This window comes from Pristiophorus japonicus, chromosome 18, assembly GCF_044704955.1.
Source record: "Pristiophorus japonicus isolate sPriJap1 chromosome 18, sPriJap1.hap1, whole genome shotgun sequence".
Taxonomy (NCBI): Eukaryota; Metazoa; Chordata; class Chondrichthyes; family Pristiophoridae; genus Pristiophorus; species Pristiophorus japonicus.
In genome coordinates, this window is record NC_091994.1 from 49883306 (window position 1) to 49955394 (window position 72089).

At 47.3% G+C, this 72089-nt stretch overlaps 1 protein-coding gene across 1 annotated transcript; it reads right to left on the reverse strand.

Moving 5' to 3' along the window:
• Positions 1–2871: 2871 nt before the first annotated feature.
• On the reverse strand, positions 2872–36285 carry LOC139228709 (procathepsin L-like). The gene is made up of 8 exons (XM_070859981.1): positions 36107–36285; positions 27079–27220; positions 23402–23524; positions 16633–16791; positions 14565–14789; positions 11703–11868; positions 7324–7429; positions 2872–5534 (listed from the first exon to the last, which is right to left on the reverse strand). Exons 2-8 carry the CDS (start codon positions 27208–27210, stop codon positions 5435–5437), a joined length of 1011 nt encoding a protein of 336 aa, XP_070716082.1. The 5' UTR covers positions 27211–27220; positions 36107–36285; the 3' UTR covers positions 2872–5434.
• Between the last annotated feature and the right edge of the window lie 35804 nt (positions 36286–72089).

Sequence of the window (72089 nt, forward strand, 5' to 3'; positions counted from 1 at the left end):
ATGGGGCTTGTTAAGACCGCCCAGTGAGGTTCCCGGCCAATTAAAAGGAAGCGGCCTGATGATGTAACTTGATGACGTGTCATCAGCTGGTTTCCTTAAAGGGACCATGCCCACATTGATTTTGATAGTAGCGCTGTCAGTGTTCTACAGCATTGAGGTGCTACAAACAGTGATGATCACTGCACAAAGGTGCATGGCTGCACCCAGGCTCTCCCATCACTCTCTCCAGATGCTAATAGAGGGAGTCACAGCACACAGGGAGGTTCTCTTCCCTTCCAATGGGCGAAAGAGATCTCCTCAGGAGATCAATGCAGCCTGGTTGCACATTGCAGAGGAGGGCACAAGCAGGGATGTCGTCAGGAGGAGCTGGCTGCAGTGGCGCAAACCTTTCAATGATCTCAGTAGATCACGAAACGTTACTGCAAAGCCACACTCAACATCATCCTGCTGTGCCACACATCACAGCCCTATCATTCTGCCTTCCCTACCCTACTCCTGCACATCCTTACTCACATCAACTTACTTTCACCTCCACCCATCTCTCTCTCTACATTATCACATCCCCATCTCTCTAGCCACCCCTCACACTCAACTTAATCATAGTCCAACCATATCAACTAACAACACACAAGGGTGGAGACTTGGATGTTTTATCAAATGTTCATGTATATTTTCTGTTAATGTGTTGTCAAACATTGAAACCTTTATTTTCAACACTTTGCATTCTTGGGCAGATTTGTGTGCACCTTTGAAAGTGGCTTAGTGAGTTGCAGTGAATGGTGAGACATAATGGTACCCCCGCAATGGTGGTGAGTGTGAAAGGAGTGGCTTGGACATTGTAGGGATGCTTTACGGTGTTGGTGTGGGGTGGTGCCAACCTGACACATCATGTGGCAGCCAGGATGTACAAGTAAAACTGGTCATGGTGAGGGCATCCTGGCTTCCCGGGCAGCTATATGGTCAGGGGTTGATGTCCTGTGTCGAATCAGTTGATTGCGGAGAAGGTTGGTGCTGTTGTTGGTGGCTGCTGGTGTGCCTGGTGAAGTTGGTGTGCCTGGTGAACCTGGTGATGTTGGTGTGTCTGGTGATGTTGGTGTGTCTGGTGATGTTGGTGTGCCTGATGGTGTTGGTGTGCCTGATGATGCTGGTGTGTCTGGTGAATCTGATGTGCGTGGTGATGTTGGTGTGTCTGGTGATGTTGGTGTGCCTGGTGATGTTGGTTTGTCTGGTGAACCTGGTGTTCCTGGTGATGTTGGTGTGCCTGGTGATGTTGGTGTGCCTGGTGATGTTGGTGTGCCTGATGTTGGTCTGCCTGGTGTGCCTGGTGATATTGGTGTGCCTGTGATGTTGGTGTGCATGGTGAACCTGGTGATGCTGGTGTGCCTGGTGAAGCTGGTGATGTTGGTGTGCCTGGTGATGTTAGTGTGCCTGGTGATGCTGGTGTATCTGGTGAAGCTGGTGATGTTGGTGTGCTTGGTGCTGCTGGTGTTGGGACTGATCGAGGTGGGATTCTGAGGACCAAGGAGATTTATTTCAAGGGCACCGTTGCTAATGGAATAGATGGCAGATGAGGTTGAGATGCCAGAAGCAATCTGTCAATGGTGAGAGAGGTTGTTCCAAGGAGGTGACAGTGGATAGAGAGTTTACTCCAAACACTTACAACCTGCATAAAGCTCAAATGTGCCTTCCAAATCCTGAAAGCTCCAGTTTCTGAGAGTGGAAAGTGAACAGCTGTGAAATGGTAGCTTTTATACCACATTTGCAGCTGTCAGCTATTGAGAAGAATGGATACTGCTGGAACACCTGACTTACTTGCCTGACGTGATCCCCGAGCGCCATGAACCTCATGAAAAAGCTGGTAAAATGGTAAGTACAGGGCAAAATGGTGTTTAATTGGCTTTTAATGACCTCTTAATGATCTAAATTGCCTCACCCACTGCTTGGTGTAGGTCTGTTAAGTGCTGACAGATCCGACTTCTGGGAGACTAGCGTGGAGGTGGGTTGACAGTGGGCTCCTGACCCGCTGTCAATCATTTGACCCACGTCCAATCCCGCCCTCTCAGCGCCAGTAAAATTCCGGCCTTCGTGTTTCCAAAACGGTCTATTATTTTGATTGCAGCTTGGTAGAGATGTGAAAATCAATAAGCTGATAATTTGCCACTGACAAAGTATTGAGTCATACAGGTCCAAAATCTTTGGCCTGTGCTGGGTCGGCTGTACTCAACTGGGCAGCAGTTGGGGCAGTGCTATTGTTCTCAATGTCCAGGCTGGGAGTGGGGAGAAAATCAACCAGGGTCTGAATTTCTGACCATTATCCAGTGACACCGGTCAAAACCACAGGGTGTCGAGCAAAGACAGGATGAAGAGTCTGATGCCATCCACTGTCAGGTGCATTACAATAACCACATGGGTGAGGCACCAGAAAGCACTCAGTGCCCACTGAACTGTAACCCAGCAAAAGCGGCACCACCTTCGGAGAGAAGGAGAAAAAGATTGTGGGGATTTGTTTTCTTGAAACGCTTTGAACATAAGAACATAAGAATTAGGAACAGGAGTAGGCCATCTAGCCCCTTGAGCCTGCTCCGCCATTCAAAAAGATCATGGCTGATCTGGCCGTGGACTCAGCTCCACTTACCCGCCCGCTCCCCATAACCCTTAATTCCCTTATTGGTTAAAAATTTATCTATCTGTGATTTGAATACATTCAATGAGCTCGGCCTCAACTGCTTCCTTGGGCAGAGAATTCCACAGATTCACAACCCTCTGGGAGAAGAAATTCCTTCTCAACTCGGTCTTAAATTGGCTCCCCCGTATTCTGAGGCTGTGCCCCTTGGTTGAGGATATTTTTACCATTTAAAGTAAGGACAACAATTGTTTCTTCTGAATGCTTTTATTTCCTGTTACATTGATACCCAGAAAATATGAAGAATTGTACATCATTTATAAAGCAGAATGTTGAGTAAAACATTGTTCTGAAGTATCAGGTTAGTTTGGAACTACTTGTGTGAAAAGCATAAAGCCACTGGCTATTTAAGGAGCTCAGCCGTACTCCCAACCCCCAAATTATGACAATTCGTTGCTTTATATTCCCCAAACCATGCTATTTTGTAACATGGATCACAGAAATCTACAACCAAAAAGAATATAATTTCTGCAGGTGTTCCGTAACAGGCATGGATCTCTCACATCAATTGATTTCACACAAAGTAATGGTTTAATGATTGACTTAAAAAGACATAATCCAAAGAAGGAGTTCAGAGTAAGAAATATAAAATGGGGTTAAAAAAAGACTTACATTTATATGACCTCTTCTCTCAGAAACGAACCTCTAAACTACTTAAAAGTACTGATACTATTTTTCTGCTGCAGCTATTTCACACACAACAAGATCCCACAAACAGCAATGAAATGAACGACTAATGATTCAATGGTTTTTTTTTTGGTGGTGTTGGATGAGGGTAGAATGTTGTCCAGGACACCAGGGGAACACCCTGCTCTTCTTCCAATAGTGGTATGGGATCTTTAACATCTACCTGAATCACTTAGAACAGACATTTGAGATCTTGGTTTAAACATTCCACCGAAAGGATGGCACCTCTGGCAATGCAGCACTCGCTCAGTACTGCGCTGTACTGTCAGCCTTGATTATGTGCTCAAGTCCTGGATTGGTGTTCTTTGAAGGGTAGATCATGCATTATATGTGGAAGGAGAGTAGGCTTAATGGGTTGAGTAGCCTTTCATGTTCCCACGCTTTCTTATATTCTCGTAAAAATTTAGGATTGAATAGAGGGTATTCAGCCCATTCAGCTTGATTTGCTATCTAGATCCTCACTTCTTGATCTAATCATTTTGAATCTCTCTCCTACTCCACACTAAAGTCCTTCGATTCTTTGCTGAACCCAAGAAATGTTTACTTTCTTTTTGAATGCTTTAATGGACTCAGCAAACTGGCCCTTGAACATGCGTGTGACTTGTTCTGAATGAAACTGAACCTGGAGATTAGTTACTACCTACAACCCCAACAAACACTCTGACCTCCGGGCTCCCTCCAGTCCCTCACCCGAGGGACTATTCTTTAATGGTACGGTGAGTGTTGGGCATCAGAGCTGAACCTGATGCCATCCTAACTGATTTTCACATAGTTTGCGCGTTCCAGCAGAGTCCACTGATAAGAAGCAAGAGTCAGGACAGATTGTCCCGCTTTCCCGCCCAGGAGGGTTTGAGGCCAATGAAAGCCCCTCCCCCACCCCCACCCATACAAACCAGCCAACCTAGCCAGAGTCAGCTAACTCAACACAGTGCAGGGATCAACGGTGGGACTTGCCTGCTCTGTATGTTTCATTTCAACACTAGTCTGTGCACTAAAAGAAAGACTTGTATTTATATACCGCCTTTCACAACCGTTGGACGTCTCAAAGCTCTTTACAGCCAATGAAGTACATTTGAAGTGTAGTCACTGTTGTAATGTAGGAAATGCGGCAGCCAATTTGCGCACAAGCAAGCTCCCATAATCAGCAATATGATAATGACCAGATAATCTGTTTTTTTGTTATGTTGATTGAGGGACAAATATTGGCCAGGACCCCAGGGATAACTTCCTTGCTCTTCTTCGAAATAGTGCCATGGGATCTTTTACGTCCACTTGAGAGAGCAGACGGAGCCTCGGTTTAATGTCTCATCCGAAAGACGGCACCTCCAACAGTGCAGTGCTCCCTGCACTAAGCAGCTAAGCCATCAGAGGAGCCGTGTTGCAGTTTTTAAATACTTTTTTGGGGAGAGTTCTGCTAACATTTTCCATCAGACAGTGCGGGAGCCCAGTGATATTATTGCAGGCTTAAACATAATTACATTAGTAAGGGATTTCAAGGATTCCTGTACACAGTGCATATTATAGATTTGAATGCAGAATCTCATACCCAACCAAGCTCTTGAGATATGACAATACGTTTGACAAAAAAATTATCTACCTGTTTTATCAAAGCACCCACGTTGTTAGGAATGCTGGCTTCCAGGCAATAAATATCTCTTTACACAATTTGAGAGCTGAATATTGGCAAAAATAATGGTTAGGAATATTCAAAATGGCAGCAGATGGACCTGCTATCCCACAATACTTAGTTTTAATATTGTCCAATCACAAGTGAGCATTCTTTAGCTAAATGCATGTTTAATGATAACTTCAATCTTGGGGCTGTCGATATTTTACGTCAAAATCAATGGTGGCCGCAATATGAGGAGCGCCATAATTGAGATCATTAACGCAACCATAATGTCACTGCATAAACTGGAGATTCTTTCATGGAAGCCTGAATTTCCTCATAATTCAGGGCCCATAATAAGTGAACAGTCATAAGTGAACAGAAAGTAGAAATATTTAACATTGCAAAAAGTGCGGTAAATTTTGTTTTGTAAAGGCGATATTCGCTTCAGATTCCTAAACAAGAGGGTAGATTGCATAGTTAGCAACTCCACAGTTGTTGTTCCTGTCTTTGGCCATCTTGATGTAGCCATGGTCACCCCACCATATTCCATAGCTGAGGGCAAAAATATTAAAGTTTGATTAAAATCTGGTCAGATTGCACTTGTTTCTTCCAAAACATTAAATGAATACTGGACTTTCCACAATATCTAGAGCTGGGGTATAATTGATGGAGGAAGGAAGCTATTCAGCTCCTGCCCGGTGTGAGAGGCTGTTCCCATTGTGGTGAAAGGGTCTGCTTCAGGACACAAGCAGCCGTTCCCCATAATGTTGTCACGGACTGGCTGAGGAAGGAAGGAGACACAGAGCAGCTGGGATCTGAGAGTGTTTCTTGGCCAATCATACTCACACAGATTTCGTCTCCATTTTGTGTAAGTATCCAGCTTGCGTTAGGTTATACACTCTGTTGATGTTGCACCATAGCATGGACATTAAACTTTGCAATCCCAATTGGGATTGAGTTCTCAGTCTTGACCATGACACGAGGGGGCAAGTATTAGTGTAGGAGTAGATGGGGTACAGATATAGGCACATGCCCATATGGAAGGGTAAATATCAGGACAGCAAATCCCAGAGGTTCTTTGAGTAACCAGTACAAGAATGGCTTCAGCAGAAGCCTCATGCAAGGTCACATGGAGTGAGTGGTGTACAAGGGAGAAAATACATTAAGGGTCATTTTCAACTTCAGTGGGAACAGAAAGCTAGCAGTAGCGAATCAGCTGCCTGTTATAGACCCCACCAGATTCTCCTTTCCACTGAAGTCAATGGGAGTCGGGTGGTGTGTTTAACAGTCCCCTGATCCGCTGCTGCCAGCTTTCCATCTGCCAATGTTGAAAATTACTCCCATCATTTTCTAAAAAGGCCCTCATTTTTTGACTGTGGTTCTACAATTTTATTTTGAATTCTAATGTATAGGTAGGAGATATAAATCTCGGGGCCGAAATTCAGGGTCTCAGAAAGACCCTTTACCGCCCATTTGAAGCGACCATGTGTCGGAATCCCAAGGCCGCCGCTTTGTGGTCAACTGGCCGACCCGACCCAAATTCAGGTCGGGGATTTTTCAACCTGGACCCGATACAGCCCGATGCTGATGCACACCGTCGCTTTCCCTTATCTTAAAAATGCACCGACCCAAATTCAGGTCGATAAATCGTAGCCCCGCCTCGCGGTGCCCCCGACAGCTTTCTCTGTCGGTACACCTTCTGCTGACTGTGTGCAAGGGGAGAGCCCACTGCCGCGGCTGTCATGTATTTATTTTTGCCGGCCGACTTCCCGATCGGCCAGCAAGATAGTGCCCCCGAGTTCGGCCTGGCCATCAACGGGCGGCCTGGCACCTGGCTGAAACCCTCCCTGGTGGCCCAGTGGTCGAAGGTTTAAAATGCCCGATTCTCACCCCTTTAATGGAGGGGAGAGAGCGCGGTGACACACACGCGCTGTGACATCACCACCGCTCCACCGCTGATTGACAGCGGCGGAGTCCTGGTTCCGACCCAAATTCAGCCCCTCAGCCTGGCTTCCTGTCGATCTCCCGCCACCACTATGACCCATTTCCTTTGGGACTTTGAAAAAATGTCAAAGTCCTGAAAATCAATCATCTGTCCGCATCATGGATCCCTGCGATAAGAACATAAACAAAATCATAGGTACGCCAGCTTTCTTGCACTACTGAATTTCGGCCCCCTCATCTATTAAAACATTTCTTACTAGCATTAATCATTTGTATATTACAGTACATTTTACAAATCTAAGAATTTATTAAATAAGTTTCCTTCTGTCTATATGTCGCATGCTGTGATTTTGTATGGACTTTCAGTTTTAGGTTTAGATGCTTGAGTTTGGTGTACCTGTTTTTAACGATCCAATAATTATCTCCGTTTTCGCTTCCATAGCCCACTGTCAGTACTCCATGGTTGATCACAAAGTTATTGCAGTTTGGCTCATAGTAAACACCTACAATGAGAAGCAGTTTAAATCACAATGTAACCAGCGGCCTCAGCAAATACTAGGACGCATGGTCAGTTCTCAATCTGGACCCTGTTTTAAGGAGAGAAAATATGTGGGCCAAAGGCCAAATGCATCTCCTCCAGGAAAAGCCAAATCATTGCTTCTTTATTAACAATCTCTGCCCACCCTGTGCTTCAATAAACGTTCTTAAATTCAGGACTTTTATTCAGAATCTCCCTCCGATCATTCTCATACTTCCCACGGTGACAGGTAGACTCATAGAATGATACAGCACAGAGGAGGCCATTCAGCCCATCGTGCTGTCAGCGGCTCTTTGAACTAGCTATCCAATTGATCCACTCCCCTTCTCTTTCCCCAAAGCCAGCCAATTTTCCCCCTTCAAGTATTTATCCGATTCTCTTTTGAATATTTTATTGAATCTGCTCACACCACCCTTTCATCAGTGCATTCCAGATCGTATAATTATGTAACAAATATTTTCCTCGTGTTGCCTCTGGTTCTTTTGCCACTTACCTCTGGTTCTCTGGTTACTGATCCTGCTGCCACTGGAAAGAGTTCCTGCCAATATCAAAACCCTTCATGATTTTGAACACCTCCATCAAGTCTCCCTTTAACTTTCTCTGATCCATTGAGAAAAGCCCCAAATTCTTTCGTCTCTCCACATAACTGAAGACTTTCATCGCTGGTACCATTCTAGTAATTCTCCTCTCTAATGCCTTGATGCCTTTCCTAAAGTACAGAGCCCAGAATTGGACACAATGGGGTTGAATTTGGGGCCTCTACGGGCGTGTACGAGGTGCACACGCACCCATAGAGGCCCCGCAAGTTCCGAGTTTAGGCATGCGCTGAAAGACGGAACTTGCGATCAGTCAAGAATCCACTTGACACATCGTGCGAATCTGAAAGAAAAGGGCTTTTGCAGGCGGAGAGTTATTGGCCCAACTTCTGCCCAGCGAATGCCCACGAAAATTTTACCAGCGTAAGAGTTTTAAAAAATAGAAAAATAAAATGTTATCACTCATTTATACATTAAGAACCCTGTCCGTTAAGGTAAGTTTATTGTTAGCCCCGTTAAAACATGGGCTGGATTCTGCTGCCCCTGTTAGCGCCCGGAGGGGCGGCAATGACGGCTGTAAACACTTCCGGGCGGGTGGCCAGCCTCCAGTACCCCGCCGGGACTTTTGGTGCCGGTTTCGATGGGGCGCGGAGCATTACCGCCCGCGAGAGGCGAGCCGATGTGTAACGCCCCGGTGCGCCACCGGCTCGATTTTTGGCTGCCACCCGATCCGTATCGCTCTGTAGAACGCCCCCTGGTGGGACCGCCTGTGAATGCTGGCGGTCCAAGCTGTAGCGGTCGCAGTGATGTAAGTAATGTCGACCTCAGCTCAGTGTGGTTGTTTTTTTAGCGATTTATGTTGTGGTGGCATGAGTTATTTATTGGTGGGTTTTTTTCATTTTTTTTCTCCCCGGGCTTCTCTTAGAGCGCTCCAAGGCCGGCTGTGTAGCTCAGGATTTTCAGTTGCTCAGCCGGCCGAGCACCCTAAAAGAGGGGTGTAACGCCTCCCTGAGCACTCCACCCCACACTCAGGGCCCAGCTGCCCAATTTTGCTGACTGAGGCGCAAACTGTTCCCGGGCACAGACTTTACTGCACCGCCGCCATTACCGCCCCGAAATGAGCATAACCGAAAATCCAGCCCATAGGGGCGGAAATCAGGTTGGAGGCGCTAATGGCGGCGGGACGGTAAATTTTGCGCCAGAAAATGGTTTGCGACGGCAGCCACAAAATTCGGTTGCTGTGTCAAGAGTGGAACGGAGCACGAAGGCAGGCGCTCCACACCCCTCTTAGAGCGCTAGGCATTGTAAAAAAGCCGGCCCCTGGGAAAAACAAAATTGGGACCAAAAACACAAAAAACATTCCCGATAAATTACTCCCCCCCCCCCCCAAATGCAGGTGGATCGCAAAAATAAATCAGAGAAATATCAATGTAGCTTGCCTTTTCCAATCATTCCTTCCTGTAGCACCCCGGGACAGCTCTGCCGCCAGCTTTCACAGGTGCCGCTACAACCGAATAGCGAGACTCTGCCGACACCGGGGTGCTGCACACCGGCTCGATGCTCCCGGCCGATACTGGTCAGGGCCGCCAGCACCAGCACACGGAATGTGCCGAGCGGCACGAATGCCGGCGCTGGCAACTCCGACCTCTTTAGCGCTCTTGTTCCGACCCTTTCCAGGGGCGCCAAGGGAACAAATTTCTACCCCATCACTTTTTTTCTTCCAAAAATTATATTTTCGTTTAAAATATTTAATTAACTGGCATTGTCATTCATTTTAAATATGTAATTTTATTGATTTATTTCATGTGTTTGTATATTTTTTAAGTGATCCATACAAACGGAACTCCCCATACGTATAAATGAAGATTCCCTTTAATTGGCTGGGTAAGCCCGCATGACCCCAGGGACGTTTGCGAATCGCTTGTGCCCCTGGGTTACGCGGGCCTCTACCCGTGGCTACCCGCAGAGGCCCAGGAGCGCCAATCTACAAACCTCCGGGTAAATTCGCCGACTTTTTGCAGGTTGGAGACATCCGCCCGCAGGAAGCCTCCGACCGCAATTTCTACCCCAGTACTTCAACTGAGGCCTAACCAGTGTCTTATAAAGGTTCAGCATAACTCCCTTACTTTTATACCCTATGCCTCTATTAATAAAACCAAGGATTCCACAACAGCTTTCTAATCTTGACCTGCCATCTTCAGGTTCTTCCTGTTCCTGCACCCCTTTTACAATTGTACTGTTTTGTTTATGTAGTCTCTCCTCATTCTTCCGATCAAAATTAATCATCACACTTCTCTGCATTAAATACCATCTAGAGGTAGAGCTGGGTGTCGCCAGCATACATGTGGACCCTGACATGTGTTTTCCGATGATGCCACTGAGGGGTAGCATCTAGATGAGAAACAGGAGGGAACCAAGGATAGATCTTGGAGAACTGCAGAGGTAACAATGCGGCAACAGGAAGAGAAGCCATTGTAGGTCATTCTCTGGCTACGATTGGATAGATCATGGTGGAACCTGGCGAGAGCAGTCCCCAGCTGGACAATAGGTGTTGGAGGAGGATGATGTTGTCAACTATGTCAAAGGTTATATACGGGTTAAGAGGGATGAGGTCGGGAAGTTTAGTACAGTCACAAGGACTGTTTCAGTGCTGTGGCAGGGGCGGAAACCTGATTGGAGGAGTTTAAACATGGAGTTGCAGGAACGATGGCAATGGATTTTGGAGGGGACAACACATTCACGATCTTTGGAGAGGAAACGGAGGTTGGAGTGGGGCGGTAATTTGCAAGGATAGAAGGATCAAGGTTGGGTTTTTTGAGGAGTGGGGGGTGATGATGGCCAATTTGAAGGGGAGGGGTACAGTAGCTGAGGAGAGAGAACCGTTAATAATATCAGCTAGCAAGCGGGCCAGGAAGGGAAGTACTAGCACACACTGTGAATGGTCAATTTTGCTGTCAATCATAAAACATCTCATGGAGCTACAGGCACAAATGGACCCGAGGAGTTGCAGCCTGCAACCTCATGGGATTTCTTCAGCGGAGAGTGATAGTTCCAGGAACCACCTCAAACTCAAGAGTCAGGCTCCTCAAACAGGCACAGGCCTCCAAGGAAAGACATTGTTGGAGTCATTTCAAACAAAATTTTATAACATAAGTTATGTCAATTGTTTTCTTATAATTGTGATGTCTTTATTATGTTGTGAACCTTATTTCCAGTGGGAAATCCTCAGTTTAGTGAGGAAGAGCAGCCAAATATTGCATTGCAGACAAAACAATATAAATGGCCAAACTTACAAACGTAAGCAGTAAAACTGAAATCTGGAAGGCCTTTTTCACACAAATGGGGTGATAGGGAACTCTCTCCCCCAAAAGACTGTGAATACTGGGCCAACTGAAACTTTCAAAACTGAGATAGATAGTTCGGTGAGGATATTAAAGGATATGGGTCAAAGGTTAGAGAGACTCGGGCGCTCCCAGGCCGGCTCTTTAGCTCAGGATTTTCCCGTGCTCAGCCGGCCTAGCACCCTAAGAGAAGTGTACAACACCTCCCTCAGCGCTACGCCCTACACTCAGGGCCCAGCTGCCCAATTTTGATGGCTGAGGCGCAAACTGTTCCCAGGCACAAACTTTACCACCCTGCCGCCATTACCGCCCCGAAATCAGCAAAGTAGAAAATCCAGCCTTAGCTGGTCACCCTCTGTACCTGATCTGTAAAACTGGAACGATGAATGTTTTGCATCAATGGCAATGGATATCGGTCCAACAGTGGCCACAGCTTCAGCGAGTGCAGTTTCATCACCCTTGGCTGAAAATCTGTAATCATGGCAAGAGGTCGCACTGTATTTGGGATTATAGTTACAGGTGCCTTCCTGTGTGAGGAAATCATAAGAAAAACATTTAACTATGTACAAAAAACAAATTCTCACAGTAAAATAATTCCAGCTATCAGTCATGATTATTTAACCTCTGAGGCCTGGACTCGATAAAGGCTTCTGTCGCATTCAGAGCCGGACTCAACTCTCAACTCAGATTTAAGACAGCTGCAACATTTATTATCCATCATTTAGCTGTTAAAAAACTGTCAATACAATTAGAAATGGTAGTCAATCAAGTTTTATGTTCAATTCAGAGCATCATGGACAGTCAATGAGCTCTGACCGCAGTTGGTGTTTTTAGATTGATTAACATGTCAAAGGGCCAAAAGTGAGTGAAGGACACCACCAGAGTGGAAAGGAACGATAGAGACTAAAGATTGCACTTGGATCGCCTGGGTTCAGTGCACTGAATGCAGTTGAATGTCATCTGTAGCACAGATTACCCAATCCTCCTCTCAATTAAATTAACAGATGGAAAAAGAGGGGGCGGCCTTTGAGCACGTGACACTATTCGCCTGATTGTCCTCCACGTGCTGTGCTGAGATCAATCTGAGGTATTGGTGAGGCCACATCTGGAATACTGCGTGCAGTTTTGGTTTTCATATGTACGAAAGGATATACTTGCTTTGGAGCCAGTTCAGAGAATGTTCACTAGGTTGATTCTGGAGATGAGGGGGGTTGACTTATGAGGAAAGGTTGAGTAGGTTGGGCCTCTACTCATTGGAATTCAGAAGAATGAGAGGTGATCTTATCGAAATGTATAAGACTACGAGGGGGCTTGACAAGGTGGATGCAGAGAGGATGTTTCCACTGATGGGGGAGACTAGAACTAGAGGGCATAATCTTAGAATAAGGGGCCACCCATTTAAAACTGAGATGAGAAGAAATTTCTTCTCTCAGAGGGTTGTGGATCTGTGGAATTCGCTGCCTCAGAGAGCTGTGGAAGCTAGGACATTGAATCAATTTAAGACAGAAAAGGAAAGTTTCTTAAATGATAAAGGGAGAAGGGGTTATGGGGAGCGGGCAGGGAAGTGGAGCTGAGTCCATGATCAGATCAGCCAAGATCATATTAAATGGCGGAGCAGGCTCGGGGGCCGTATGGCCTACTCCTGCTCCTACTTCTTTTGTTCTTATATTTACTCCCTAGTGCAATAGGAGGGAATCAGTTCTGATCACAGAATCCTAGAAACGCAGAAGTTTACGGAACAGAAGGAGGTAATTCGGCCCAGCGTGTCCATGTCTGTCTGATATGTCTTCTTTTCTCAACCACTGTGGTTGGCAGGGCCGTCGACCATGTTTGTCCCATTTCCCACACTTGTGCCCTTACCCCTTCCCCTCCTCCCAAATCCACGACAGGGTTCGTCTTTATGGTGAATCATGAAATGTAGTAGACCATAGAATAACTCTACATTTCAGCACATGGAGGTTCAGGGAGGAGAAAAAAACTGGTGGGGCAACATAAAAGATGCAAAACTTCAAAAAAGTACTTAATTGGTTATAAAGTGCTTTGGGATGTCCTGAGGTCGTGAAATGTGCTATATAAATGCAAGTCATTCTTCCTTCTTTATTATGTGCCCTTTAATCCAACAAAGTGGTTTTATTTGGCATTGGGTCCATTTTTGTGCCATTTATTGGCGATCCCTATTGCCAGTCTACTCCATGACATTGATGTGGCATCAGCCTCACAGAAGGATTAGTGATTTGAGGCCTTCAACAATACATGTTATCAAGAAATCATTTGCAGTTGATTTCTGGGAAGTATTTTTATCAAGAATATTTTAGTAAGCTCTTCTTTTTCTTGACAAAATTCTCCATTTGAGAGGGAACCATATTAAGGCCCCCAAAATCATGCCATGGGATCCGGGGGCCGAAATTGCCCCTTCCCTTAAGGCCTGTTACCACCGGAAATCGGCGGCCGTGCTGTGGAGTGCAATGGCCGCCGATTTATCGTGGAATAGCCGCCTTTTTGAAAATTGGCCTCCTGCAGTATCCCGGCGGTGAGCTGCTCCCCCCACTTCCGCCCCGCTGCTGCCAATCCATCCTAAGTGCATATTCACAGCACGCACCACCGATGTTCTCCCCCGAACACGAAATTCCGCGGAGAAAATCTTGCTCCCGCCGCTCATTGCCACCGGCAGCTCTTTCTGCTGGTGCTCTGTGCTTGGAGTGCTTCTAAAATGGCGGTGCGGCTGCCATTAAAGGGGAGGGCACACTGCCGTGGCCGCCAGCTTTTTTTTTGTTTGGCGACTGCCAGGTCGGGCCGACAATTCTGCCCCCGGGTTCGGTCGGGCCGCCAACAGGCAGCCTGGCACCCCCTCTTGGGTGCCAGGGTGCTGGCCCGGCCGAAACCCTCCCTGGTGGCCTAGTGGACCTAACTAAAAGAATCGCAGCGGCTCTTCCCTTTAAGTGAAGGGGAGAGATGTGGTGATGCGCCAGCGCGATGACGTCGTCAGCGCTACGCGGGTGAGAGACAGCGGCGGACACTCCACCCGCCCCCACGAGGACAGGACTGAACCTGACTCTAAAGCTGCAATGGTTGAGTGGATCCAATGTCAAGGCTCAGACATGAAGAGGAGCTACTTGTGTGACATACCAATGATCAACTGACAACTGTGGAACTACACTCCAGCGTGAAGTAGTGCATTCAGAAAAGGAGCAATGGGAGAGCATTTGGAGAATAAAAAACTTACAGATGCAGTATATGGATAATAATTCTCTGTGTCAATCCCACCATTCAATTTTACGTAGTTGAAAGCATGTTCCATCAGTCCACCATTGCATCCAAAGTTACCCTCAGAATTGGAGCAATCAACCAGGTTCTGCTCGCTCAATGAGATGAGTTTTCCTGTCTTCTTGTACGTCTGTCCCTCAAGGGCACCAACTGCACTGAAAGCCCAGCATGAGCCACACTGACCCTGGAAGCAATGATAGCAATAATTGATAATACAGTAATAACTGCAATATCACAAGTGCAACTTTTAGATATATTATGGCTTGAAGATGACACACAACAACCATAGTTTAGAATTGTATGCGATAAAAAGAGCTCCAAGGTGGTAGCACATCAGAGGTCCAGCAAGTGTCAGCGAGAATTGGTCGGATATCCATTTGTACCCACGATCCTCCAATCTGCAGACAAGCATTAGTTAAGTCAGGTGCTTTCCCTCTGTGACTGAGTGAAGATTAGGGATAATGCTATCCTGGTGCCTCTACTAAGCAATCGGTCTCAATGAAGCCTTAGTGCAGGTCAGTCTAATCGCTTCAAGGCCTAGCTCTGCCCCACACTCAGGGTCCAGCTGCCCAATTTTGCTGACTGAGGTGCAAACTTTACCGCCCCACCACCATTACCACCCAAAAATCCTAACTAGGGAGATCCAATTTGGAGAGAAAAATAAAACAAATGTCTCCAGCACTGTGCTTCTGATTCTCAATATGGCATGTTCGCTGTGCTTTAACAAGGGAGGCAGTGGGCAGATATCAGGCAGATATTCAGAGGGAGGGATGAGGAGTCACCTTAGGCCTTACTTATAAGAACATAAGAAATAGGAGCTGGCGTAGGCCATTTGGCCCTTTGCGCCTACGCCGCCATTCAATAAGATCACGGCTGATCTTCTACCTCAACTCCGCCTCCCCGCATTATCCCCATATCCCTTATTCCCTTAGATCCCAAAAATGTTTCGACCTCTGTCTTGAATATACTCAACAACTGAGCATCCACAGCTCTCTGGGGTAGAGAATTCCAAAGATTCACAACCCTTTGAGTGAAGAAATTTCTCCTCATCTCAGTCCTAAATGGCCGACCCTTTATTCTGAGACAGAGATTCCCCAGCCAGGGGAAACATTTCCTCACCATTAACCCCATAAAGCTCATGTTTCAATGAGATCAACTCTCATTCTTCTAAACTCGATGGAATATAGGCCGAGTCTACTCAATCTCCACTCATAGGGCAATCCTCTCATCCCAGGAACCAGTCTAGTGAACCTTCATTGCACTAAGTATGTTTTTCCTGAGGTAAGGAGAGCAGAACTGTACACAGTACTCCAGGTATGGTCTCACCACTGCCCTGTATAATTGTAGTAAGATTTCTTTACTCTTAGGGGCTGAAATTGCCCCTTTCAATAAGGCCTCTGACTGCCGGAAAGCGGCGGCCACAGGGCGGCGCGGAATGGCCGCCGACTCTCCGTGGTGGGGCCGCCATTTTAGAAATTGCCCTTTCCTCAGGAACACAATGTGGGCACTCCGTGATATGTCCATAGTGTTGGGGAACAAGCAATGGATCCAAATTATACACTCTCTCTCTGGCCCCACATACTCTGGCACAGTCAGCACTGAGCACCCTGCGAGCAGAATGGCTGGGATCATTTTCCCATGCAAATGCAGAGCCTATCGTAGCTGTGAACTTAACGCTGTGTAGCAATGTATGCAGGGAAATCCAAGGCTACAGGAATCAACATACAAGGACAGCACAATATTGAGGGTACAGACCATGTAGAAGTTAAAGGACAAAAAATAATGTGTCTAACTTAGTGTAGAAACTTTTTCTAAATTTCATCTCCAATTTTCTGCCCTCCCCTCCAGAAGGCACAGACTCAAACCTGAGGACAGTTCAACAGTTCCAGAATTTTCCAGCACTAACATCCGTCACATTGACGAGGAAAAACAAATCACCAAAAATCGCAAAAATAGTTTCAGATCCCTCCTTTTCTAGGCAGTTACTGTTTCTTCAGATGTGTTAGCCATCAGCCTCGTCATTTTACCTGGTTTTTCACTGGAGTAACGTAACCTTTAGCCCTCCAGTCAACGCTGTTAGGAAGTCTGAGAGGTTTGGGCCTAGCTGAAGCAGACTCTTTCCTAGTTGAGTTCTTGATGAGAAGTAGATTGAGTCGATTCATAAATTGATGGAAATCCTCAACTGTCTGTAATAATCAACAGATTGTTAGTTAGGGTCAGCACCAAAAAACCCTTAAACCCACAAAGCAAATAAGCAGATCAGAAGTGGCAGCTCACACTGACTTTTCAGCCATGAAAAGCTTGTGCTTGGTCCAATCTACAACTACCAACTATAGTTATTCCAATATGGAACAGGAACTTCAGGCTGAATAAATCCCGACCAGTTAACCTGCATTCTACTATTAAGAATGCTGATTCTTTCCGAGATACACAATTAAGGCTGGTTGGATTGAGTAATGAGAATGGAATTCTTACCGGCCCTGGGTTTTCCCCACTTCTTCTCTTCCAAAGCTCATGATTCATGTTGGAATCTATTTTTAGTCCTTCTGTGTGATTCTTTAGGTGTAAGCTTAGACAGTGATAATCAGAAGGTTATTTTACCTTGTTGGCATCACAGCTGGGGCCAATCTTATTCTTAGCTGATGTCCACACTGGCGCACTTTCCACTCGGAATTACTCCATGGAGATCAGGAACAAGAACCCTAGCTGGAGATACCCCTGTCCAGGTTTGGCAAACTCGTGCAGCTCGCTCTCCAACCAGTATTCACTGGTGAGGGCGATGGTTTCTCTGGGGAGTACAGCCAGTGCCAAGTCCATGGCATCACGGGTGGCTCAGCTGTACAAGAGGGGAGGAGGAAGATTGGAAAGGTAATAGCGGTGGGGGGGAACAGACAGGCATTTCTACGGCCACAGACATGATTCCAGGATGGTATGTTGCTTCGCTGGTGCCAGGGTGAAAGACATCGCTGAGCAGCTGCAGAATATTCTGGGGGGAGAGAGTGAACAGCCAGAGGTCATGGTCCATATTGATACCAACGACATAGGTAGAAAGAGGAATGAGATCCTGCAGGCAGATTTTAGGGAGCTAGAAAATAAATTAAAAAGGAGGACCTCAAAGGTAGTATTCTCCAGATTACTCCCGGTGCCACGCGTGGGTGAGTATAGAAATAGGAGGATAGAGCAGATGAATACGTAACTGGAGAGATGGTGCAGGAGGGCGGGCTTCAGATTCCTGGGGCATTCTGGGGGAGGCGGGACCTGTTCACTAAGTATATTCAAAAAGGAGTTAGATGTCATCCTTACTACTAGGGGGATCAAGGGGTATGGCGAGAAAGCAACAATGGGGTTCTGAAGTTGCATGTTCAGCCATGAACTCATTGAATGGTGGTACAGGCTTGAAGGGCCGAATGGCCTACTCCTGCACCTATTTTCTATGTTTCTATGTACAGGCCGGATAGGTTGCACCTCAACAGAGCCTGTACCAATATCCTCACAGGGAGGTTTGCTAGTGCTGTTGGGGTGGGAGCGGGGGAGTTAAACTAAGTTGGCAGGGGGATGGGCACCACGATGTAGCATTGGAAAGGACAAGCAAAGGACACAAAGGATTGGGAGAGACGGCTAGCACTAGAGTAATAAATAGTTCGGTATTAGGTGGAGTCAGACTAAGAGAAAACACAGGATGGTGTAAGATAGGTTTACAGTGTGTGTATGTGAACGCACGAGACATAGTAAACAAGGTTGGTGAGCTGCAGGTGCAAATAGCCACATGGCAATATGACGTCGTGGCAATAACGGAGACCTGGCTCAAAAAAGGGCAGGATTGGGTATTAAATATTCCTGGATGTAAGGTGTTCAGGAAAGATAGGAGGTGGTGTGGCAGTATTGGTTAAGAAGAATGTTACAGTGCTGGAGAGAGAGGATGTCCTGGAGGGTCAAGGACAGAATAAATATAGCTAGAGTTAAAAAAATAATACAGGTGACATTACACTACTACGTGTATTCTATAGGCCACCAACTAGTGGGAACAAAATGGAAGAGCAAATTTGCAGAGAAATTAAAGAGAGATACATTAGAAGCATTAGAAATAAAGTAAATGAGTTGACGGCACAAATCATTACAAATGGGTATGATTTGGTGGCCATTACAGAGACATGGTTGCAAGGTGGCCAGGACTGGGAATTAAGCGTACAGGGGTATCTGACGATTCGGAAAGATAGGCAGGAAGGGAAGGGAGGTGGGGTAGCTCTGTTAATAAGGGATGATATCAGGGCAGTTGTGAGGGATGATATTGGCTCTAATGAACAAAATGTTGAATCATTGTGGGTGGAAATTAGAGGTAGTAAGGGGAAAAAGTCACTGGTCGGCGTAGTTTATAGGCCCCCAAATAATAACTTCATGGTGGGGCGGGCAATAATCAAGGGAATAATGGAGGCATGTGAAAAAGGAACGGCAGTAGTTATGGGGGATTTTAACCTACATATCGATTGGTCAAATCAAATCGCAGGGGGTAGCCTGGAGGAGGAATTCATAGAATGCATACGGGATTGTTTCTTAGAACAGTATGTAACAGAGCCTACAAGGGAGCAAGCCATTTTGGATCTGGTCCTGTGTAACGAGACAGGAAAAATAAACGATCTCCTCGTAAAAGATCCTCTCGGAATGAGTGATCACAATATGGTTGAATTTGTAATACAGATTGAGGATGAGGAAGTTGTGTCAGAAATGAGAGTACTATACTTAAACAAAGGGGACTACAGTGGGATGAGGGCAGAGTTGGCTAAAGTAGACTGGAAACAAGGTCTAAACGGTGGCACAATTGAGGAACAGTGGAGGACTTTTAAGGAGCTCTTTCATAATGCGCAACAAAAATATATTCCAGTGAAAAAGAAGGGCGGCAAGAGAAGAGATAACCAGCCGTGGATAACCAAGGAAATAAAGAAAAGTATCAAATCAAAGACTAATGTGTATAAGGTGGCCAAGGTTAGTGGGAAACGAGAGGATTGGGAAGATTTTAAGCAACAGCAAAGAATGACTAAAAAAGCAATAAAGAAAGGGAAGATAGATTACGAAGGTAAACTTGCGCAAAACATAAAAACAGATAGTAAAAGCTTTTACAGATATATAAAACGGAAAAGAGTGACTAAAGTAAATGTTTGTCCCTTAGAAGATGAAAAGGGGGATTTAATAATGGGAAATGTGGAAATGGCTGAGACCTTAAACAATTATTTTGCTTCCGTCTTCACAGTGGAAGACACAAAAACCATGCCAAAAATTGCTGGTCATAGGAATGTGGGAAGGGAGGACCTTGAGATGATCACTATCACTAGGGAGGTAGTGCTGGACAGACTAATGGGATTGAAGGTAGACAAGTCCCCTGGTCCTGATGAAATACATCCCAAGGTATTAAAAGAGATGGCGGAAGTTATAGCAGATGCATTTGTTATAATCTACCAAAATTCTCTGGACTCTGGGGAGGTACCAGCGGATTGGAGAGCAGCTAATATAACGCCTCTGTTTAAAAAAGGGGGCAGGCAAAAGGCAGGTAACTATAGGCCGGTTAGTTTAACATCTGTAGTGGGGAAAATGCTTGAAACTATCATTAAGGAAGAAATAGCGGGACATCTGGATAGGAATAGTGCAATCAAGCAGACGCAGCATGGATTCATGAAAGGGAAATCAAGTTTAACTAACTTACTGGAATTCTTTGAGGATATAACGAGCATGGTGGATAGAGGTGTACCGATGGATGTGGTGTATTTAGATTTCCAAAAGGCATTCGATAAGGTGCCACACAAAAGGTTACTGCAGAAGATAAAGGTACGCGGAGTCAGAGGAAATGTATTAGCATGGATAGAGAATTGGCTGGCGAACAGAAAGCAGAGAGTCGGGATAAATGGGCTCTTTTCCGGTTGGAAGTCAGTGGTTAGTGGTGTGCCACAGGGATCAGTGCTGGGACCACAACTGTTTACAATATACATAGATGACCTAGAGGAGGGGACAGAGTGTAGTGCAACAAAATTTGCAGATGACACTAAGATTATGGGAAAGCGGGTTGTGTAGAGGACTCAGAGAAGCTACAAGGAGATTTGGATAGGTTAAGCGAATGGGCTAAGGTTTGGCAGACGGAATACAATGTCGGAAAGTGTGAGGTCATCTACCTTGGGGAAAAAAAACAGTAAAAGGGAATATTATTTGAATGGGGAGAAATTACAACATGCTGTGGTGCAGAGGGACCTGGGGGTCCTTGTGCATGAATCCCAAAAGGTTAGTTTGCAGGTGCAGCAGGTAATCAGGAAGGCAAATGGAATGTTGGCCTTCATTGCGAAAGGGATGGAGTACAAAAGCAGGGAGGTGTTGCTGCAACTGTATAAGGTATTGGTAAGGCCGCACCTGGAGTACTGCGTGCAGTTTTGGTCACCTTACTTAAGGAAGGATATACTAGCTTTGGAAGGGGTACAGAGACGATTCACTAGGCTGATTCGAGAAATGAGGGGGTTAACTTATGATGATAGATTGAGTAGACTGGGTCTTTACTCCTTGGAGTTCAGAAGGATGAAGGGTGATCTTATAGAAACATTTAAAATCATGAAAGGGATAGACAAGATAGAGGCAGAGAGGTTGTTTCCATTGGTGGGGGAGACTAGAACTAGGGGGCACAGCCTCAAAATACGGAGGAGCCAATTTAAAACCGAGTTGAGAAAAAATTTCTTCTCCCAGAGGGTTGTGAATCTGTGGAATTCTCTGCCCAAGGAAGCAGTTGAGGCTGGCTCATTGAATGTTTTCAAGTCAAAGATAGATAGATTTTTAAGCAATAAGGGAATTAAGGGTTACGGGGAGAGGGCGGGTAAGTGGAGCTGAGTCCACGACCAGATCAGCCATGATCTTATTGAATGGCAGAGCAGGCTCGAGGGGCTAGATGGCCTACTCTTGTTCCTAATTCTTATGTTCTTATGTTCTTATACAAGAACTATAAAGTAGTGATAATGGGGGACTTCAACTATCCTAATATAGACTGGGATAATAATAGTGTAAAGGGCACAGAGGGGGAAGAATTTCTGAAGTGTGTTCCGGAGAACTTTCTTGATCAGTATGTTTCCGTCCCAATGAGGGAGGAGGCATTGCTGGATCTGGTTCTGGGGAATGAGATGGGTCAAGTGGAGCAAGTGTCAGTCGGAGAACATTTAGGGAACAGTGATCATAGTATCATAAGTTTTAGATTAGCTATGGAAAAGGACAGGGAGCAATCTAGAGTTAATTGGAGGAAGGAAAATGTCAGTGGGATGAGAAAGGATCTGGCCTGGGTAAATTGGAATCAGAGATTGGCAGGCAAAACTGTAGTGGAATAATGGGCTGCCTTTAAAGAGAAAATAGTTCAGGTACAGTAGAGGTACATTCCCACAAGGGGGAAAGGTAGGGCAACTAAAGTCAGAGCTCCCTGGATGACGAAAGAGATAGAGAGTAAGATGAAGCAGAAAAAGAGCGAGTATGACAGATGCCAGGTTGGGAATACATCTGAGAATTAGGCTGATTACAGAAAGTTCAGAAGAGAAGTGGAAAAGAAAATAAGAGGAGCAAAGAGAGGGTATGAGAATAGAATAGCAGCCAACATAAAAGAGAATTCAAAAGTTTTCTATAGGCATATAAATAGTAAATGGTAAGAGGAGGGGTGGGGCCGATTAGGGATCAAAATGGAGATCAACGCATGGAGGCAGAGGGATGGCTGAGGTACTGAATTAATACTTTGCATCTGTCTTCACCAGGAGATACTGGATGGGATAAAAATTGATAAAGAAGAGGTACTAAGGCTGGCTATACTTGAAATAGATAAGTCACCAGGATCAGATGGGATGCTGAGGGAACTGAAGGAAAAAATGAAACAAGCTGCCAATTTGCTGCTGGAGATCCAGCTGTTCTAATTTTGGAGGTCCCTGACAGGAGGCCATGCTCCCATTGGAAAGAAGCAAATAGGGGCCAACTGGAGCTACTAGTAAAATAATTCACACACAGGCATCTTCCACCGTTTAAAATGAGTTCATCAGTCACCTGAGAACTAATTTTTAGGGTGGAAGCAAGTCATCCTCGACCCCGAGGGACTGCCTATGCTGCTGATGATGATTAGTACTCCCAATGCCACCGCTACCGACTTAACCCGCCCATGGGTGGTAGAGATCAGGAAGCCACATATTCCCAGACTGCAGTTAGGGAATACTGGAGACAGATCTGGCACTCAGTCTTTCTTCAGTCCCTTGAGCGTTTTGAGCCTTAAAGGCTTCTCCTTGCAGCTGTGGGTGCTGCTACAACATCTCACTCGCTGCTCCATTTCACGCGCAACGCTTCCATCTTTAAAGGGCTGCTGCAGGCCAGCGATGGACGCCTGCTCGGCTGGTTGTCCCGCCCTCCCCAACGCCGAGCTCCGCATCAGCAGCTCAATGAGTACTGGCAGCTGGCCTGTTGCACTGAGGCTCGAGCACTAAAAGTGATCATGTCTCTTGCCAATACCCTCGGGGGAGACAGAGCAATCTCTCCACCAACCACCCACCCGATAGGCGCCAGAGATGAACATTCACCTGATGAGCCTCCAATCAGAGATCACTGGATAGTGACCAAGCTTCCTGATCCCAGGGGCACTGAGGCTAATTAGACTACCTCCATTACCTCCCTGGCTGAGGTCGGCTAACGCAGTATAGATTAGGGCCTTGGGTCTTCTTGGTCTGTATAACTCAATACCACATACTCTGGTCTGTATCTTAGAAGCCAAATTCCTTATTGTAACACAACAATTATATTCCCACTCACAAAGTCTCCAAATTGGTTCATTCCCATCAGGAATGAGTGTTTCCCCATCGAGTGCTCCAGATTATGTAGCTGGATTAATTGTAAGTTTTTCTCCCACACCGTCCTCCTGTAATTACCTTCATTCTTAGAGAAAAAACAGAAGACAAATTGGTCACGTGACAAGGTACATGGTAACTTTATATTTTAAAACGCCTCTATAATTGTTCAAATGTAGTTGCTGTGGTATCTTGCACTCTTCCCTCAGAGAATGGAGTGAAATAGTGGAAGGATTTGCCGGCTGACTAACAGTCTGATAGGCCGTAACATAAACACTCCGTCCATGCCTATACCTGTCTTTATACCAGCTGTTAGGCTGGTTAGTCCGGTATGGGGGAGGGTTTTATTGACTCCCACAACCTATACAACCAGACCGAGCAACCAGCTGGATGCCAACCCAGAATTGCGATCTGTCTGGACTGGGGTTTGAACCCTGCATCTTCCAACCCAGAGGCAGGAATGCTGCCACTAAGTCCAAAGCCTCGCTCTTACAATATCGTGAAAGGAACAATTGAAAATGGTCAATATTGTTTGATTGCAATTGTTTTTCTTGCATTAGGAAGGGATTGGGTAGTACAGTCGTTCGCACTCTGGCTGTTTACTTCTGCGATTTGACAGACTAAACATAAAAACATAAGAAACAGGAGCAGAAATAGCCTGCTCCACCATTCAATGAGTGCATGGCTGATCTTCGACCTCAAAACCACCTTCCTGAACTACTCCCACGCCCCTTTATTCCCTTAATATCAAACAATCTATCGATCTCTGTCTTGAATATACTCAACAACTGAGCATCCACGGCCCTCTGGAGTAGAGAATGCCAAAGATTTACAACCATTTGAGTGAAGAAATGTCTCCTCACCTCAGTCATAAATGACCCACCCTGTTCAGCCGTGACCTCAATCGCCGAAAACAGAGGTCACTGCTAAACAGCAACAACCCGCATGTGCACGGCTCTGCCTCAAATTGATTCATTGTGTTTATTTTATATGCTATTTCTTTTCTCTCCCATTTCCTTCTTCCCATTTTGCCCCCCACTCCCATTGACATACATCTTGCCCTGCTCAGAGAATGGGTGCATAGGCTGGTCCCAGGCATGAGTCAACCGTTCCTGCCTTACATACAGCAACTTCTGCTGGAAAAATGCATGTGTGTGTGGGCCATGGTTGAGGACAGAATTGGGCTTGACTGAGCTGCTCCCACAGTGAATTTATTCATTGGCACACGCCTTGAAAAATGGTCGCTTAAAGTATTCAGGGCCTACAACAGCAGAGAAGCTAAAAACAATAATAAAAAATAAAAGCACTTCACTATATTTAGAATACACAACGACATGTTTGTTTTTGGCACAGACCAGTGCCCCAAGTAGGCAGAGGCTGAAAATCTCACACAACAAGTTCTCGGAGTACAAAAACAGTCGGAAATAGGGAAGTGAAACTGCCCTGAAGCCATCTTGTTTTTGCGGCTTAGATGTCTTGAGCCACAAACAAATGGGAACAAGTAGTTTGTCACAGAAAGAATCATACACTAAAACATTTTCATTTAGTACATTTGGACCATCCAGGACGATCAATGGGAGGTAGTGAGGGTCAGTCATTGTTTATCAAAGTAGTGCCGCTATTGCAAGGATTTTTAGAGAGGGGTTTGTGTTTTGTTAGATAAAGAAGAAAGAAAATGCTTATAAAGTTACACAGAAATATTTTGATAAAAGACTGATTAGCAAGTAGGAGTTTTGATGGTGTCTGGTTACTGAGACCGATTGTTCTTTCTGGGATCCCTCTGGGTACTTGACAGGTGCTGCCTACCTGAGGTGTGCTGTGCCGGTGAAGGTGAGAGGTGCCTAAAAATTGCCCTGGCCTGGCCCACAACTACACCCCTGGCTACTGGCACTGTGACCTATCTTTTGTCCAGTGAGGCTCCTGAGCGCGCTGGAGTGGGGAATAAAACCTGGGGTGATCTGCCGTCTTCAGATGGTTCCGACATAAGTCGCTCCACCACATTTCTTCGGCTACCCCTCCCACTTCACTTACATTCTTACGCTGGGTCTGCACCTGCGCAGGTACAGGCCCGGGTTCAGTAACAGCACTCTGGGTCAGCCCAGGGCAGTGTAGTGGGACAACCTCTTGTAACGCATCTCTGCCCCCTTTTCCTAATCCCTGCACCTGAAGAGGGAAGCCCCCCCTCCCCCCACATTCTCAAATGTATGTTGAACACTTGGCCATATGGCTGGATGCAACATTACCAGCTTGTGGGGCCTATAGTTCTCTGCCCATGCAATACAGGTACGGTAGTGTAGTGGTTATGTTACTGGACTAGTAATCCTGTGGCCTTGGCAAATGATCGAGAGGTAGTGAATTCAAATCCCACCATGGCAGTTTGAGAATTTGAATTCAGTTTACAAAATCAGTATGGTACCATGAAGCTGTCAGATTGTCATAAAAATCCAACTGGTTCACAAATGCCCTTTTCAGAAGGAAATCGTATGACTCCAGTGACCTAGTAAGTCACCCAGTTGTATCAATCTCAGTGTGACTAGGGATGGCAATAAATGCTGGCCTTGCCATTAAAACAAATAATAAAGACCAGACATTAATGCTGCAGGTAACCAGACAGTAGTTGGACATATACATTAACATGGAGTTCATGTGCCTCCCCTGTATCTATAAAAGTAGAGATGCTGCTTCATGTGTTTCTCAGCCAACATTTATTGTCGTGGGATGATGCTGTCTGGGATTTTCTCTCTTTGCTAGAAGAGAACAAATCAAGGGACAGGCTTTTGCATCATACACAAAGTAAGTGATAGGAGCTCTAATAGAATAGATAGAGATAGAAAATAGGTGCAGGAGCAGGCCATTCAGTCCTTCTAGCCTGCACCACCATTCAGTGAGTTCATGGCTGAACATGAAACTTCAGGACCCCCTTCCTGCTTTCTCGCCATAACCCTTGATCCCCCGAGTAGTAAGGACTTCATCTAACTCCCTTTTGAATATATTTAGTGAATTGGCCTCAACTACTTTCTGTGGTAGAGAATTCCACAGGTTCACCACTCTCTGGGTGAAGAAGTTTCTCCTCATCTCGGTCCTAAATGGCTTACCCCTTATCCTCAGACTGTGACCCCTGGTTCTGGACTTCCCCAACATTGGGAACATTCTTCCTGCATCTAACCTGTCTAAACCCGTCAGAATGAGACTATAGGCTCTACTGGGAGATATGTCTCCCTTCCTGGCTTCCACTTGGCAGCTGCCCCGTGTACAGAGCTTCACCATGTTGTTAACAAAAGAAGATCTTGGAAAGAGGAAGTAAAGGGGCCCCGATTCTCTGATTATTGGAGTGCTGGGTGTTACGCTGGTACAAGGTGCAAGATCTCTTCTACCTGCAGTGTAGAGGGCTGGTCTGGCCCAACAGGATACTAGAGCCAGCCATAGGAAGCTAAGACTTACCCAAGAGAATATTCTAAAATACAGAAGCCAGAATATATGGAATAAGAACAGAAAAGACCCAACACTGTGACCTCTCATTATAACATCACTGGCTGAACAAGAATAAACTATGGGAGTTGGGTACAATTTGTGGTTATGGGCATTGCCATGGATATACAGGCAGTGCGATTTGACTGAAGTTCGCTTGTTTCAGCCACTTACCTCCTCGTACTGCTTATTGTGAAATGACTTCCAGTTCAGCCAGGCTTCGTGCAATGCAGGATCAAACGTGTGCGCGGAGGCAACAGCCAGAAAGGCCGCCACCAAGCCAACGGAAAGGAAGGAGGCCTTCATTATGGATTTCCTAATAAAATGAACACACTACAGTCAACAAGAGGCCATTAACAACCACCCATGTACAATCCGCTGGAATGACATGCTTGTGATAGTTTGTAGCTTATGTCCAACGTCGATCGGTTTCATTCTGAGCCTTTCTAAGTCCCAAGTTGAAGAAACCTGAGCTCTTTGTGGTGCATTTATTTTAAAGAGTTGGTTCCAGTGTAATATCAATAAGGTGGCTTCTTCTTGGGCCACGCGAGGCACAGCACCACTGGAGGGAACCATCGACGGGAGCTGCCGCCGGTGCTGGATGGTATATTCCACCGTGGAGTTGTGGCCATTTTCACAGTGCACCTTAAACTAATGTTGGCTAAATCTGTGGCTGGGCAGTTTATAGTTGCATGTGACACTGGGAAACTACTTCATCATATAAACCTGTCTCATTTGTTTTAGGGCAGTGTTTGGGACTTTTGAACAACAATGTCAGGCCGATCTTGTGCATAGTCAGTTCTTCAGTGTTTCTACCCAGGGCTCTGATTTCCATTCTGGAATGGAAAGTCAGAGCAACAACTACGGCGGGTATTTATACAGCGCCTTTAACATAGCAAAATGTCCCAAGGGGCTACACAGGAGTGTTATAAGACCACAATTTGACACCAAGCCGCATAAGAAGAAATTACGGCAGGTTTGGTCAAAGACCTATGTTTTAAGGAGCGTCTTAAAGAAGGAAAGAGAGGTAGAGGGGCAGAGCTGTTTAGGGAGGGAGTTCCAGAGCTTGGGGCCCAGGCAACTGAAGGCACAGCCACTGATGGTTGAGCGATTTATGAGCAGCCTTAAGGCAAGGGTGGATGCGGCGAAACTGCTTATACTTGTGGGCAAGTCCAAAACAAGCAGACATAAATATAGCATATCCAGTAGCAGATCAAATAAAGAATTTAGGAGGAACTTCTTTGGACAGAAAATGGTGCGAATGTGGATTGTGCTGTCACATGGAATAGTTGGTGCAGATAGCATTGAGACCACCCTTTATGCTGCATTTATTTTAAAGAGCTGGTTCCAGGGCAAGATCAATGAGGTATCGCTACAGGTGGCTTCTCCTTGTGCCACCCAAGACAGCACACCACTGGTGCCAACCATGGACAAGCGTTGCCATCGGTGCTAGTTGGCACTTTGCACCATGGAGTTCTGGCCATGGCAGATTTGAGGGAGAAGGGAACATAGGGATATGGGGACAGGGTGGGAAGAGATAATTAGTGTGGATGAAGGCTAATATGGAGTATAAACACCAGCATAGACCAGATTGGGAGAATGGCCTGTTTCTGTGTTCTAGATTCTGGGAGAACTGAGAGGGCTACACTGGGACATAGGGCTAGAGGAACTCACAAAGGAAGGCAGGTGTGAATGCTGAAGGAGTTTAAAGATTAGGCCAAGAATCATGAAGTTTATTCTCTTGGACATGGAAAGTCAACAGAGCTTGGTGAGGAAAGGGATGATGGGGATATGATCTTCAGTGTGGGTGAGGACATTTGTATTCTAGATGCCTTGTAGTTTCTGGATAGTGAAAACAGGAAGGGCAGAAAGGACAATTTTGCGAAAGTCGATAAAAGTATGGATTAGGGTTTTGGGACTAGAAGAGGAGAGACGGGTGTGGCAATCAATGAGGTGAATGAAAGCGATCTTGGTGGCGGATTGTAATTGAGGAAGAATCTGAGCTAAGCGTTAAGCAGTCCACCAAGGTTCTGTGCCTCTGGGCTTAGCCTGATTTGGCAAGCAGAAGAGGATGGAATCAAGGCTGGAGCCACATATGTATTCGCGGGACCCAGGCAGCATGCTTTGGTTTTACATTAAGCTGGGGAAAGGTTTGTCTTATCCACGTCTAAGTTTCAGTTAACCCCTTAATTCCTTTGAAGATCAAAGTAAGGGTATTATTTTGGCAAGTGGGATAGCACAGATACTCCAAATGTTTCTCTATGGTCAGACAACACTACCATGCTGGGCCCGATGAATGCGAATGAGGATGTAAATACACATTGGGCATGAATTTCCAAGAGGGTTCTCCTGATTGCTGTAAATTCATCGGAAGATCTGCGGAAACTCCGGAGGAAAAGCATAAATGGCACTTCCGCCATTTCTCTAGGGTTTCCACGGATGCCTGCTGAAATTCCAATAGATGATGGCAAGAAGTCCCTTGGAAATTCACCCCTGCTGTGTCGAATCGTAGCTGGCTTAATACTTCAGAGTCTGCAACTACCAATATAGAATTCAATTCACACACAGATCAACAGGTCAAACATTTGTTGCTTGTGGAACCTTGCAGTGTGCACATTGGCTGCCACAATTGCCCACACGACACTGGCTATGCTTCAAAAAGTAATTAATTGGCTGTGAAGCTTATTTAATGTGAAAGGCAGGATATCATTTAAAGTTGCAATTTGCAGGGCTTTGGGGAAACAGTAGGAGTGGGGCTAAGTGGACAGCTTTCAAAGAGCAGGCATGGGAACGAAGGGCCGAATGGCCTCCTTCTGCGCTATAAGATTCTATGAAGCTCTTTCTTTCTGAATACAAGCTGGTGTTGTTGTTGTTAAACAGCTGTAAAATAAGCAACGCATTTCAGGAAATCCATTTCAGGTTTGAGAAAATGAGCGGAATCCATCTTGGAGCTAGTTACCAAGGCAAATTCCAATATTTGCCGCGTTCCCGATTGGCATCAAGCCATAACAAACTTATTTTCAACTAAATCCTAGATACATATATCTGTTGGCAGTTACAGAATGCAAGATCCAAGACTGCCAAAGACAATTTGGTACCGTCAAAAATAGTGATAGTTACAACTAGGCAGTTGAGCCACTTTTAAAATTGAATGAGCAGCTTCAATAAAACTGTGTGGTCATTTAAAAGCCAAGAATTTCTAAAAAGATGTCCTGGTCACCCACTGCTGAATGTACTATACGACCATTAGCAACAGTATGTGAGAGCGGATTAACCGGTGATGTGTTTCGCACCAGACCTCTCAAACAAAACTTTTGTTTTCTCAATAAAGGTTTGGTACAGAACTTAACCAATGTCAGAAGCTGCTCACACATTGTTATCTGTGGAGAAAATCTCAGATCTCACTGATTACAAGTTATACTGTGTGGTTTAAGAGTGCGTAGAAGCTAGTCTGTACATTGTTACACCAGAAAACCAGGTACAGTTAACTCTCCCAATGCTTCACAACTAATAGATCAGATTCTGGTACACTCGTTCAGGGCTGCAGTGTGTCTGCTTGAACTAACAAGTAAAAATTGAGAAATCATATGCATACATCAGACACTGTTTGTTCCTCTGGATATTGAAATATAGACTTAAATACTATTCTCCTGGGTTTAAAGTCTTTGCAATTACTGAATAAAATGCATTTCTTGCAACAATAACAACTTGCATTTATATAGCGCCTTTAACATTAAAAAGTGTCCCAAGGAGAGAAATTAGGCAAAAATTGGCACCAAGTCAAAGAAGAAGACCTTAAGACAGGTTGGGCAAAGAGGTAGATTCTAAGCAGCGTCTTAAAGGAGGAGAGAGAGGTGGAATGGCGAAGTGGCTTAGGGAGGGAATTCCAGAGCTTTGGGCCCAGATGGCTGAAGGCACGGTCACCAATGGCAGAATGAATGAAGTCATGGATGCACAAGTTGTGTTGCAACTTCAGCGTTCTCAGAGGGTTGCAGGACTGAAGGAGGTTACAGAGATGGGGAGGGGCGAGGCCATGAAGGAATATGAACATGAAGGAGGAGGAGAATATTTTAATTGTCGTATTGGTGCAACGGGAGCCAGTGTAGGTCAGAAAGCAAAGGGATGATGGGTAAACGGGATTTGCTGTGAGTTAGGAGGCGGGCAGCAGAATTTTGGATGATCTCAAGTTTATTATTATTCCTGATATCCCCAGTGTACCAGCCCCGATATCCCCAGTATACAATCTCAGATACCCCCAGTGTCAGTCCCAGATAGCCCCAGTGTACAGTCTCAGATACCCCCAGTGTAATAGCCCAGAGCCCTGATACCCCCAGCGTAATAGCCCAGGGCCCTGATACCCCCAGTGTAATAGCCCAGGGCCCTGATACCCACAGTGTAATAGCCCAGGGCCCTGATACATAAGAACATAAGAACATAAGAATTTGGAACAGGAGTAGGCCATCTAGCCCCTCGAGCCTGCTCCACCATTCAACAAGATCATGGCTGATCTGGCCGTGGACTCAGCTCCACTTACCCGCCCGCTCCCCATAACCCTTAATTCCCTTATTGGTTAAAAATCTATCTATCTGTGATTTGAATACATTCAATGAGCTAGCCTCAACTGCTTCCTTGGGCAGAGAATTCCACAGATTCACAACCCTCTGGGAGAAGAAATTCCTTCTCAACTCGGTTTTGAATTAGCTCCCCCGTATTTTGAGGCTGTGCCCCCCTAGTTCTAGTTTCCCCGACCAGTGGAAACAACCTCTCTGCCTCTAGCTTGTCTATCCCTTTCATTATTTTAAATGTTTCTATAAGATCACCTCTCATCCTTTTGAACTCCAACGAGTAAAGACCCAGTCTACTCAATCTATCATCATAAGGTAACCCCCTCATCTCCGGAATCAGCCTAGTGAATCGTCTCTGTACCCCCTCCAAGGCTAGTATATCCTTCCTTAAGTAAGGTGACCAAAACTGCACGCAGTACTCCAGGTGCGGCCTCACCAATACCCTGTACAGTTGCAGCAGGACCTCCCTGCTTTTGTACTCCATCCCTCTCGCAATGAAGGCCAACATCCCATTCGCCTTCCTGATTATCTGCTGCACCTGCAAACTAACTTTTTGGGATTCATGCACAAGGACCTCCAGGTTCCTCTGCACCGCAGTATGTTGTAATTTCTCCCCATTCAAATAATATTCCCTTTTACTGTTTTTTTTTCCAAAGTGGATGACCTCACATTTTCCGACATTGTATTCCATCTGCAAAACCTTAGCCCATTCGCTTAACCTATCCAAATCTCTTTGCAGCCTCTCTGTGTCCTCTACACAACCCGCTTTCCCACTAATCTATGTGTCATCTGCAAATTGTATTACACTACACTCTGTCCCCTCTTCCAGGTCATCTATGTATATTGTAAGCAGTTGTGATCCCAGCACCGATCCCTGTGGCACATCATTAACCACCGATTGCCAACCTGAAAAGGACCCATTTATCCCGACTCTCTGCTTTTTGTTAGTTAGCCAATTCTCTATCCATGCTAATACATTTCCTCTGACTCCGCGTACCTTTATCTTCTGCAGTATCTTTTTGTGTGGCACCTTATCGAATGACTTTTGGAAATCTAAATACACCACATCCATCGGTACACCTCTATCCACCATGCTCATTATATTCTCAAAGAATTCCAGTAAATTAGTTAAACATGATTTCCCATTCATGAATCCATGTTGCATCTGCTTGATTGCACTATTCCTATCTCGATGTCCCGCTTTTTCTTCCTTAATGATAGCTTCAAGCATTTTTCCCACTACAGATGTTAAACTAACCGGCCTATAGTTACCTGCCTTTTGTCTGCCCCCTTTTTTAAACAGAGACGTTACATTAGCTGCTTTCCAATCCAATGGTACCTCCCCAGAGTCCAGAGAATTTTGGTAGATTATAACAAATGCATCTGCTATAACTTCCGCCATCTCTTTTAATACCCTGGGATGCATTTCATCAGGACCAGGGGACTTGTCTACCTTGAGTCCCATTAGCCTGTCCAGTACTACCTCCCTAGTGATAGTGATTGTCTCAAGGTCCTCCCTTCCCACATTCCCGTGACCAGCAATTTTTGGCATGGTTTTTGTGTCTTCCACTGTGAAGACCAAAGCAAAATAATTGTTTAAGGTCTCAGTCATTTCCACATTTCCCATTATTAAATCCCCCTTCTCATCTTCTAAGGGACCAGCATTTACTTTAGTCACACTTTTCCATTTTATATATCGATAAAAGCTTTTACTATCTGTTTTTATGTTTTGCGCAAGTTTACTTTCATAACCTATCTACCTTTCTTTATTGCTTTCTTAGTCATTCTTTGCTTTCGTTTAAAATTTTCCCAATCTTCTAGTTTTCCACTAATCTTGGCCACCTTATACGCATTGGTTTTTAATTGGATACTCTCCTTTATTTCATTGGTTATCCACGGCTGGTTATCCCTTCTCTTACCGCCCTTCTTTTTCACTGAATATATTTTTGTTGAGCACTATGAAAGAGCTCCTTAAAAGTCCTCCACTGTTCCTCAATTGTGCCACAGTTTAGTCTGTGTTCCCAGTCTACTTTAGCCAACTCTGCCCTCATCCCACTGTAGTCCCCTTTGTTTAAGCATAGTACGCTCATTTGAAACACTATTTCCTCACCCTCAATCTGTATTACAAATTCAACCATACTGTGATCACTCATTCCGAGAGGATCTTTTACAAGGAGATCGTTTATTATTCCTGTCTCATTACACAGGACCAGATCTAAGATAGCTTGCTCCCTTGTAGGCTCTGTAACATACTGTTCTCAGAAATAATCCCATATGCATTCGATTAATTCCTCCTCAAGGCTACCCCGTGCAATTTGATTTGACCAATCGATATGTAGGTTAAAATCCCCCATGATTACTGCCGTTCCTTTTTCACATGCCTCCCTTATTCCCTTGATTATTGTCCGTACCACCGTGAAGTTATTATTTGGGGGCCTATAAACTACGCCCACCAGTGACTTTTTCCCCTTACTATCTCTAATCTCCACCCACAATGATTCAACATTTTGTTCATTAGAGCCAATATCATCTCTCACAACTGCCCTGATATCATCCTTTATTAACAGAGCTACCCCACCTCCTTTCCCTTCTTGTCGATCTTTCCAAATTGTCAGATACCCCTGTATGTTTAATTCCCAGTCTTGGCCACCCTGCAACCACGTTTCTGTAATGGCCACCAAATCATACTCATTTGTAATGATTTGTGCCGTCAACTCATTTACTTTGTTTCGAATGCTGCGTGCATTTAGGTAAAGTGTTTTAATACTATTTTTAAACCATGATTTTCAGTTTTGACCCTTCCTGCAGCCCCTTTATATTCATACATATTGTCCCTTCCTATCACGTTGTGATTTACACTTACCCCAGTGCTACTCTGCTCTGTTGCCTCCTGCCTTTTGCATTCTTTCTTGGAGTTCTGTTCATCTGAGCTCTCACCCACTCTAACTAGCTCAGACCCCTCTCCTGGGTTCCCATCCCCCTGCCAAGCTAGTTTAAAGCCCTCCCAACCGCACTATCAAAACTACCCGCGAGAACATTGGTCCCGTCTCTGTTGAGGTGTAACCTGTCCGACTTTTACAGGTCCAACCTACCCCAGAAGTGGTCCCAATTGTTCAGGAAACTAAAGCCCTCCCTCCTACACCAATGCCCCAGCCACGTATTTATCTGACTAGCCGTCCTATTTCTATCCTCACTAGTACATGGCACTGGCAGTAATCCCGAGATTACCACCTTTGAGGTCCTGGCTTTCAATCTTACTTCTAGCTCCATAGACTCAGCTTTCAGGACCTCACCCCTCTTTCTACCTATGTCGTTGGTACCAATGTGGACCACAACCACTGGCTGTTCCCCTTCCCTCCCCAGAATGTCCTGCAGTCACTCAGTGACATCATTGACCCTTGCACCAGGGAGGCAACACACCATCCTGATGTCACTTTTGCTGCCGCAGAAGCGCCTATCTGCTCCCCTAACTATTGAATCTCCTATCACTATAGCCCTTCCTGTCTTCTTCCTCCCCCCACCCCCCCAAGTCCACGGTGCTGTGGACTTGGCCCTGGCTGCACTCCCCAGAGGCATCACCGCCCTCACCAGTAGTCAGAATAGAGCACCGGTTGGAGAGCGAGATAGCCTCAGGGGATTCCTGCACTACCTGCCTCGCCATACTCTTGTGTGCGACGATCACCCATTCCCTATCCTCCTGTACCCTTTTAATCTATGAGGTGACGAACACCTGAAATGTGCTATACACGTACCTCTCGTTCTCTCAGATGCTCCTCAGTGCCTCCAGTCCTCGCTCAAGCTCCGAGACTCGGCGCTCGAGTTGGAGGAGCTGGAGACACTTCCTGCACATGTGGTCATCCCCGCTGGGGGAAGCATCCAGGAATTCCCACATGGCACAGGTGTTGCATTCCGTTTGAACGAGCTACCCCCAGTGTACAGTCCCAGATACCCCCAGTGTAATAGCCCAGGGCCCTGATACCCCTAGTGTAATAGCCCAGGGCCCTGATACCCCCAGTGTAATACCCAGTGAAGTCCGATTGTGCCCTCGCTGGAGGTGGTAGTGGGGGAGGTAGAGAAAGTTTGTTCATTTCCCATTGCGGCAGTCACTAAAATAACTTTTTTTTAAAACGCCTATGAAAATAAGATAAAACCATAGAGACACGATATGGGTTCGGGAGAAAAATGAGAAACAATGAAAGCGAATGAAGAATTTACACTTGGAACCAAGTCCACATCAAACCGAAACTAAAAGCTTCTTCAGTCACAAACCCCAATCCCTCGGAGGCGCTACCCCTTTAATATCGTTTCTTCATTAATTTTCTGTTTGAAGAGCAACCAAGAAACATAGGTGTTTGAATTCTCCGTTTGTACAGGTTCAGTGAGAGCTGGATTTCAGCGCAGCCCTTGGGCGGAGGAGCAATCTTTGGGAGCAGCGCCCGACCAGCGCTCCTCCACTTTCTGGTCAAGTCCCAATTCTGACTCAAGTGCAAGTTGCAGCGAGTTTCCTGGATCCTGAAGATGCTGATCCCAGGAAATGCAGAGATGTTTAACTCGCCCCTCGCTTAGATCTAACCCCAATATTTCATTTCCCACCAAAAACATATTTCAAGGCAGATTTCCGACCCGCAAACCCTTACCTTTCAATGATTCCCCTCCTCTCAACACGATGCTGCCGGAGAGACTGATAACAGGGAACGGTTCTGCGATCTAATCGGTGCTCCGAAACTCCTCCCTGGGTGACACAGCTTCATGTGACCATTGTCACTGCCCTTGATCAATGTTTGGTCTCCGCAAGGGAAGGGTTCTGTTGCTTAGCTTCCTCTTTGCTATTGGAATATTTCCCTATTGCACTGTGGTGAAATCTTATTGCCCAACCCAATTGGTTCCTTCAGGGCCAACGACTGTTTAATCTTGGAACACAGTCTTAGAGGAGCTGCTAAGACTTCTTTTTTGAGGTAACGGGCTTGCTCTTAGAATGTGAACGGGTTGTTATCTTGACCAGGCACTGAGAAAACCAGGACACCATTAAACCTGTAGAAATTAGAGGATTGGATTTCTCAATGCAAGTCTAAACATTAATTTAAAAATAAACTTGCCATTAATTTACTTTAGCTCAGCTGGGTATCCGACGTTACTGGAAACCCATCCACATTTTCAGGGGTGACGAAGCCAAACACATGAGAAATCTACACCTGTATAGTTCCTGTGTGCCATCCAAAAGATGGCGGATAGATGGACCATGTACAGCAGACACCTCAAGTCGCTGGAGAAATACCACCAACGATGTCTCCGCAAGATCCTGCAAATCCCCTGGCAGGACAGACGCACCCGACATTAGCGTCCTCAACCAGGCCAACATCTCCAGCATTGAAGCACTGACCACACTTGATCAGCTCTGCTGGGCCGGCCACATTGTTCACATGCCCGACACAAGACTCCCAAAGCAAGCGCTCTACTCGGAACTCCTTCATGGCAAACAAACCAAAGGTGGGCAGAGGAAACGTTACAAGAACGCCCTCAAAGCCTCCCTGATAAAGTTCAACATCCCCACCGAAACCTGGGAGTCCCTGGCCAAAGATCGCTCTAAGTGGAGGAAGTGCATCCGGGAGGGCGCTGAGCACCTCGAGTCGCATCACCGAGAGCATGCAGAAACCAAGCGCAGGCAGCGGAAAGAGCGTGCGGCAAACCGGTCCCACCCACCCCTTCCCTCAACGACTATCTGTCCCACCTGTGACAGGGACTGTGGTTCTCATATTGGACTGTTCAGTCACCTAAGGACTCATTTTTAGAGTGGAAGTAAGTCTTCCTCGATTCCAAGGGACTGTGATGATGGCGGATGAAGGCATTAAATAGAATGAGTGACAGTGACCTTACCTCACTCCTCTTTTATGTTACGTGAGTCTCCCATTGAACTTTACATGGATCTTAGAGCTCGAGCACACTTGCCAAATAAAATCCAAGGCTTGACCATCTACTTCACAGCTTCCAGCTTTTACACAGCAAAAAATCGCTAAAAGCAACGTAAGTGGTTTTCCCGAGTCCCACAGCAATCTGCAAATATACAACCTGACCTACACATCCACTACAAAAGCAAAATTCAGCCTGTTCCTGGTTGCATAGTCCACAGGCCTCCAGAGTATCTGATGTGTGCACGAGGACAACACAAAGAGCCATTTTAAGAGCTACTGATATCAATGAAATTCTTTGATGGTTTTTGACTTAGTAAGATCGCCCTGCTTGTGCTCTGGACTGCCGAGAGCTCATAGGGATATCAGAGCCGGTACACTGGGGATATCAGAGCCGGTACACTGGGGATATCAGAGCCGGTACACTGGGGATATCAGAGCCGGTACACTGGGGATATCAGAGCCGGTACACTGGGGATATCAGAGCCGGTACACTGGGGATATCAGAGCCGGTACACTGGGGATATCAGAGCCCTATTCACCTCCAAGGTGAATCAGTAGTTCCTGGCACAGTTCTTCAAGATGATCACCAATACACCGCTTCCCCACCTATAGAGGAACTTTTAGGAAATCTGTGTGAATATTGCCCATGCCTGTTGTCCTACCATTAGCTGTGTGACGCAGGACAGAGTCCATTTCCACAAATTGGCTTATTAAGGCCTCCAAACTTTGCATCATATTCCACTGGCTTTTCAAATCTTCATTCAGATTGACCTTACTGCGACCTGTTGGCTCAGACAATGGCTCAAAGTAAAGGGTTTTGAAGATCCCAGGGATGCCCCATTGGGTTTGTTGTAGAACAGTAAACCCTGGCCCTGGCCCAGAGCAAACCTTCTGACCATGATTGGTGACAAACTTGAGCCAATAGAAATAGCGATTTTGGATCCCTTTGTTTAATTGTGCAGCCTTGCAGATGGACACAACCCAGAGACCCCATTAAATAAGTGGGGTCCAATGTATTTGAGTTACTCCCCTCAAACCAGCGGCCCCTAATGACATGGTAGTGCTTTGCAATTGCTTTCCTATCATTTGAGTCTTGCAAAAAGTGTCTGACAGAAGTTTCAAACCAATAAAGGTACTGATTCTTGCTTAAAAAAAGAGGGGTTCCAGGATTAGTACAATGCACAAGCTTCACGCCCTTAATTCAATTGCTGCCTTGGCTGGTTTGTGATCATACTAACTGTTGATTCAAAATGTCACATCTCGTGCTCCTAAACCAGTGTGTGACGGAAGTGAAACTAACTCTCTGGGATTTCGGTCATGTGATTTGTCATCAGATTATTTTTTGCTTTTACTACAAAATAATGCTGTCAAGCTCAATAAAATGCATGGGATTAATTAATTTTAAAGGGGAAGTATAACTAGTAGGATAGTTATCTGTCAGCTGTGGCTCAGTCAATAACACATTCGTCTCTGAGTCAGAAGGTTGTGGGTTGTGAGCACATAAATCTAGGCTGACACTCCAGTGCAGTGCTGAGGGAGTGCTGCACTGTCGGGGTGCCAGCTTTCGAGGCTCTGTCTGCCCCCTCAGGCGGATGTAAAAGATCCCATGGCACTATTTCAAAGAAAAGTAGGGGAGGTCTCCCCGGTGTCCTGGCTAATGTTTATCCCTCAATCAAAATAACAAAAACATATTTTCTGGTCATTATCACATTGCTGTCTGTGGGGGTTTGCTGTGCGCAAATTGGCTGCTGTATTTCCCATATTACAACAGTGACCATGCTCCAAAGTACTTCATAAGCTGTAAAGCGCTTTGAGACATCCGGTGGTCGTGAAAGGTGCTATATAAATGCAAGTCTTTCTTTCTCTTTCTCATAGTGTTATATATGTGGACTTGTATGTACTCTATACAGCCACCAGAGGGCTCATCCCCTGGAGTACCAAGGGATCCCATAATCCCTTGGGAGCACAGGTATTTAAGGAGGCTTCACAGGTTGGAGAGGCATTCTGGAGACCTGCAATAAAAGACTAAGGTCACACTTTACTTTGACCTCACAGTGTTCAGTCTGACTCTTTCTCCAAACGACGAGATACAGATAGCGAACCCAAAGAGGCAGAGAACAGTAGGCATCCTGGAGAAATTTTCGGAGCGAGATGATTGAGAAACTTTTGTGGAGCGACTCGACCAATACTTCGTGGCCAATGAACTAGATGGGGAAGAGAGCGCTGCCAAACGAAGGGCGATCCTCCTCACCGTCTGTGGGGCACCATGAAGAATCTGCTCACTCCAGCGAAACCCACAGAGAAATCGTACGATGATTTGTGCACACTGGTCCGAGAGCATTTGAACCTGAAGGAAAGCATTCTGATGGCGAGGTACCAGTTCTACACCTACAAAAGGTCTGAAGGCCAGGAAGTGATGAGTTATGTCACCGAGCTAAGACGCCTTGCAGGATATTGCGAATTTGAAGGACATTTTGAGCACATGCTCAGAGACTTTTTCGTAGTTGGCATTGGCCACTAAACCATACTTCGCAAACTTTTGACTATAGAGACCCCAACCTTGAGTAAGGCCATAGCGATAGCCCAGGCGTTCATTGCCACCAGTAACAATATGAAGCAAATCTCTCAGCACACAGGTGCTGCTGCAAGTACTGTTATTTTCAAATCATAACGTACAGGGCAGGTCACACATACCTGCAGCTGCACGTCCGCAGATGATTCAGAGTCCACCATCAAGGGTGATGAATGCAAGACCATTAACACCTTGTTGGTGCTGCGGGGGTGATCATTGTTTCTATTCATGCCGATTCAAAGAGTACGTTTGCAAGGGCTGTGCAACAATGGGACACCTCCAACGAATGTGCAGGCGAGCTGCAAAGCCTGTTAAACCTGCAAACCACCATGTTGCAGAGGAGGACAGATCCACGGAGGATCATGACGAACCAGAGCCTCAGATAGAGGAGGCACAGGTACGTGGGGAGCACACATTCACCATGAATTGTCCCCCGATAATGCTGAATGTTGAACTAAATGGACTCCCGGTGTCAATGGAGCTGGACACGGGAACGAGTCAGTCCATCATGGGCAAAAAGACTTTTGAAAGGATGTGGTGCAACAAGGCCTCAAGGCCAGTCTTAACTCCAGCTCGCACGAAACTAAGAACTTACACTAAAGAACTGATTCCTGTAATCGGCAGTGCTACCGTAAAGGTCTCCTACGATGGAGCAGTGCACAAGCTACCACTCTGGGTGGTACCGGGCGATGGTCCCACGCTGCTCGACAGGAGCTGGCTGGGAAAGATACGTTGGAACTGGGGCGACGTCCAAGCGCTATCGCCCACTGACGACACTTCGTGTGCCCAGGTCTTAAACAAATTTCCTTCGCTGTTCGAACAAGGCATCGGGAAATTCCAAGGAGCAAAAGTGCAGATCCACCTAATTCCGGGGGCGCGACCCATCCATCACAAGGTGAGAGCAGTACCGTACATGATAAGGCTGCAAAGAGAGGGCATCATTTCACCGATGGAGTTCAGCGAGTGGTCCAGTCCTATTGTCCCAGTCCTCAAGGGAGACGGCACCGTCAGAATCTGTGGCGATTACAAAGTAACTATAAATCGTTTCTCCTTGCAGGACCAATACCCACTACCAAAGGCCGACGACCTTTTTGCAACACTGGCGGGAGGAAAGACGTTCACGAAGCTGGATCTGACTTCAGCCTACATGACGCAGGAACAGGAGGAATCATCGAAGGTCCTCACCTGCATCAACACGCACAAAGGTTTTTTTGTTTATAACAGATGCCCATTTGGAATCCGATCAGCGGCAGCGATATTCCAGAGAAACATGGAAAGTTTACTGAAGTCGGTCCCGCACACCGTGGTCTTCCAGGACGACATCTTGGTCACAGATCGGAACACAGTCGAGCACCTGCAGAATCTGGAAGAGGTTCTTAGTCGACTCAACCGCGTGGGGCTCAGGTTAAAACGCTCAAAGTGCGTTTTCCTGGTGCCTGAAGTGGAGTTCTTGGGAAGGAGGATTGCGGCGGACGGCATCAGGCCGACCAACGCGAAGACGGAGGCAATCGAGAACACATTGAGGCCACAGAATATGACGGAGCTGCGGTCGTTTCTGGGACTCTTGAACTACTTTGGTAACTTCTTACCGGGTCTCAGCACACTGCTAGAACCACAGCAGGTCTTACTACAAAAAGGGGGTGAATGGGTTTGGGGCAAAAGCTAAGAAAATGCCTTTGTAAAAGCGAGAAAATTGTTATGCTCAAACAAATTGCTTGTGTTATATGATCCATGTGATGCGTCGTCATATGGCATTGGGTGTGCATTGCAACAAGCTAATGAAACTGCAACCGGTTGCTTATGCATCCAGGAGTCTGTCTAAGGCTGAGAGAGCCTACAGCATGATTGAAAAAGAAGCATTAGCGTGTGTCTACGGGGTAAAGAAAATGCATCAATACCTGTTTGGGCTAAAATTCGAATTGGAAACTGACCATAAACCACTTATATCTCTGTTTTCCGAGAGTAAAGGGATAAATACCAACGCATCGGTCCGCATCCAGAGATGGGCGCTCACGTTTTCCATATACAACTACGCCATCCGCCACAGGCCAGGCACAGAAAACTGCGCCGATGCTCTCAGTAGGCTGCCATTGCCCACCACAGGGGTGGAAATGGCACAGCCCACAGATCTAGCCATGGTTATGGAAGCATTTGAGAGTGAGCAATCATCCGTCACTGCCCGGCAGATCAAAACCTGGACAAGCCAGGACCCCTTATTATCTCTAGTCAAAAGCTGTGTGCTTCACGGGAGCTGGTCCAGTGTCCCAGTGGAAATGCAGGAAGAGATAAAGCTGTTCCAGCGGCGCAAAGATGAAATGTCTATACAGGCAGACTGCCTTCTGTGGGGCAATCGAGTAGTGATCCCCAAGAAGGGCAGAGACACCTTCATCAATGACCTCCACAGTACCCACCCAGGCATCGTAATGATGAAAGCGATAGTGTAAGGGGTGGTTTGCAGGGGGTCAGCTTTCCCTTCTGACCTTATATGAGCGGTTCCGAATCGCTCCCACACCCTTGGTTCTAAACACTGGAATTATGAAGGGACGGTGATAGACTTGGACAGACAATCGGTTTCAAGGTAGGAAGCAGGTATGGTTTTATTGTGTTTAAAAATAAGTAAAAGGCACACCTTTAATAACACACACAGACCAATACACACTGAGGGGTACAACACATTGAATAAAATGTCAAATTGCAGCCTGTGGGGAAAAGAATTCAGCTTAAACTCTAAATGGGGTAAAGAGGAGAATGCAGATACATTTACACAAGTTATCCCAGCCTTCCTCCCCCAATTCCCCTAACTAACTAAGTTATAGCTCTGAGAGTTCAGGGACTATGCTCACCAATCCCCTTTTAGACAGTTGCCGGTGAATCGCGGTTTCGGGGTTCGCTGCACTTGGCCTTCTAGGTGAGCTGTACCCCGGACGGAGAAGAGGACTTCGGACTGCATAGTCTTCGGTTGGGGTGCATCCGTTGATGTGCTAAGTTGCGTTTTGGATGTATGGGGTAAATACCCACTTTCTTTGGTTAGGAATAGTTTTAGTTAGTCCTTTTTGGTAATTTCTCACCCGTTGGTCGTTCCGAAGTAGATTGTAGAGTGGAAATAAATGTCGATTCTTTGGTTTTTGCTGAGTTGGTTTCGGTTGGTCGTTTTGCTGGTTGTGGTGGCCCGGGTTGTCAATTTGGTTGCTGACAACCTTCCATTTCATGGGCCTCGTGCTCAGTCAGTTCTTGATGAGTTCTAGTAGCTTCCTTCACTGCTCCATTTCTTTACCCCCCAGCTCCAGCTGCTTGTGTCTGTGTCTGTGTTCCAGTCTGCATGCTGCTCCTTGCTGGTCTTTCCTTGTAAAAACTGGGGGATAGATATATTCCAAAAAAAGGCTCCGTTATCTCCCATCAAATCTCTTGGGCTCTGTTTAAACTGTTCTGTCCACTGATTTTCAAATGTCTCCTTTGTCAGCAGTAACTCGATTAGGGTGTGAGAATGTGAGAATGTGGTTTTGCATTGTTTCAGAATTGTCCAGTTTCTTGACCATGATTTCCATTGTGCTTGATTGGGTAATTCGATTATCTCTTAGAGGGTGAATAGTTCCCCCAGACAGTCTGGGGTCTTTAATACACGAATTTGCTTCAGACGTTGGCTCCACCTCCTGTATTTGGTAACTCTTTTTCGCAGCCAAAATGTTGTACACTCTTAAAATTGATATGCTCCTTCCCATAGATGTTTAGGGGATCTCAAGCTTCTGCAATACAGGTCCATTTTGAATTCCCTTTCCTATGAGTCCAAACACTGGGGGGGGGGGGGGGGGGTGTCTCCATGAATGCATCCCCTTTTATCCCCCGCAGGCTTTGCCTGCCCCTTTAAACTCATTTTAAAAGCCCAGAAAGGGATTCTTCTCCTCTGTAGGGGAAAGGTACCTGGAATCTTTGCAAGATATTGGTAAATTCTACAATAGCCAGATCCCACGTGTGGTGGCCTGGTATCGACACGGACTTAGAGTCCTGCTTTCACAGATGTAATACATGCTTGCAGTTAAGCAATTTACCCAGGGAGACACCGCTAAGTTTATGGTCTTGGCCCTCCAAACCATGGTCTAGGTTATACGTCGACTATGCAGGCCCGTTCTTGGGTAAAATGTTCCTTGTGGTGTAGACGCGTACTGCATGTGGATTGAATGTGAGATAATGTCGGCTAGCACGTCCACTGCCACTACTGAAAACCTGCGGACCATGTTTGCCACACACGGCTTACCTGATGTCCTGGTGAGCGACAACGGGCCATATTTTACCAGTGCTGAGCTCAAAGAATTCATGACCCGTAACGGGATCAAACATATCACATCTGCCCTGTTTAAACCAGCGTCCAATGGTCAGGCAGAGAGAGCAGTGCAAACCATCATGCAAGGCTTGAAGAGGGTAACTGAAGGCTCATTGCAGACTCGCTTATCCCGAGTCCTGCTTGGCTGCCGCACGAGACCCCACTCACTCACTGGGATCCCACCTGCTGAACTGCTCATGAAAAGAGCACTTAAGACAAGGCTCTCGTTAATTCACCCTGATCTACATGAACAGGCAGAGAGGAGGCGGCTTCAACAAAGTGCATACCATGATAGCGCAAATGTGTCACGCAAGATTGAAATCAATGATCCTGTATTTGTATTAAATTATGGACAAGGTCCCAAGTGGCTTCCCGGCACTGTCGTGGCCAAAGAGGGGAGCAGGGTGTTTCGGGTCAAGCTTTCAAATGGACTCATTCATCGGAAAGACTTGGACCAAATCAAACTCAGATTCACAGACTACCCTGAGCAACCCACCTTGGACCCTACCTTTTTTGATCCCCCAACACACACACCAGTGGCAACCAGCAGCACGGTTGACCACGAAGCAGAACCCATCATCCACAGCAGCCTTGCAGGGCCCAACACACCAGACAGCCCAGCAAGGCCAGCTGCACAACAGCCGAGCAAGGGCCCAACAAATGATTCAACAACACCAGCTTTCACACTGAGATGATCAATTAGGGCAAGAAGGGCTCCAGATCGACTCACATTGTAAATAGTTACACTATTGACTTTGGGGGGGAATGTTGTTATATATGTGGACTTGTATTTACACTGTACAACCACCAGAAGGCTCATTCCCTGGAGTCCCAAGGGATCCCATAATCCTTTGGGAGCACAGGTATTTAAGGAGGCTTCACAGGTTGGAGAGGCACTCTGGAGACCTGCAATAAAAGACTAAGGTCACACGTTACTTTGAGCTCACAGTGTTCAGTCTGACTCTTTCTCCACATACTACACATATTGGACCTCGACTCTTCACCGATGTACTGCTGATGTCTGACCTCTTTCACACCCTGACTTCCTTTGCCCCATCATGGTGTCGTCTGCTGCCTCCGCCCTAAGCTCTGGAATTCCCTGCCTAAATCTCTCCACCTCTCTATCTCTCTGTCCTCCTTTAAGACGCTCCTTAAAACCTGCCTCTTTGACCAAGCTTTTGATCACCGGTCCGAATGTCTCCTTCTTTGGCTCGGTGTCAATGTTTGTCTGATTTCCCTCCTGTGAAGCGCCTTGGGACGCTTTACTATGTTAAAGGCGCTATATAAGTACAGGTTGTTGTTGAGTCATAAAGACTAGAAAGGTCCAAGATTCAGTTACCTGAACTTAGTTGATGTGGTAGTATGGATGCTCCAATTGCACTCAGCACCCCGACTCCGGGAGGGGAAAAATCTATTCAGGGTCTCGTGCGTGATCGCTATCCAATGACCTTTCTGGGTCCGTAGGGGCACAATTGGAGGCAGGATGGGTGGGAAATTTGAAAAATCTTGCTGCAGGTTGGGGACACACCATCATCCCGCCCCCACCCGCCTTTCCTTCGGGCACTTTAGCCTGCGCATAAGTGATCTGAGCAGCAGCTAATTTAAATCATTATGAGCTACTTGTCAGACCCTTAAGAGTCTTTTTAACCCTATCTTTCAAATTTCCCTATATGAGCATAGGATTCATGCAGTTCGGGAACCACGTCTGTGAGCCTGAGGTGGGAGGTGAGTGGCCATTGATCCAGCTGATTACTGCACAGCATGGAAAGCACAATAAAAACTCCAGCCCCACAGCTGATCACTTTCCTCAGGCAGATATAGCTGCTGACTGCATTGCCAGCACAGATTTAGCTTTCTAGAGACTGTGTGTTTCCAGCAACATCGGCATCAACAGTCGCCTCATTGGTGGAACCTATCACACCATTGACAGATCGCTTCTGTCATCTCTACTTGACCTGCCATCAGCATGGATGCCATTCATACTGCCTCACCTTGGTTCTCAGAATCAGACTATGATGAGACCTAACACCAGCATCACACAGGTCACCAATTCCCTCTTTGAAAGTCAGCCAATTATATCAATTTTGCTCCTGATGAAGCCAGTGTTACTGTGCAGGCTCTGGCCTTTGCCGCTCTGGCTGGTTTCCCACGAGTGCAGGATGTCATCGACTGCATACATGTGGCCATGAAGGCACCCCATCATAGAAATGTAGAAACATAGAAAATAGGTGCAGGAGTAGGCCATTCGGCCCTTCGAGCCTGCACCACCATTCAATAAGATCATGGCTGATCATTCACCTCAGTGCCCCTTTCCTGCTTTCTCTCCATACCCCTTGATCCCATTAGCCGTAAGGGCTATATCTAACTCCCTCTTACTGGCGTCAACAACTCTCTGCGGTAGAGAATTCCACAGGTTAACAACTCTCTGAGTGAAGAAGTTTCTCCTCATCTGAGTCCTAAATGGCTTACCCCTTATCCTAAGATTGTGTCCCCTGGTTCTGGACTTCCCCAACATCGGGAACATTCTTCCTGCATCTAACCTGTCCAGGCCCGTCAGAATTTTATATGTTTCTATGATATCCCCTCTCATCCTTCTAAACTCCAGTGAATAAAGGCCCAGTCGATCTAATCTCTCCTCATATGTCAGTCCTGCCATCCCGGGAATCAGTCTGGTGAACCTTCGCTGCACTCCCTCAATAGCAAGAATGTCTTTCCTCAGATTAGGAGACCAAAACTGAACACAATATTCAAGGTGAGGCCTCACCAAGGCCCTGTACAACTGCAGTAAGACCTCCCTGCTCCTATACTCAATTCCCCTAGCTATGAAGGCCAACATACCATTTGCCTTCTTCACCGCCTGCTGTACCTGCATGACAACTTTCAATGACTGATGTACCATGACACCCAGGTCTCGTTGCACCTCCCCTTTTCCTAATCTGCCGCCATTCAGATAATATTCTGCCTTCATGTTTGTGCCCCCAAAGTGGGTAACCTCACATTTATCCACATTATACTGCATCTGCCATGCATTTGCCCACTCACCTAAACTGTCCAAGTCACCCTGCAGCCCCTTGGCGTCCTCCTCACAGCTCACACTGCCACCCAGTTTAGTGTTATCTGCAAACTTGGAGATATTACACTCAATTCCTTCATCCAAATCATTAATGTATATTGTAAATAGCTGGGGTCCCAGCACTATGGCACCCCACTAGTCACTGCCTGCCATTCTGAAAAGGACCCGTTTATCCTGACTCTCTGCTTCCTGTCTGCCAACCAGTTCTCTATCCGCGTCAGTACATTACCCCTAATACCGTGTGCTTTAATTTTGCACACCAATCTCTTGTGTGGAACCTTGTCAAAAGCCTTTTGAAAGTCTAAATACACCACATCCACTGGTTCTCCCTTGTCCACTCTACTAATTACATCCTCAAAAATTTCCAGAAGATTTGTCACGCTTGATTTCCCTTTCATAAATCCATGCTGACTTGGACCGATCCTGTCACTGCTTTCCAAATGCGCTGCTATTTCATCTTTAATAATTGATTCCAGCATTTTCCCCACCACTGATGTCAGGCTAACCGGTCTATAATTACCTGTTTTCTTTCTCCCTCCTTTTTTAAAAAGTGGTGTTACATTAGCTACCCTCCAATCCATAGGAACTGATCCAGAGTCGATAGACTGTTGGAAAATGATCACAAACGCATCCACTATTTCTAGGGCCACTTCCTTAAGTACTCTGGGATGCAGACTATCAGGCCCCGGGGATTTATCGACCTTCAATCCCATCAATTTCCCTAATACAATTTCCTGCCTAATAAGGATATCCTTCAGTTCCTCCTTCTCACTAGCCCTTCGGTCTCCTAGTACTTCCGGAAGGTTATTTGTGTCTTCCTTCGTGAAGACAGAACCAAAGTATTTGTTCAACTGGTCTGCCATTTCTTTGTTCCCCATTATAAATTCACCTGAATCTGACTACAAGGGACCTACGTTTGTTTTCACTAATCTTTTTCTCTTCACATATCTATAGAAGCTTTTGCAGTCAGTTTCTATTCCCGGCAAGCTTCCTCTCATACTCTATTTTCCCCCTTCTAATTAAACCCTTTATCCTCCTCTGCTGAATTCTAAATTTCTCCCAGTTTGCTGCTTTTTCTGGCCAATTTATATGCCTCTTCCTTGGATTTAACACTATCCTTAATTTCCCTTGTTAGCCACGGTTGAGCCACCTTCCCCATTTTATTTTTACTCCAGACAGGGATGTACAATTGTTGAAGTTCATCTATGTGATCTTTAAATGTTTGCCATTGCCTATCCACTATCAACCCTTTAAGTATCATTTGCCAGTCTATTCTAGCCAATTCACGCCTCATATCATCGAAGTTACCTTTCCTTAAGTTCAGGACCCTAGTCTCTCAATTAACTCCATCATTCTCCATCTTAATAAAGAATTCTACCATGTTATGGTCACTATTCCCCAAGGGGCCTCGCACAACAAGATTTCTAATTCGTCCTTTCTTATTACACATCACCCAGTCTAGGATGGCCAGCCCTCTAGTTGGTTCCTCGACATATTGGTCCAGAAAACCAACCCTAATACACTCCAGGAAATCCTCCTACATCGTATTGCTACCAGTTTGGTTAGCCCAATCTATATGTAAATTAAAGTCGCCCATGATAACTGCTGTACCTTTATTGCACGCATCCCTTATTTCTTGTTTGATGCTGTCCCCAGTCTCACTACTACTGTTTGGTGGCCTGTACACAACTCCGACTAGCGTTTTCTGCCCTTTGGTATTCCGCAGCTCCACCCATACCGATTCCACATCATCCAAACTAATGTCCTTCCTTACTATTGCGTTAATTTCCTCTTTAACCAGCATCGCTACCCCACCTCCTTTTCCTTTCTGTCTATCCTTCCTGAATGTTGAATACCCCTGGATGTTGAGTTCCCAGCCTTGGTCACCCTGGAGCCATGTCTCCGTGATGCCAATTATATCATATTCATTCATTGCTGCCTGTGCAGTTAATTCGTCCACCTTATTACGAATACTCCTCGCATTGAGACACAGAGCCTTGAGGCTTGTCTTTTTAACACATTTTGCCCTTTTAGAATTTTGCTGCAATGTGGCCCTTTTTGATTTTTGCCTTGGGTATCTCTGCCCTCCACTTTTACTTTTCTTCTTTCTATCTTTTGCTTCTGCTTCCATTCTACTTCCCTGCATAGGTTCCCATCCCCCTGCCATATTAGTTTAACCCCTCCCCAACAGCGCTAGCAAACACTCCCCCTAGGACATTGGTTCCGGTCCTGCCCTGGTGCAGACTGTCCGGTTTGTACTGGTCCCACCTACCCCAGAACCAGTTCCAATGTCCCAGGAATTTGAATTCCTCCCTTCTGCACCACTCCTCAAGCCACGTATTCATCTGAGCTATCCTGCGATTGTCTGTGAACTGCAAGGGCTTCCACTCTCTCAGTGTGCAGCTCGTCTGCAACCATAAAAAGATCATCATACATGTGCACCAGATTTCAAGGCAGCTGCCATGACTCTTTCACCCTGTGACAATCCACCCTCCTTCAGCTCTTCATCCCTCCCAACAGACTTACCAGCTGGCTGCTTGAAGACAAGGGTTAACCACTGAAGACATGGCTCATGACAACCTTGAGCAGGCCACGCACTGAGGACGAGGAGAGATATAATGAAAGCCCCATGTCCACCAGATGTGTCATGGAGCAAACAATAGGCATGCTGAAAATAAGATTCAGGTGCCTTGACTGATCTGGAGGAGCCCTTCAGTACGCACCAGCCAGGGTCTCCAGAATCGTGGAGCTGTGCCCTGCACAACATAGCGCAGCAACAAGGATTAGCATTGCATGAGGAGCAAGGCTCTGAGTGCACCACCTCTTCAGAGGAGGTGGAGCATCAGCTGGAAGAGGACCTGAGGTCCAGATCCCACCAGCACCGTAGCACATTACTGCCCAAGAGGGCAGGGATGGCCTCACCATGGCCAGATTTACTTAACTTCCTGCATTACAACCATATGGCTGACACATGCTGTGCCAGGTTCCCCCTCTCCCCAACAACACCATAAAGCATCCCTACAATGACCAAACCATTTCTTTCACACCGACCCCCATTGCTGGAGGTAACGTTATGTCTCACCATTCACTCCAACTCACTCAGCCACTTCCAAAGGCGCAAATTCGTCCATGACTGCAAAGTGATGAAAATAAAGCTTTTTATATGTGACATCAGAGTAACGGAAACTTTACACAAACCTTTACTAAAACGCCCAAGTGGCTCCCCTTGTAAATCTACTTCTGTTTCATCTTTCACTTCTGCGTGTTTCTAGGAGCTGCAACCCCTGATGCTTCTGCAGAGGTAGAGGCAGCCTGCTCACTTCCCTGCTGCGACTGCGTAGACACTTTTGGCGGACCTCTGTTTTTGTAACCTTTTGGTTTTGGAGCCTCTGATGGCTCCGCCAAAGTCTGCTGCTCCTGCAACTGTGCAGAAGCAGACTCGGCCATCGCGATCTGAGGAGACGTCTAGGGCTCTGACTGAGGGGGAGGCAATGGGAGAGAAGTGTGAGCACTTGAGAGGAGCCTCCACTTCCATAACCCCTGTCAGCATCATCCTCATGTGCCACCCACACTTTCCTGCTAGCAAGAAGCAGCAGAGCACCTTCTGCACAGCAGTGGGGCCCATGAGGACCCAAGTCTATGCTGACATCCCCCCTAGAGAGGACAATTATGAGCTTCTGGGATCTATTCTCCACAGATACCCATCTATCCTCCATAGATACCCATCTATCCTCCACAGATGTTCATCTATTCTCCATAGATACCCATCTATCCTGCACAGATACCCATCTATTCTCCATAGATACCCATCTATTCTCCATAGATAGCCATCTATCCTCCATAGATACTCATCTATCCTCCATAGATACCCATCTATTCTCCATAGATAGCCATCTATCCTCGATAGATACCCATCTCTCCTCCATAGATACCCATCTCTCCTCCATAAATACCTATCTATCCTCCATAGATACCCATCTATCCTCCATAGATACCCATCTATTCTCCATAGATGCCCATCTATCCTCCACAGATACCCATCTATTCTCCACAGATACCCATCTATTCTGCACAGACACCAACTGCTCCTACGACTGGCGCTTGAGCTGCTCCATGCAGGTGGCCATCCTATCCATGGATCCTAAAGTCACAATTGCCTGCTTCACGGTGGTGCTCATGTTGCAGAAAGACTCACCCATTCTCTGAACACCGGCAGTCAACGCACTCGCAAGACCTGCCAGAGCCTCCTGCACTTGTCCGTCCAGCTCCAGGATCGCCCTGTTTCGGGATGGCCCCCAAGGCTCAGTGACTGCCTACAGCTCACGAGGAGTTTCCACTGCTGTCACTGTCTCCACCATTTGCTCTTGCTCACTTGTGATTTATTGTGTTCCTAACACAGATGAGGCTGCACACAGGGAGGTTAAAGTAACAGTGACCTTAGCCTTTAATAAGAGACTTCAGAGTGAGGAACAGGCCTTAGGGGCCGGCTTATATACAGTGCTCCCAAGGATGCTGGGATCCCTTGGGACTTCAGGGGATGAGCTCCCTGGTGGCGGAACATGGGAGTGCATGCTTTACAGATACACAACATCACTCCCCCCTCAAAGTCAAAGTGAAAACTATTTACAAGGTGAGGCGGTCGGGAGCCTTTCTTTCCCTGGTGGACCACCTCGGTACAAATGTCTGTTCTGGTGTGTTGGCTGTGCCCTCGCTGGGCTGGCGTGTTGTTGGCCCTCCAGGGCTGCTAGGTGAGCCTGGCCTTGCTGGGCTGTTGGGCATGATGGGTTCGATTTCCTGATCCGGCGTGGTATCGTTGATCCTTTGGGTGTGTGTTGTGGGCTCGAAAAAGGTGGTGTCTGCTGTGGGTTGTTCAGGGCAGTCTGTGAACCGCAGCCTCATTTGGTCCAGGTACTTTCTGCAAATTTGTCCATTGTCTAGTTTGACTACAAACACCCTATTCCCTTCTTTAGCTATCACCGTGCCCGCGATCCACTTGGGACCATGTCCATAGTTTAGCATATACACAGGGTCATTCAGATCAATTTCCCGTGACACAGTGGCGCGACCATCGTTTACATTTTGTTGCTGCCGCCTGCTCTCTACCTGATCATGCAGGTTGGGGTGAACCAGCGAGAGTCTGGTTTTAAGTGTCCTTTTCATGAGTAGCTCAACGGGGGCAGCCCTGTGAGCGAGTGGGGTCTCGTGCGGTAGCCGAGCAGTACTCGGGACAGACGGGTTTGGAGTGAGCCTTCTGTGACTCGTTTAAGGCTCTGTTTGATGGTTTGTACTGCCCGCTCTGCCTGCCCATTGGAGGCTGGTTTAAACGGGGCCGAGGTGACATGTTTGATCCCATTGCGGGTCATGAATTCTTTAAATTCGGCACTGGTGAAACATGGCCCGTTGTCACCGACCAGTATGTCAGGCAGGCCGTGGGTGGCAAACATGGCCCTCAGGCTTTCAATGGTGGCGGTGGCGGTGCTTCCCGACATTATTTCACATTCAATCCATTTTGAAAAAGCATCCATCACCACCAGGAACATTTTACCGAGAAACGGGCCCGCATAGTCAACATGGATCCTCGACCATGGTCTGGAGGGCCAGGACCACAAACTTAGTGGTGCCTCTCTGGGTGCGTTGCTCAACTGAGCACATACGCTGCATTGCCTTACACAGGACTCTAAGTCAGAGTCGATACCGAGCCACCACACGTGGGATCCGGCTATCGCTTTCATCATTACTATACCCGGGTGTGTGCTGTGGAGATCCGAGATGCCCTTTTTTGGTAGCACTACGCGGTTACCCGACAACAGGCAGTCTGCCTGAATGGACAGCTCATCCTTTCGCCACTGGAACAGCTTGATTGGCTCTTGCATTTCACCGGGGATGTTGGCCCAGCTCCCATGCAGTACACAGTTTTTTACTAGGGACAGCAGAGGATCTTGGCTGGTCCAAGTCCTAATCTGGCGGGCCGTGACAGGTGATTTATCATTTTCAAACGCTTCCATGACCATCAACAAGTCTGCGGGCTGCGCCACCATCAACAAGTTTGCAGGCTGCGCCATTTCCACCCCCGTGGTGGGCAATGGTAGCCGACTGAGAGCATCCGCACAGTTCTCAGTGCCTGGCCTGTGGCGGATGGTATAGTTATACGCTGATAACGCGAGTGCCCACCTTTGTCTGCAGGCTGAGGCATTAGTATTTATCCCCTTGTTTTCAGCGAACAAGGATGTGAGGGGCTTGTGATCGATTTCCAGCTCAAATTTGAGGCCAAACAGGTACTGATGCATTTTCTTTAGCCGAACACACACGCTAATGCCTCTTTCTCAATCATGCTGTAGGCCCTCTCGGCCTTAGACAAGCTCTTGGAAGCATAGGCGACAGGTTGCAACTTCCCCACAATGTTAGCTTGTTGTAATACACACCCGATTCCGTACAATGATGCGTCACATGCTAGCACAAGTCTTTTACACGGGTTATACAATACAAGCAGCTTGTTGGAGCATAAAATGGTTCTGACTTTCTCAAATGCAATCATTTGGTTTTTTCCCCATACCCAGTTCTCACCTTTGCGCAATAACACGTGTAGGAGCTCTAAAAGGGTGCTTAACCCCAGTAGGAAGTTACCAAAATAGTTGAGGAGTCCCAGGAACAACCGCAGCTCCGTGACATTCTGTGGCCTGGGCGCGTTCCTGATAGCCTCTGTCTTGGCGTCCGTGGGCCAAATGCTATCCGCCGCGATCTTTCTCCCCAAAATCTCCACTTCTGTTGCCATGAAGACGCATTTCGACCTCTTCAGCCGCAGCCCTACACGATCCAGTCGCTGGAGGACCTCCTCCAGGTTTTGTAGGTGCTCGGCGGTGTCCCGACCCGTGACCAATATATTGTCCTGAAAGACCACCGTGTGTGGTACTGACTTGAGTAGGCTCTCCATGTTTCTCTGGAAGATCGCTGCAGGCAACCGACTGTGTGGATGAATAATCCCTTGTGCATGTTGATGCAGGTGAGGCCCTTCGACGACTCCTCCAGCTCCTGCATCATGTAGGCCGAAGTCAGGTCGAGCTTGGTGAAAGTCTTGCCTCCTGCCAGCGTCGCAAATAGGTCGTCTGCCTTAGGTAGCGGGTATTGGTCCTGTAGCGAGAAGCGATTAATAGTTATTTTATAATCGCCGCAAATCCTGACCGTGCCATCACTTTTGAGTACTGGAACAATCGGGCTGGCCCACTCGCTGAATTTCACTGGGGAGATGATGTCCTCACGTTGCAGCTCGATTTCCATTCTCTCCCTCATCATGTGAGGTACCGCTCGCGCCTTGTGATGAATGGGTCGAGCCTCTGGGACCAAGTGGATCCGCAACTTCGCCCCGGAATAGTTTCCAATGCCTGGCTCAAAAAGGAAGGAAATTTTTTCAGAACCTGGGTACTTGAATACTCATCAACATGTGATAGCGCACGGATGTCATCCCAGTTCCAGCAGATTTTGGCCAGCCAGCTCCTTCCAAGCTGTGTGGGGCCATCGCCCGGGACAATCCATAGTGGCAATTCGTGCACCGTGCCCTCGTAGGTGACCTTGACCATGGCACTGCCCAGGACAGTGATAAGCTCTTTGGTGTACGTTCTCAGTTTCGTGTGGATGGGGCTCAGGGCTGGTCTGAATGCCTTGTTGCACCACAGTCTCTCAAACATCTTTTTACTCATGATGTATCGGCTAGCGCCAGTGTCTAGTTCCATGGCTATGGGTAAGCCATTCAATTTTGCGTTGAGCATTATAGGTGGACATTTCGTAAAAAATGTGTGCACCCCGTGTACTTCAATATCTGCCTCCTCTCTCTGAGGCTCAAAATTGCTTTGATCCACCATGGACTGATCTTCCTCTGCCACGTGGTGGTTAGCAGGTTTTGCAGAGCTTGCAGCTCGTTTGCAAGCTCGTTGGAGGTGCCCCATTGTTCCCCAGCTCTTGCAAACATACCCTTTGAAGCGGCATGAATAGGCTCAATGGAAGCCTCCACAACGCCAACAACGTGTGAATTGCCTTGCATTCATTCTTTGTCGCGGACTCTGAGTCATCTGGGTCACCTGAGGCTTGCTGGCAGTTGCAGACTCGTGGGTTCTTCCCTGTACATTTCTGCTCGCAAACACAGTTCCAGTTAATTTATGAACATTGCTAGCACTTGTGTGCTGAGAGATTTGTTTGGTGTTATCACTGGTGGACATAAACGCCTGTGCTATCGCAAGGGCCTTACTGAGGGTCGGTGTCTCTACAGTCAAAAGTTTTCGTAGGATGGTCTCGTGGCCAATGCCCAGTACAAAAAAGTCTCTGAGCATTTGCTCCAGGTAGCCATTGTCCTGCGACGTAGCTCGCCACTTCCTGACCTTCAGATCGCTGGCACATATAGAACCGATACCTCGCCATCAGCATGCTCTCCCTCGGGTTAAGATGCTCCCGAACCAGTGTACACAGCTCCTCATACGACTTATCTGTGTGCTTCACCGGAGCCAGAAGATTCTTCATGAGGCTGTAGGTCGGTGCCCCGCAGACTGTGAGGAGGACCGCTCCCCTTTTTGCAGCACTTCCTTCTCCGTCCAGCTCGTTGGCTACAAAGTACTGGTCTAGCCGTTCGACATAGGCTTCCCAGTCCTCACTCTCCTGGAACTTCTCCAGGATGCCCACAGTTTGCTGCACCTTTGCGTTGGATTCGTATTCTCGTCGCCAGTTATTGGGTGTTCCTAACAGTTATTGGCTGTTATCTCAGGAGGTGCTGGGATACGATTGTACAAGGGGCCAATTCTCCCGTACACCGTCAGGGAGCCAATTCTCCCGTACTCCATCAGGGGGCCAATTCTCCCGTACTCCATCAAGGGATCAATTCTCCCGTACTCCATCAGGAGGCCAACCATGCTCCCGTACTCCATCAGGGGGCCAATTCTCCCGTACTCCATAAGGGGGCCAACCATTCTCCACTACACCATCAGGGGGCCAACCATTCTCCCGTACTCCATCAGGGGGCCAATTCTCCCGTACTCTTTCAGGGGGCCAACCATTCTCCTGTACTTCATGCAAGCACCCATTCTTCACTGCGACCTAAAATGGTGAGTTTTAACTGGCTATTTAACTGTAGAAGGCATTACAACAGAATCCAATTCTGTCCTTAATTCAGCTCCAAATACAGTGGCCGCGATTTCTTGTACCTGGCGGGGTCGGATGTGGGGGGTCATCGTGGCGGGTCGCGACCCCGTTCCTGATTCCATGCCGCCCCTCAGATCGTCTTTGTGTTAATGGGGCCTATTAAAGCCGCCCTGTGAGTTACCCGGCACAATTAAATGGTCTGGGTCTGATGACGTACGTTTCAAGACGGGATATTTAAAGGAGCCAGGGCCATTTTGCATTTGCAGGTTCATCTAGGAGAATGCAGGCAGCACACTGCCTTATTGGCCTGCTGGAAACAGTGCCAAACATGACTGTACTGAGAGAGAGAGCTGCACCCAGGTTCTCTGATGGCTCCTCCATATGCTTGTGGAGTGCATGCTTTACAGATACACAATATGATTTGTGAGACATCAGGTGGCAATCACTACTCTATGCCCCAAGGGACCAACCAAGGTGTAATTAACTGCGCTGGGATGTGATAATGCAGATATAGAGAGAGAGAGGGAGGATGAAGGTGCAAGGTATGTTGATGTGAGTAATGTTGTGCAGGAGTAAGTTTGGGAAGGCAGAGTGATGGGAATGTGATGAGAGGCACAGCAGGATGAAGCTGAGTGTGGCTTTGCACTCACCTTTCCTGATCTCACAAGAACGTGGAAACGTTTGCGGCACTGCCCCCAGGTCCTCCTCACCACATGCCTGCTGTTCGCCTCCTCGGCTACCTGGAGCCAGGCTCCTTTAGTCTCCTGGGGAGGACTTTTACACCCATCAGAAGGGTGCCCTGACTCACTCCACATGCATATGGAGGAGCCATCAGAGAACCTGGGTGCAGCCCTCTCTCTCAGTACAGTCATGTTTGGCACTGTTTCCAGCAGGCCAATAAGGCAGTGTGCTGCCTGCATTCTCCTAGATGAACCTGCAAATGCAAAATGGCCCTGGCTCCTTTAAATATCCCGTCTTGAAACGTACGTCATCAGACCCAGACCATTTAATTGTGCCGGGTAACTCACAGGGCGGCTTTAATAGGCCCCATTAACACAAAGACGATCTGAGGGGCGGCATGGAATCAGGAACGGGGTCGCGACCCGCCACGATGACCCCCCACATCCGACCCCGCCAGGTACAAGAAATCGCGGCCACTGTATTTGGAGCTGAATTGAGGACAGAATTGGATTCTGTTGTAATGCCTTCTACAGTTAAATAGCCAGTTAAAACTCACCATTTTAGGTCGCAGTGAAGAATGGGTGCTTGCATGAAGTACAGGAGAATGGTTGGCCCCCTGAAAGAGTACGGGAGAATTGGCCCCCTGATGGAGTACGGGAGAATGGTTGGCCCCCTGATGGTGTAGTGGAGAATGGTTGGCCCCCTTATGGAGTACGGGAGAATTGGCCCCCTGATGGAGTACGGGAGCATGGTTGGCCTCCTGATGGAGTACGGGAGAATTGATCCCTTGATGGAGTACGGGAGAATTGGCCCCCTGATGGAGTACGGGAGAATTGGCTCCCTGACGGTGTACGGGAGAATTGGCCCCTTGTACAATCGTATCCCAGCACCTCCTGAGATAACAGCCATGCTAATGGGTTTATTTTTGACCAATCTCACTGGGGAGCATTCGGGGGACTGCGACTGGCTACTGTAAAGTCCTGTCCCATCAGTACAGATTCACACGAGACATGTAGTGAAGTCAAGGTCACTCTGGACCTGCACCTTTTATTTCACAGCTCTGGAATGCTGCACTTGTCTGAGACCTGTGCTTATATACCTGTCTCTTGCAAGTGCACCCCCAGTGGTAAGGTATGCTGGTGGTTACAGGTCATATCTTATTACAGTCATGTATAGCATGTTGGGATACAGTTATATATAATAATGTAAGATACATGACATCACCCTCCCCCAAGGTCTTATTGTCTTTATAAGTTCAGTCTCTCAGGTGGTCTACGCTCTCACGTGGAGCGTCTGAGTTGTGGTTCAGTTGTTTGCCTTGGTGTCTGTTTTTCTTTGGGTATGGTTGCTGGTATCTCGCCTGGGCTGTCTGTTTCGATTGGTGTGATTGTTGTTGACTCACCTGGGCTGTCTGTTGGGATTGACCTTTCCTCAGGTTGTTCCCTCTGTCTGTCCACCAGGTGTGGTGCGAGTTCCACATTGTAGTCTGCCTCTGGTTCCGCAGTGCTGTTGGTAAACCTGCTTTTGACTTGGTCGACATGCCGCCGGCAGGTTTTGCCATTGTCCATTTGTACTACCAGTAGCCTGTTTCCTTCCTTGCCTGCTACTGTCCCTGCAAGCCATTTGGGACCCCTGCCATAGTTTAGTACAAACACTTTGTCCCCTATCTCATTCCATCTCCCCCTCGAATTTTTGTCATGGTACTCAGTCAGCTTACGGCGCTTTGCCTCAACGATTTCGTGCATGTCTGGGACGATTAATGAGAGCCTTGTTTCTAAAGTCCTTTTCATCAACAGTTGCGCGGGGGGGATCCCACGATCTGTATGCCAACAGCAGTCGCGACAGGCGACCCTGCAGCGTGGGACCTTGGATTTTAAGCATGCCTTGTTTAATGATTTGCACTGCTCGCTCCACCTGGCCGTTGGAGGCCGGCTTGAACAGTGCCGTCTTGACGTGATTTATGCCGTGGTCAATTATAAAGTCTTGGAATTCTGCGCTGGTGAAGCACGAACCATTGTCACTGACTAATATGTCAGGGATTCCGTGCGTTGCAAACATGGTTGCGAGGCTCTCCACAGTGGTGGAGGCTGTGCTCAAGTTTAAAATGGTGCATTCGATCCACTTTGAAAATGCATCTACAACTACGAGGATCATTTTGCCCATGAATGGGCCCACATAGTCTACGTGCACCCGCGACCACGGTTTGGTAGGCCAGGGGCTTAGTGGAGCCTCCCTGGGGGCATTGCTGAGTTGGGCACAAATAGTGCACCTTCGGACGCAGAGCTCCAAGTCCGCGTCAATACCAGGCCACCAGACGTGGGATCTGGCTATGGCCTTCATGAGAACGATCCCCGGGTGCTCGCGGTGGAGCTCCCGGACAAATGCCTCTCTGCCTCGCAGAGGCATGACTACTCGGCTGCCCCACATCAGGCAGTCTGCTTGTAGTGATAGCTCATGCATGCGCCTGTGAAAGGGTTTTAATTCCTCTGGGCATGCATCGCGAGCCTCTGCCCAGTCACCGGTTAGGACACATCTTTTTACTAAGGATAACGTGCGTCGCTGGCCGTCCAGGCTCTGATTTGGCGAGCCGTCATGGGCGAACCTGTGGACTCAAAGGCATTGATTGCCATGACTATCTCACAGTCCTGTTCGTCAGACCCTTCCGTGGTCGCCAGGGGTAGCCTGCTGAGCGCGTCGGCACAGTTGTCTGTGCCTGGTCTGTGCCTTATGGTATAGTCGTAGGACGCCAGCATGAGTGCCCACCATTGAATTCGCGCCGAGGTGTTGCCGTTTATTGCCTTGCTCTCAGATAGGAGGGACGTGAGGGGCTTGTGGTCGGTTTCTAATGCAAACTTGGCCCCGAAAAGGTATTGGTGCATCTTTTTGACACCGTACACGCACGCAAGCGCCTCCTTCTCTACCATTCCGTACCCGCACTCCGCCCGCGAAAGTGACCTGAAGGCATAAGCTATGGGTTGTAATTTGCCCACACTATTGACATGTTGCAAAACGCACCCGACCCCATACGCTGACGCATCGCATGTGAGAACTAGCTTTTTACCTGGGTCAAAGAAAGTCAAAACACTGTTATAACACAGAAGGTTGCGTGCCTTATTGAAGGCGCGTTCCTAGGCGTTCCCCCCAAAACCAATTGCACCCCTTCCTGAGTAGCACGTGGAGAGGCTCCAGCAGTGTGCTTAAGTTCTGCATAAAGTTCCCAAAGTAATTGAGTAGCCCGAGAAAGGTGCGCAGTTCTGAGACATTCCGGGGCCTGGGTGCCAGGCGAATTGCTTCTGTTTTGGACTCTGTTGGGCGGATTCCATCAGCGACAATCCTTCTGCACAAAAATTCAACCTCGGGTGCGAGAAACAGGCACTTGGATTTCTTGACTCGTAGGCCTACCCGATCCAACCGCTTTAGTACTTCCTCCAAATTACGGAGATGGGAGTCGGTGTCCCTGCCCGTGATAAGTATGTCGTCTTGAAATACAACCGTCCCCGGGATGGACTTGAGCAGACTCTCCATGTTGCGCTGGAATATGGCAGCTGCCGACCTGATGCCGAATGGGCATCGATTGTACATGAAAAGGCCTCGATGTGTGTTGATGGTGGTGAGTAGCTTGGATTCCTCGGTCAATTCTTGCGTCATATACGCAGATGTGAGGTCTAATTTTGAGAAAAGTTTACCTCCAGCCAATGTGGCAAATAAGTCCTCCGCTCTGGGCAGCGGGTACTGTTCCTGTAGGGAGACTCTGTTTATGGTAGATTTGTAGTCCCCACAGATTCGTACGGATCCATCAGGCTTCATGACTGGGATGATGGGACTTGCCTTGTCGCTAAATTCCACAGGTGATATAATGCCTTCCCGCAGAAGCCTGTCTAGTTCGTGTTCAATCTTTTCCCTCATCACAAAGGGTACAGCTCTGGCCTTGTGATGGACTGGTCTAGCATCCTGTGTGATGTAGATTTTGACTTTGGCCCCTTTGAAAGTGCCCACACCTGGCTGAAAGAGATGTTCAAATCGCTTTATAACTATTGAGCAGGAGGTCCATTCCTCTAATGACATGGCATGGACATCATCCCATTTCCAGTTTAGTTTTGCCAGCCAGCTTCTCCCCAGCAGTGCTGGGGGGTCTCCGGGGACAATCCACAGGGGAAGTCGGTTCACTGTCCCTTTGTGTGTGATAGAGAGCATGGTGCTGCCGAGGACTGGTACGATTTCTTTGGTATAGGTCCTTAGTTTGGTGTCGACCCTTGTGAGTTTTGGTCTGTCTCTTTTATGTGGCCACAGTTGTTCAAATTGTTGAGCGCCCATGAGAGATTGACTCGCTCTTGTATCCAGCTCCATGTTGACAGATATCCCGTTGAGTAGGACACTCATCATTATAGGAGGCATCCTGTCGTAGGAGCAGCGGCCATTGATCGTGTTGACCCGCTGTACATCGGTGTGCCGGGTACTGTCCCCACTGTCTTCTAGTCCGCTTTCCGACCCATCCGATTCGTATACCAGCCGAGCTGCCGTTTTTTTGCACATGCGGGCCAAATGCCCTGTATATTCACAGTTCCTGCAAACAGCCTGCTGAAATCGACATTTCCTTGACGAGTGCCCACCCCCACACCTCCAGCACAGACTGCTTGCAAAGAATGAGCTGCGTCTGGCTGATCTCTCTTGAGCTTCTCTCAGTTTGGAGTTGATTGCTCTCATTGTGGGTTGATGAGGTGTGAACGGCCGTTCCTGTGGCCCTTGATGGCTTCTGTTGCCACTGCTTGCTGTCGAAAGCCTGTTCTGCCAGTTTTGTCTGTGTGTGGGGGTAGCAGCTTTTCTAATGCTGTGAACTCCTTGTTCCATTATTTCGTTAGTTGTCGTACCTGTATTGTAAATCAACCTCGTTTCTTCTTCCACGACCAAGAATGTCTGCTGCCTTTAAGGTCAGGTTCTTGGTCTCTATGAGCTTTCAGAATATGCCTGCGTGGCCTATTCCTTCAATGAAAAAGTCTCTCAGCATTTCTCTCCTCAGTTCATCGGAGAACTCACATAAACTAGCCAACCTCCAAAGTTCCGCCACAAAGTCGGGTATGCTCTGGCCCACACAGCGTCTGTAGTTGTAGAACCTGTGTCTGGCCATGTGTAGGCTGCTCGCTGGCTTCAGGTGGTCTCTTACCAGTGTGCTCAATTCTTCAAACGACTTGCTTGCTGGTTTCTCAGGTGCCAACAGATCCTTCATTAAAGCGTATGTTTTCGAGCCACAGCTGGTCAAGAGATGGGCTCTTCTCTTGTCTGCCGTATCATTGCCTAACCAGTCTTTGGTTACAAAGCTTTGCTGGAGCCTTTCTATAAAGTCCTCCCAATTGTCTCCCGCGTTGTACTTTTCATCTGATCCGTTGTTCGCCATTCTGTGGATTCTGTAATCCCGTAACCCGTCACCACTATAAAGTCCTGTCCCCTCAGTACAGATTCACACGAGGCATGTCGTGAAGTCAAGGTCACTCTGGACCTGCACCTTTTATTTCACAGCTCTGGAATGCTGCACTTGCCTGAGACCTGTGCTTATATACCTGTCTCTTGCAAGTGCACCCCCAGTGGTAAGATATGCTGGTGGTTACAGGTCATATCTTATTACAGTCATGTATAGCATGTTAGTATACAGTTATATATAATAATGTAAGATACATGACACCTTCCACCAGTCTGGAGATCACGCTGGTCCCTCCATGAGGTCTGAGTAAGGGGCAATGGTTCAGTAAGCAGGCAGAGGATAAGCTGTGACCCATTGCAAAGTGACCTCCAAACAGCCTCTCAAACAACAGCCACAACTTGTATTTATATAGGTACCTGTAACATGGCAAAATGTCCCAAGGTGCCACACACAAAATCCAAAGAACAGATATATATCGAATACTGGACTTCATACAACAAAGTGGATTAACTGTGCACCATATCTTCCACCATACCGAACCCTGGGGCTCCCTGTGTTGTCCTTAAAACCATCTTAATGCTGCAAGCTGGGCCCAGGTGCTTGGCTGTGGTACCAAGAGGCTCCTGGGACCAAGGTAGCTCTTGTCCCGGAGCCACTGAGTCCTGGGAGGAGTTTTTGTCGTCACAGGGTGGTGGTTGGGAAGCCTGGTCCTGTATCCTGACACCGACATGAACAGGCATCTGACGGATCGGGCAGAAAGGTCACATGAGCCGTCACCAGGAGAGAGGACAGCATCGTGGAGGCAGGCTCTGGCCCTGCCACGTGTGCTGGGCCCTGGACCTGAGCACCTGCTGTTCAGCGGGAGGGCCATCTGTTTAAGCTAAGCCCACCATGAGGCTTCTGGGACCAGTTGTGTGACATGATCATTGGTTTTCTGACAGTGTTGTGTAACTACTTCTGCCACTGTGCGAGTTATTTGATGAATCCGATGATCATATGTTTCTCGCTGAGCAAATCCTTGCTGAGTTTATGTGGGCTCCTTCATCTCTCGTTGGAAGGTCTGCCTCTAATCATCCATCCATCATAGGCAGAGGAGGCTGAATACCCACTTCCCTTTCAGTTGTCTCCTGCAGGCCTGTTCTGCAGTTATAACTCTTTTTGAAGTGACTGCTGTTTGAATTCTAGCTCCTTCAGGGCTATCTCTGTTTCTGTTCTTACTGTAAATGCTAACTTAACTTCTGTGTGTGAAAATACATTAACACAACAAGGGAAGTGGTGATGGCTAATGTCAATTGCTTAGTCAGTCAACAGAAATACATAGAGGTTACAAGACGGAAATAGGCCTTTCAATCCATCCAGTCCGATGTTTACCCTTCACGAGCAAAGAGTTGTAATAATCACATTTACTCAGCTCGTTCCCAATCCCTTCATTCCCTGTTCCTTCATTGACCTATCCAATCTCTGCTTGAATATTGACTCATATACTGACCCTGGAAGTACTTGGATGTGCGCTTGCAGTACCATAATCTTCAAAGCGCGCAGGGCTCAGTGCTGGGACCCCAGCTATTTACAATATACATTAACGATTTAGATGAAGGAACTGAGGGTAATATCCAAGTTTGCGGATGACACTAAACTGGGTGGCAGTGTGAGGTTTGAGGAGGACACTAAGAGACTGCAGGATGACTTAGACAGGTTAGGTGAGTGGGCAAATGCATGGCAGATGCAGTGTAATGTGGATAAATGTGAGGTTATCCATTTTGGGGGCAAAAACACGAAGGCAAAATATTATCTGAATGGCGGCAGATTAGGAAAAGGGGAGGTGCAACGAGACCTGGGTGTCATGGTTCATCAGTCACTGAAAGTGGGCATGCAGGTACAGCAGGCGGTGAAGAAGGCAAATGGTATGTTGGCCTTCATAGCTAGTGGATTTGAGTATAGGAGCAGGGAGGTCTTACTGCAGTTGTACAGGGCCTTAGTGAGGCCTCACCTGGAATATTGTGTACAGTTTTGGTCTCCTAATCTGAGGAAGGACATTCTTGCTATTGAGGGAGTGCAGCGAAGGTTCACCAGACTAATTCCAGGGATGGCTGGACTGTCATATGAGGAGAGACTGGATCAACTGGGCCTTTATTCACTGGAGTTTAGAAGGATGAGAGGGGATCTCATAGAAACGTATAAGATTCTGACGGGACAGGACAGGTTAGATGCGGGAAGAATGTTCCCGATGTTGGGGAAGTCCAGAACCAGGGGACATAGTCTTAGGATAAGGGGTAGGCCATTTAGGATTGAGATGAGGAGAAACTTCTTCACTCAGAGAGCTGTTAACCTGTGGAATTCCCTGCCGCAGAGAGTTGTTGATGCCAGTTCATTGGATATATTCAAGAGGGAGTTAGATATGGCCCTTACGGCTAAGGGGATCAAGGGGTATGGAGAGAAAGCAGGAAAGGGGTACTGAGAGAATGATCAGCCATGATCTTATTGAATGGCAGTGCAGGCTCGAAGGGCCGAATGGCCCACTCCTGCATCTATTTTCTATGTTTCTATGTAAAGCTACGGACCAAGAGCTGGAAAGTGGGATTAGGCTGGATAGCTCTTGGTTGGCCGGCGCGGACACAATGGGCCGAATGGCCTCCTTCTGTGCCATAAATTTCTATGATTCTATGAATTCGATAGTCTCGCAACTCTCTGAGTGAAGAAGATTCTCCAGCCCTCTGATCTGAATCTCTCACATTAAATATGTATCTGTGGCCCCTCGTTCTAAAGCCTTCAATTACTGGGAACAATGATCTGTGTCTACTCTCAACCATAATTTCGTAATTTTAAACACTTCTATCATAATCTGTGTTATCCTAATGAAAAGAATCTATTGTTCAAATCTTCGCTCCTATTTGTATTTCCTCATAACAAGCATTGCAGCCTCTCTAACGAGCCCAATATGGCACACAGTATTCTAATTGAGATCTTATTAATGTTTTGCTTACGCTCATCATTATCTCTTGGCTTGCCCACATTGAAACAGATCAGCCATGATCTCATTGAATGGCGGGGCGAGCTCGAGGGGCCGAATGGCCTCCTCCTGTTCCTACATTCTCACATGTGTCATTACAAAATAATTTCCTCGGAGCTGCTCCTACTCCCCTCCCGCAACTTCACCGGAGGTGAGGCAGAGCCCCCACCCCTGTTTACTCGCGTAGGGAGGACTTCCGTCAAACAAGGGGACAAGAGTTGGTGGGAAGGGCTGTGCAAGTTTGCACAACACGAGCAGGGAAGCCGCTGACCATTTGCCAGTGTGCAATGGCATGAGGCCATCTGTTGGCACTTGGTGGAACTGCACACTGAAACTCTAAATGGGGGAAGCATGAGGTTGCACACACTCATCATCAGTATCATCATCACAGGCAGTCCCTCGGAAATGAGTCCAAAAATTCTAAAAATGAGTCCAATACGAGAACCACAGTCCCTGTCACAGGTGGGGCAGATAGTTGTTATGGGAAAGAGTGTTTGAAGACCAGGCCCTCAAATCTACCACCAATCTCATGCTCTACAGGGCTGTAGTAATACCCGCACTACAGTATGGATCAGAGGGCGGTCTTCGGCCAGGGACTCCCAGGTGACAGTGGGGATGTTGCACTTTATCAGGGAGGCTTTGAGGGTGTCCTTGTAATGTTTCCTCTGCCCACCTGGGGCTCGTTTGCTATGAAGGAGTTCTGAGTAGAGTGCTTGCTTTGGGAGTCTCGTGTCTGGCATGCGGACAATGTGGCCCACCCAGCGGAGCTGATCTAGTGTGGTCAGTGCTTCAATGCTGGGGATGTTGGCCTGATCGAGGACGCTAATGTTGGTGCGTCTGTCCTCCCAGGGGATTTGTAGGATCTTGCGGAGACATCGTTGGTGGTATTTCTCCAGCGACTTGAGGTGTCTACTGTACATGGTCCACATCTCTGAGCCATACTCAAGGGCGGGTATTACTACAGCCCTGTAGACCATGAGCTTGGTGGCAGATTTGAGGGTCTGGTCTTCAAATACTCTTTTCCTCAGGCATACTCTCACACACGCACTCTCGCACGCACACCCACGCACGTGTGCACGCACACTCGTACACACACACGCGCACACCCTCACATGCACACTGTCACACACACACACACACACACACGTGTCCAAATGCACATACACACACACATGCTTAGAACATGGTCTTGCCATAACCAACACCTTGTTCCGTCAGAGACAAGTACAAGGCTGTCTGGCAGCACCCTCACTCCAAACACTGGCATCTGCTCAACTACGTCATCGTCCGAGCGAGGGACTGCAAATATGTGCGCATCACCCGTGCCATGACAGGAGCTGACGACTGCTGGATGGGCCACCGCCTAATCCGCTTTGTCATCTCCATCAAGGTAGCCCCAAAGCAGCGATGGCAACAGAAACAATGCAGCAGGAAAATCAACGCTGGAGCACTCAAAGACCCTGCTAAGAAAGCACTATTCAGCCAGCGCCTCACAACCAACCTGACGACTCCCAGTGAAGCAGAGACACAGAATGCCCACAGTGCCTGGTCTGCCATCAAAGCCTCCATAATTAGCACCTGTGAAGCGACACTCGGTCACTCGACCAGGAAACACCAAGACTGGTTCGATGAGAATGGTCAGGAGCTAATAAGCCGCAACTGCAAGGCATTCTTGAACCAGAAACAGCAACACAACTCGAGAGCAAGAAAGCAGCTCTACAGACGTCTGAAGGCCAAGGTCCAACAGAAAACTCATGACCTAAAGAACACATGGTGGGTGGAGAAAGCGCAGGAGATCCAGCTACTAGCCGACAATCATGACTTGCGAAGATTCTTTAGCGCAGTCAAGACCACCTACGGCCCAAGCACCCAAGGCCCTACCTCACTACTGGCCAAGAATGGGGAGGTACTCGTCAAGGACAGAGAGGCAGTCAGTGCCCGCTGGAAGGAGCATTTCGAAGATCTCCTTAACCGAGATTCTGTCTTCGATGTGAGTGTCCTCGATTCCATCCCGCAGCATGCCACCCACCACCATCTCAGCACAACCCCAGCCCGGCATGAGGTTGAAAAGGCCATCCGACAACTGAAGAACAACAAGGCCTCAGAAGCAGATGGAATCCCCGGCGAAGCACTAAAGCATGGTGGAGAAGCACTATTGGTGCAAATACATGATCTCATTTCTCTTACTCGGAAGGAGGAGAGTATGCCAGGAGATCTCAGAGACGCCGTAATCGTGACCATCTACAAGAAAGGTGACAAGTCCGATTGCGGTAATTACAGAGGAGTATCCCTGCTGTCTGCTACAGGAAAAGTCATCGCAAGAATTCTCCTCAATCGCCTTCTCCCAGTGGCTGAAGAGTTCCTCCCAGAGTTGCAATGTGGATTCCGCCCACTGAGGGGCACAATGGACATGATCTTCACCACACGTCAAATTCAAGAGAATGCAGGAAGCAGCACCAGCCTCAGTACATGGCCTTCTTTGACCTCACAAGGGCCTTCGACACTGTCAATGGGAGGGATTATGGAGTGTTCTCCTCAAAAGTTCTTCACGTTCCTCCGCCTGCTTCACGATGACATGCAAGTCGCGATCCTGACCAACGGATCCACCACAGTCAAGCAAGGCTGTGTCATCGCACCAACGCTCTTCTCAATCTTCCTTGCTGCAATGCTCCATCTCACGCTCAATAAGCTCCTTGCTGGAGTGGAGCTAATCTACAAACAGGAAACTGTTCAACCTCCGTCACCTCCAGTCCAGATCCAAGGTCGTCCCATCCTCTGTCATTGAATTAAAGTATGCAGACAGCGCTTTCATTTGAGCACACTCAGAGGTCAAACTCCAAACCATCGTCAACATGTTCACCGAGCCATACGAGAGCATGGGCCTTACACTAAACATCCATAAGACAAAGGTCCTCTACCAACCTGCCCCCGACACACAGTGCTGCCCCCCCGAGTATCAAAATCCATGACGAGGCCTTGGACAACGTGGACCATTTTCCATACCTCGGGAGCCTACTGTCAACAAGGGCAGACGTCAACGACAAGGTCCAACACCGCCTTCAGTGTGCCAGTGCAGCCTTCGGTCGCCTGAGGAAGAGAATGTTTGAAGACCTCAAACCCAGCACCAAGTTCATGGATTACAGAGCAGTAGTGATACCCGCCCTCCTATATGGCTCAGAGACATGGACTATGTACAGAAGGCATCTGAAAACACTGGAGAAGTACCACCAACACTGCCTCCACAAGATCTTGTAAATCCATTGGCAGGATAGGCACACCAATGTCAGTGTTCACACTCAGGCCACCATCCCCAGCTTCGAAGCATTGCCCACACTCGATCAGCTCCAATGGATGGGCCACATTGTCTGCATGCCCGATCTATGAGGGGCTGAATTGCCTCAGAGTTGCAGGAACCTCGGGGAACAGAAGGAGGCCCATTCAGCCCCTCAGGCCCGTTACACAGGAACAGGAGGCCCATTCAGCCCATCGTGCCTGTTCCACCATTCAATGAGACCACGGCTGATCTGCGACCTAATTCCATCCACCCGCCATTGGCCCATATCCCTTAATACCTTTGATTAACAGAAACATAGAAACATAGAAAATAGGTGCAGGAGTAGACCATTCGGCCCTTCGAGCCTGCACCGCCATTCAATGAGTTCATGGCTGAACATGCAACTTCAGTACCCCATTCCTGCTTTCTCGCCATACCCCTTGATTCCCCTAGTAGTAAGGACTACATCTAACTCCTTTTTGAATATATTTAGTGAATTGGCCTCAACAACTTTCTGTGGTAGAGAATTCCACAGATTCACCACTCTCTGGGTGAAGAGGTTTCTCCTCATTTCACTCCTAAATGGCTTACCCCTTATCCTTAGACTGTGACCCCTGGTTCTGGACTTCCCCAACATTGGGAACATTCTTCCTGCATCTAACCTGTCTAAACCCGTCAGAATTTTAAACGTTTCTATGAGATCCCCTGAACTCCAGTGAATACAAGCACAGTTGATCCAGTCTTTCTTGATATGTCAGTCCCGCCATCCCGGGAATCAGTCTGGTGAACCTTCGCTGCACTCCCTCAATAGCAAGAATGTCCTTCCTCAAGTTAGGAGACCAAAACTGTACACAATATTCCAGGTGTGGTCTCACTAAGGCCCTGTACAACTGTAGTAACACCTCCCTGCCCCGTACTCAAATCCCCTCGCTATGAAGGCCAACATGCCATTTGTTTTCTTAACCGCCTGCTGTACCTGCATGCCAACCTTCAATGACTGATGTACCATGACACCCAGGTCTCATTGCACCTCCCCTTTTCCTAATCTGTCACCATTCAGATAATAGTCTGTCTCTCTGTTTTTACTACCAAAGTGGATAACGTCACATTTATCCACATTATACTTCATCTGCCATGCATTTGCCCACTCACCTAACCTATCCAAGTCACTCTGCAGCCTCATAGCATCCTCCTCGCAGCTCACACTGCCACCCAACTTAGTGTCATCCGCAAATTTGGAGATACGACATTTAATCCCCTCGTCTAAATCATTAATGTACAATGTAAACAGCTGGGGCCCCAGCACAGAACCTTGTGGTACCCCACTAGTCACTGCCTGCCATTCTGAAAAGTACCCATTTACTCCAACTCTTTGCTTCCTGTCTGCCAACCAGTTTTCAATCCACGTCAGCACACTACCCCCAATCCCATGTGTTTTAACTTTGCACATTAATCTCTTGTGTGGGACCTTGTCGAAAGCCTTCTGAAAGTCCAAATACACCACATCAACTGGTTCTCCCTTGTCCACTCTACTGGAAACGTCCTCAAAAAATTCCAGAAGATTTGTCAAGCATGATTTCCCTTTCACAAATCCATGCTGACTTGGACCTATCATGTCACCTCTTTCCAAATGCGCTGCTATGACATCCTTAATAATTGATTCCATCATTTTACCCACTACTGATGTCAGGCTGACCGGTCTATAATTCCGTTTTCTCTCTCCCTCCATTTTTAAAAAGTGGGGTTACATTGGCTACCCTCCACTCCATAGGAACTGATCCAGAGTCAATGGAATGTTGGAAAATGACTGTCAATGCATCCGCTATTTCCAAGGCCACCTCCTTAAGTACTCTGGGATGCAGACCATCAGGCCCTGAGGATTTATCGGCCTTCAATCCCATCAATTTCCCCAACACAATTTCCTGACTAATAAGGATTTCCCTCAGTTCCTCCTTCTTACTGGACCCTCTGACCCCTTTTATATCCGGAAGGTTGTTTGTGTCCTCCTTAGTAGAAAGCGACCAATGTCTGATTTACAATTAAGAATCAACCCCCAGCATCAATTGCCATTTGCGGGAGAGATTTCCAAACTTCTCCCAACCTTTGTATGTAGAAGTATTTCCTAACTTCACTCCTGAAAGATCTGGCTCTAATTTTCAGATTGTGCCCCCTCGTCCGAGTCTCCCCAACCAGCGGGAATCCTTTCTCTCGAACTACCCGATTTGTTCCCCTTAATATCTCGAGAACTTCGATCAGATCCCCCCCTGAACCTTCGAAATTCCCAGGTGTTATACATGTGGACTTGTATTTACTCTGTACAGCCACCAGAGGGCTCACTCCCCGGAGTCCCAAGGGATCCCATAATCCATTGGGATCACAGGTATTTAAGAAGGCTTCACAGGTTGGAGAGGCACTCTGGAGACCTGCAGTAAAAGACTACGGTCACACTTTACTTTGAGCTCACAGTGTTCAGTCTGACTCTTTCTCCATACATAACTGGTGACGAGATACAGATAGCGAACCCAAAGATGCAGAGAACAGTGGGCATTCTGGAGAAATTTTCGGAGGGAGATGATTGGGAAACTTTTGTGGGGCGACTCGACCAATACTTCGTGGCCAACGAGCTAGATGGGGAAGAGAGCGCTGCCAAACATAGAGCGATCCTCCTCACCGTTTGTGGGGCACCGACGTATGGCCTCAGGAAGAATCTGCTCACTCCAGCGAAACCCACAGAGAAATCATACGACGAGTTGTGCACACTGATCCGAGAGCATTTGAACCCAAATAAAAGCGTTCTGATGGCAAGGTACCGGTTCTACACTTACAAAAGGTCTGAAGGCCAGGAAGTGGCGAGTTATGTCACCAAGCTGAGACGCCTTGCAGGACATTGTGAATTCGAAGGACATTTGGAGCACATGCTCAGAGACTTTTTCGTACTTGGCATTGGCCACGAAACCATACTTCACAAACTTTTGACTGTTAGAGAGCCCAACCTTGAGTAAGGCCATAGCGATAGCCCAGGCATTCATCGCCACCAGTGACAATACTAAGCAAATCTCTCAGCACACAAGTGCTGCTACAAGTACTGTGAACAAAGTGATATTGTTTTCAAATCGTAACATACAGGGCAGGTCACACATACCTGCAGCTACGCATCCGCAGATGATTCAGAGTCCATCATCAAGGGCGATGAATGCAAGGCCATTAACACCTTGTTGGCGCTGCGGGGGTGATCATCATTTCC

Excerpts from the sequence above, each read along its gene's own strand:
- LOC139228709 (XM_070859981.1), bottom strand. The coding sequence starts at position 27,210 with ATGAAGGCCTCCTTCCTTTCCGTTGGCTTGGTGGCGGCCTTTCTGGCT. Across the intron at positions 16,792-23,401 it reads TGAACCAATTTGGAGACTTT|ACAGTTGAGGATTTCCATCA; the intron begins GTGAGTGGGAAT and ends TGATTATTACAG. Across the intron at positions 5,535-7,323 it reads TATTGGATCGTTAAAAACAG|CTATGGAATATGGTGGGGTG; the intron begins GTACACCAAACT and ends TTTTGCCCTCAG.